The following is a 72,089-nucleotide window of genomic DNA, read 5'->3' on the forward strand; positions in this document are numbered from 1 at the left end:
CAGTCTACAAATTAATACATTGAACTTTGAAAAAGCTGAATGAAGCAGCAGAAACTGTAGATAACAGTAAACGACCATAATCATCGAAAGTTTGATGATAAATAATAGTATGTTGGAAAAGCTCAGAAAAGTTGGAACTGGAAAACGGATTGAGCTAACCACGAAGGAGACCAAGGACAAATACAAGGACCATACCATATATTCAAAGAATCCAGGTAATTCTGGATCCGATGAAACCTTCAACGAATATCTTGCTCTTTACTCATGTTAAAATCTTGCAGAAAATCTTCCTCATCAACCATCGAACTTAGAAATTCCAAAATATCATCATCAATATCTTCGATATTTCTGAGGATATTTTCATAAATATTCTCGTCCGAAATTATATACCTCTTCGTGCTTCCTGTGTATCATTATGTTGGAAACATTTAATGGAAAATTTAGTACCGAAAAGCGGATTATGCGAAACTATGAAGAAAGCCGTGGACAAATCACAAAGAATAAGTTTGACTTCAAAGAATCCAAATGATTCAATGTCTGCTAAAGTCTTTAGTAAATATCTTGCTCCTTACTCTAAACCCTTGCAGACAATAGTCTCTATCATCCTTCGATATTAGAAATTCCAAGATATCATCGTATCTTTCATTATAAATATCCTCCATATTTCTGAAGATATTTTTATAAATATTCTTATCTGAAATCATTAATCTATTCTGTAAACTTTCGAGATTAAAATATGAATGTTATTGAAGTAATGTTGGGGAACTGATGCATGAATTAGTATAATATAATGACACTTGATCAACGTGATTATATTACAGTAAGTCATGCTGAGTTTCTAATGAAACCTGATGATGGTTCACAGTAGATTATACCATCATCATGTGTCGTGTTACATAACTCTTTCATTCTACATAACCTCCGAACATATCAAGAAGAATATATTCTTGATAGTTCTATCGTCTGTATTTTTGATAAATTTGAAAATCAAATCGTGTTATCACATTCCACCCTACTTAGAACATTATAATCATTTAGAACTCTATATCTACAAATTCTGGACCATTATTCGCTTGACTTGGAGTCGGGAAGAGAAAACAAGAGCATGGAGCTCTGAAAAATAAAGGAAAAATATAAATCCGATCACAAACATAGGAATTACAAACCGTGTATATCAATGTTTATCGCCACATAAAGACATGGGAGAATCAAAAACACTATAACCCCAAGGGCGAAGTAGAAGAAAACAGATTCCTCCGGTGAAAGTTGGAAAAGGAGAATGATTGTGGCAATAGTCATGATAAGGACAAGGATCAGAACTAAATTAAGCATTTTCACAATCTTTTGGATGTATGAACTAAGAAAGAAAGTATTCGAATGGTGAGAATAATGGAACGGAATAGCCTAATTTATAATGTAAATATCAGACAGAGTAATCAAGGCAGATCACTGTATTTAATTATAGAGATCTTAATTTCCTTATTCGCCGAAGAATCAAATCTTTTAGATTTCGAAGATTTTCTTTAAATCCCTTGAATTCCGAAATTCAACCAAGGCAACGTCAAAAGTTAAAACGAAATTTTATTTATTCATTTCACTCTTTTGTGATAGCTTCATTCGTGCTCTTCGAATAGTCGAATTATTTTATCAGTATTATTCAATATTGATAAAACTCTATTTATCAGCTCATATTCGTCAGGAAAACATATTTATTGTTAGCCATGACGACCTCACTCAAATTTCGGGACGAAATTTCTTTAACGGGTAGGTACTGTGATGACCCGGGAATTTCCGACCAAATTTAAACTTAATCTTTATATGAAATTTGACACGATAAACAAAATATGTAATATTGAGTCTCGAAAGTTTTGAAATTTATATTCATTTAATCAATTACCCTTTGACTATGCTCGTCGATTCACGAACAATTATGTGTATACTGATATGTATATATAATATATCCTTATTAATCGAAAACGTTAACAAAGTATTAGATATATAATACTTCACATAAAAGAATTTGTTTCAAAATATTTATCAGTGGAATTAGAAGATAATATCAAAAGATTGATTTATCAGGTACATTGAATTATGATTATGAGTCTCTGTTACGAGGCCCACTTTGATTTGAGGAATCGTTTCTTTTTTTACGGTATTTGGAATAAATGATAAAGTGACTTACAAGTGAGAACAATGTATCAATTATTGAAAGTTAGTCAAAAGTTAGTGGAGATTCCTGCTTAACTTCCAATGTTTGTTGTACAATAATTCCTCGTTTATGTTGATAAGTTAATCATTAGAATTAAATACATAAAATAGGATATAAAATAATTAAGTTGTAATTAGAAATAAATGTATATATGAATATATGACTTTTATATTATTATAATATGTGTACACTGTAAAATATGTTAAAATGTGTAAAATTTAATATTCAATATAAATCATTATGTCGTGTATATTATATAGTTATATTACATAAACAATAATATGTAAGATAAATATATTCAATTTAATTATAAATTTAGTTGTTATAACAATATTGTTATTACTTTCAATATTAATATAAATACTAGTGTTATTAATATTATTTTAAATATATAACCTATAGATACGAATTTAAATATATAACCTATAGATATGAAGTTGATATATATAAATTGTCATAGTAGTATTATCACTAATATTATTATTATCATTAATAATATTAGTATTATTATTATAATTAGTATTATATTTATTACTATAAATTTTATAGTTATTTTTATCATTATGGTTAATAATAATATTATTATTATTACTTACAATATTAAGAAGATTATTATTATCGTTATATGTAGTAGTTAATAATATTAATTATAATGTTTAAATATAAATACAGATATATATATAATATATAAATAAAAATAATTCAGTTAACAGCAAATATATAAACGAGTAATAAATTATTATCTATCTTTATCAGATATATTTTTCTTCTCTTCTGTTTCTGTTTACTCGTGGAACTCTGTCGAAATAATTCCAGATGCAAACAAGATCAATCAATTTATGATATAGCATCAATCAACCGTTTATACTATAAAATATATCTAGTATTATTCGCGGATTAGAAAGAAAAGAAAAAAAAAGAATAAGGAAACAGAAAAAGGAAGCCGCTGTTCCTGTTCTTGAACCCAAATCACAAAAGCTTCGATTCGAATTCAATCTCAAAAAGTAATAATACAGTTTTGGTAGGATTCATTTATGTAAACTTTCTCCAAAATATCAAATTCCAATTCCTCAAAACGAATTCAAATTTCTGAGTCAAAGTTTAGGATTTTAAAAGTCAACAATTGTTCTTCAGGTAAATTCGCATGTTCTGATTCAAATTGAGTTAAATTGAAAATCTTTATAGTTTATGGAGATGATTTGAAACATAGTTGCTTTTATAACTTTTGGCTAAAACTTTTTCAAACTCTAAATCATAATTTTTTTTTAACCATAAGACTGCACAGCAGCGAGGCTGTTTTTTATATATATATATATTTTTTACAATTAATATAAACATTTGATTTTATAAAATTAGTAATATCTTAAAGTATCAAAATCCGTTGTGTATGAGTTGGGTATATTGATTTTGTTACCTCTGATCGAACTATAATGGGAAGAAGAAGAAGAACATGGAAACGAAATATATACGGGATATAATTAAATCATATGGGTATAAATTAGGAAATACAAAAATGGAGAAACGGTTTAGGGTGTTTGCGGAGTGCGGGAGGTCACGAGTTCGAGTCTTGTCGGGAACATTTTCTTTTTATGCAAAGTTTTAATGGTATACACTCTTAACTTCTTTTTTCTTTATTATTATTGTTATTACTAGTAATCATTATGATTATGATTATTAATGTTATGATTATTATGATTATAAGTATTATTGTTATTATTATTATTATCATTATTATTATTATTATTATTAACAATTATTATTAAATGTAATTATTATCATTATTCTAATTATTTTCATTAACTTAGTTATTACTAAATAGAATGAGTATTACTACTATTATTATTATATTTATGATTAAAATTATTATTATTATATATTCATCGATATTGTTATTATTATTATTGTTATCTATATCAATATCAATAAAGGTATCATTGTTAGAATTTTAGAATTTATCAGTGTTATTAATATAGGTATTATTATTACTAAGAAAAAGATATAAAAATATTATCACTTCACTAATACTAGTATTTGTACCATTTTTATATTTATTAGTATAATTATCATATTCAAAATTATTGATATCATTATTATTATTAATAACATTTTTGTATCACTATTATTATTAAAATTTATCATTTTCATTTTGTTATTAGTATTACCATTATTAATAAGGTTACTATTATTATTAGCAAATCATTATTTCTCCAAACTGGTATTTTAAACAGATAAATATTTTGTACATAAAATATACTTATTACGCATACTATAATTATATTAAAATTTCACATAACTATATATATATATATCAAACTTACTAATATTATTTATATAAATACATACAAATAACAAACTATCGATTTCTAAATATAACATTTAAACAAGTATGGATATAATAATATAACTATATAAATAACAACTATTTTGAATATAAATACAAATTAAAGATATAATATATACATTAAGATATTATATTTTTGTTCAATTACAATTATATGTATTAATATATATACTTAATATAGGTTCGTGAATCCGAGGCCAACCTTACACTTGTTCAATGTCGTCATATGTATTTTTACCTCAAAATACATTAGGTGAGTTCATTTGATCCCTCTTTACTCATTACATTTTTGGGCTGAGAATACATGCGCTACTTTTATAAATGATTTACAAAATAGACACAAGTACGTGAAACTACATTCTATGGTTGAATTATCGAAATCGAATATGCCCCTTTTATTTAGTCTGGTAATCTAAGAATTAGGGAATAGACACCCTAATTGACGTGAACTCTAAAGATAGATCTATTGGGCCCAACAAGCCCCATCCAAAGTACCGGATGCTTTAGTACTTCGAAATTTATATCATGTCCGAAGGAGGATCCCGGAATGATGGGGATATTCTTATATACAAATTGTGAATGTCGGTTACCAGGTGTTCAATCCATATGAATGATATTTTTGTCTCCATGCATGGGACGTACGTTTATGAGAAATGGAAATATGAAATCTTGTGGTCTATTAAAATTATGAAATGATTATTTATGCTAAACTAATGAACTCACCAACCTTTTGGTTGACACTTGAAAGCATGTTTATTCTCAGGTACGAAAGAAATCTTCCGCTGTGCATTTGATCATTTTAAAGATATTACTTGGAGTCATTCATGACATATTTCAAAAGACGTTGCATTCGAGTCGTTGAGTTTATCAAGATCATTATTAAGTCAATTATAGTTGGATATATTATGAAATGGTATGCATGTCTGTCAACTTCAGATGTAATGAATGTAGTGACCCGAACTTTTCCATGTTTATATATATATTAAATGAAATTGTTATTTACATGATTAAGTGTTTCCAACATGTTAAGCAATCAAACTTGTTAAGACTTGATTAATTGAAATAGGTTTCATATAGACAATTGACCACCCAAGTTGACCGGTGATTCACGAACGTTAAAACTTATAAAAACTATACGATGACATATATATGGTTATATATATATAGTTAACATGATTTTATTATAAGTATGTATCTCATTAGGTATTTTAACAATCAGTTATATACATAAAAATGAGACTATTAATTTAAGAAACTCGAAAACGATATATATAACGATTATCATTATAACAACGTCTTACTAGGTACATATGAATCATATTAAGATATTGATACACTTGGTTAATTATGTTAAATGATAAGTAAATATATTATTAAGTGTATTAACAATGAAATACATATGTAAAAATAAGACTACTAACTTAATGATTTCGAAACGAGACATATATGTAACGATTATCGTTGTAACGACATTTAACTGTATATATATATATCATACTAAGATATATTATATATCATAATATCATGATAATATAACAATTTAACATCTCATTTGTTATAATAAACAATGGGTTAACAACATTCAACAAGATCGTTAACCTAAAGGTTTCAAAACAACATTTACATGTAACGACTAACGATGACTTAACGACTCAGTTAAAATGTATATACATGTAGTGTTTTAATATGTATTCATACACTTTTGAAAGACTTCAAGACACTTATCAAAATACTTCTACTTAACAAAAATGCTTACAGTTACATCCTCGTTCAGTTTCATCAACAATTCTACTCGTATGCACCCGTATTCGTACTCGTACAATACACAGCTTTTAGATGTATGTACTATTGGTATATACACTCCAATGATCAGCTCTTAGCAGCCCATGTGAGTCACCTAACACATGTGGGAACCATCATTTGGCAACTAGCATGAAATATCTCATAAAATTACAAAAATATGAGTAATCATTCATGACTTATTTACATGAAAACAAAATTACATATCCTTTATATCTAATCCATACACCAACGACCAAAAACACCTACAAATACTTTCATTCTTCAATTTTCTTCATCTAATTGATCTCTCTCAAGTTCTATCTTCAAGTTCTAAGTGTTCTTCATAAATTCCAAAAGTTCTAGTTTCATAAAATCAAGAATACTTCCAAGATTGCAAGTTTACTTTCAAGTTTTCTAAATCCATTCCAAGTAATCATCCAAGATCAAGAAAGCTTTATTACTTACAGTAGGTTATCTTTCTAATACAAGGTAATAATCATATTCAAACTTTAATTCAATTTCTATAACTATAACAATCTTATTTCGAGTAGAAATCTTACTTGAAATTGTTTTCGTGTCATGATTCTGCTTCAAGAACTTTCAAGCCATCCAAGGATCCTTTGAAGCTAGATCTATTTTTCTCATTTCCAGTAGTTTTATCCAAGAAACTTGAGGTAGTAATGATGTTCATAACATCATTCGATTCATACATATAAAGCTATCTTATTCGAAGGTTTAAACTTGTAATCACTAGAACATAGTTTAGTTAATTCTAAACTTGTTCGCAAATTGATGTTGGAGCAGAGTAGTATATAAAATAGTTATATATTTACTACGAAATACTATTACATACGATACAATTTTACACAAGTTTTAATTATTTATTTACAAATGGGATATACCTAAACCTTGCTACAACACTATAGGCAGTGTACCTAATCGTAGAGTAGTATAGTTTTTAGGAAGTCCGGTTCGTTCCACAGGGAGCGGGCTTATTGCACACTATATTTTTAAACAGCTATATTTGTACAAAATATATATAATTATATATAATAATATATAAAAGGGGTTTACCGTTTAATGACCGGTTTGTCGATTTATATTTTAAGCGAAGCGTATAGTAAATGATGATATTTAAATAACAATATAAAATAAATAACAATGATTAAAATGACAATAAATAAAAGTACGAGAAAATATGAAATAAAATATATTATGCTTATTTAAACTTTTATAACCATGATGTTTGACGTTTTGATTTTAATTTATTGTCCTGGGTTAATTGTCCTTTGTCCTGGATGTATTTGAAACCTATCTGGTTTTTGTCCATAATAGTTCATCGGTCATAATTATAAACTGCTCGGCAAATTTAACCTTATACCCGAAGTCAAATATTCCAACTAACTGGGGATTCGAACTGTAACAAGGTCTTAATACTTTGCTTAATGAATACACCAGGTTATCGACTGTGTGTAAACCAAGGTTTAAATACTTTGTTAACAATTACTCCAATTACCCTTGAATGTAATCCACCCCTGTTTTAATGAGTCCATTGACTATTAATCCATCCCCGTGTCCGGTCAAATGAACAATAATTCGTACTTATAAATATCCCGCCCATCGTGTCCGATTAAGCGTATGTGGTTATATATAGATACGTCAAATCATAACCTTTATATTAAATTAACGAGGTATCGTTAATTTAATATAAAGCCCATTAATAGCCCATAGTCTAATTTCCACAAGTGTCGTTCTTTTGTCCAAACCCCAATTATGGTACAAAGCCTAATTACCCCGTCTTTAATATTTAGTCCAACATCATGATTACTTCGTCTTTAATAAGCATAATAATAACTTAGTTACGAGACATTAATTTTAAAAAGGAGAACATAACTTACATTGAGTATTTATCGCGTAGTGTTACACGGACAGAATTTCGACTTCAAAAACCCGTAAAATAACCTTTACATAACCCAAACTAATCTAATATAACACTAATCTATATATTATATATATATATATATATATATATATATATATATATATATATATATATATATATATATATATATATATATATATATATATATATATATATATATATATATATTATACTAGGGAGTATTATTATTATTATGTTATTAAACTCGGCAGAATTCGCGACCTTTTATAGGGATTCTGAAATTTTTGTGCTCCGCGAGTCGCGGCACTTTGTGCCTGAGAACTCCGCGAGTCGCGGGGATATGGAATACAGCTCACACCCCTTTGGATCTTCTTTGCCGACGTTTTATATATATAAATATAAAATATAAATAATTAATATAATTATTTATATATTATATTATATTCTTGTGCATAGTAGACTTGTAATTTTTAGTCCGTTGCGTCGGGCGTTGATAGTTGACTCATGTCCTGGTTCCGGATTTTCGAACGTCCTTGCGTACAATTTAATATCTTGTACTTTGCGTTTTGTAACTTGTACTCTTATCTTTTTTTAGACGTTCTTCATCAATAATTTGAACCACTTGGATTGTATCTTGTACATTTGAGCTTTTTGGTCATTTGCGTCTTCAAATCGTCGTTTTCGCCTTTTGTGAAATGTCCCGTTCTTATTGATTAAAAACGTTCCATATTAATTGATTTCGTTGCGAGGTTTTGACCTCTATATGAGACGTTTTTCAAAGACTGCATTCATTTTTAAACAAACCATAACCTTTATTTCATCAATAAAGGTTTAAAAAGCTTTACGTAGATTATCAAATAATGATAATCTAATATATCCTGTTTACACACGACCATTACATAATGGTTTACAATACAAATATGTTACAACAAAATAAGTTTCTTGAATGCAGTTTTTACACAATATCATATAAACATGGACTCCAAATCTTGTCCTTATTTTAGTATGCAACAGCGGAAGCTCTTAATATTCACCTGAGAATAAACATGCTTTAAACGTCAACAAAAATGTTGGTGAGTTATAGGTTTAACCTATATAACAAATCGTAACAATAGACCACAAGATTTCATATTTCAATACACATCCCATACATAGAGATAAAAATCATTCATATGGTGAACACCTTGTAACCGACAATAACAAGATGCATATATAAGAATATCCCCATCATTCCGGGACACCCTTCGGATATGATATAAATTTCGAAGTACTAAAGCATCCGGTACTTTGGATGGGGTTTGTTAGGCCCAATAGATCTATCTTTAGGATTCGCGTCAATTAGGGTGTCTGTTCCCTAATTCTTAGATTACCAGACTTAATAAAAAGGGGCATATTCGATTTCGATAATTCAACCATAGAATGTAGTTTCACGTACTTGTGTCTATTTTGTAAATCATTTATAAAACCTGCATGTATTCTCATCCCAAAAATATTAGATTTTAAAAGTGGGACTATAACTCACTTTCACAGATTTTTACTTCGTCGGGAAGTAAGACTTGGCCACTGGTTGATTCACGAACCTATAACAATATATACATATATATCAAAGTATGTTCAAAATATATTTACAACACTTTTAATATATTTTGATGTTTTAAGTTTATTAAGTCAGCTGTCCTCGTTAGTAACCTACAACTAGTTGTCCACAGTTAGATGTACAGAAATAAATCGATAAATATTATCTTGAATCAATCCACGACCCAGTGTATACGTATCTCAGTATTGATCACAACTCAAACTATATATATTTTGGAATCAACCTCAACCCTGTATAGCTAACTCCAACATTCACATATAGAGTGTCTATGGTTGTTCCGAAATATATATAGATGTGTCGACATGATAGGTCGAAACATTGTATACGTGTCTATGGTATCTCAAGATTACATAATATATAATACAAGTTGATTAAGTTATGGTTGGAATAGATTTGTTACCAATTTTCACGTAGCTAAAATGAGAAAAATTATCCAATCTTGTTTTACCCATAACTTCTTCATTTTAAATCCGTTTTGAGTGAATCAAATTGCTATGGTTTCATATTGAACTCTATTTTATGAATCTAAACAAAAAAAGTATAGGTTTCTAGTCGGAAAAATAAGTTACAAGTCGTTTTTGTAAAGGTAGTCATTTCAGTCGAAAGAACGACGTCTAGATGACCATTTTAGAAAACATACTTCCACTTTGAGTTTAACCATAATTTTTGGATATAGTTTCATGTTCATAATAAAAATCATTTTCTCAGAATAACAACTTTTAAATCAAAGTTTATCATAGTTTTTAATTAACTAACCCAAAACAGCCCGCGGTGTTACTACGACGGCGTAAATCCGGTTTTACGGTGTTTTTCGTGTTTCCAGGTTTTAAATCATTAAGTTAGCATATCATATAGATATAGAACATGTGTTTAGTTGATTTTAAAAGTCAAGTTAGAAGGATTAACTTTTGTTTGCGAACAAGTTTAGAATTAACTAAACTATGTTCTAGTGATTACAAGTTTAAACCTTCGAATAAGATAGCTTTATATGTATGAATCGAATGATGTTATGAACATCATTACTACCTTAAGTTCCTTGGATGAACCTACTGGAAAAGAGAAAAATGGATCTAGCTTCAATGGATCCTTGGATGGCTCAAAGTTCTTGAAGCAAAATCATGACACGAAAACAAGTTCAAGTAAGATCATCACTTGAAATAAGATTGTTATAGTTATAGAAATTGAACCAAAGTTTGAATATGATTATTACCTTGTATTAGAATGATAACCTACTGTAAGAAACAAAGATTTCTTGAGGTTGGATGATCACCTTACAAGATTGGAAGTGAGCTAGCAAACTTGAAAGTATTCTTGATTTTATGAAACTAGAACTTTTGAAATTTATGAAGAACACTTAGAACTTGAAGATAGAACTTGAGAGAGTTCAATTAGATGAAGAAAATTGAAGAATGAAAGTGTTTGTAGGTGTTTTTGGTCGTTGGTGTATGGATTAGATATAAAGGATATGTAATTTTGTTTTCATGTAAATAAGTCATGAATGATTACTCATATTTTTGTAATCTTATGAGATATTTCATGCTAGTTGCCAAATGATGGTTCCCACATGTGTTAGGTGACTCACATGGGCTGCTAAGAGCTGATCATTGGAGTGTATATACCAATAGTACATACATCTAAAAGCTGTGTATTGTACGAGTACGAATACGGGTGCATACGAGTAGAATTGTTGATGAAACTGAACGAGAATGTAATTGTAAGCATTTTTGTTAAGTAGAAGTATTTTGATAAGTGTATTGAAGTCTTTCAAAAGTGTATAAATACATATTAAAACACTACATGTATATACATTTTAACTGAGTCGTTAAGTCATCGTTAGTCGTTACATGTAAGTGTTGTTTTGAAACCTTTAGGTTAACGATCTTGTTAAATGTTGTTAACCCAATGTTTATAATATCAAATTAGATTTTAAATTATTATATTATCATGATATTATCATGTATGAATATCTCTTAATATGATATATATACATTAAATGTCTTTACAACGATAATCGTTACATATATGTCTCGTTTAAAAATCATTAAGTTAGTAGTCTTGTTTTTACATATGTAGTTCATTGTTAATATACTTTATGATATGTTTTCTTATCATAGTATCATGTTAACTATATATATATATATATCCATATATATGTCATCATATAGTTTTTACAAGTTTTAACGTTCGTGAATCACCGATCAACTTGGGTGGTCAATTGTCTATATGAAACATATTTCAATTAATCAAGTCTTAACAAGTTTGATTGCTTAACATGTTGGAAACATTTAATCATGTAAATATCAATCTCAATTAATATATATAAACATGGAAAAGTTCGGGTCACTACAGTACCTACCCGTTAAATAAATTTCGTCCCGAAATTTTAAGCTGTTGAAGGTGTTGACGAATCTTCTGGAAATAGATGCGGGTATTTCTTCTTCATCTGATCTTCACGCTCCCAGGTGAACTCGGGTCCTCTACGAGCATTCCATCGAACCTTAACAATTGGTATCTTGTTTTGCTTAAGTCTTTTAACCTCACGATCCATTATTTCGACGGGTTCTTCGATGAATTGAAGTTTTTCGTTGATTTGGATTTCATCTAACGGAATAGTGAGATCTTCTTTAGCAAAACATTTCTTTAAATTCGAGACGTGGAAAGTGTTATGTACAGCCGCGAGTTGTTGAGGTAACTCTAGTCGGTAAGCTACTGGTCCGATACGATCAATAATCTTGAATGGTCCAATATACCTTGGATTTAATTTCCCTCGTTTACCAAATCGAACAACGCCTTTCCAAGGTGCAACTTTAAGCATGACCATCTCTCCAATTTCAAATTCTATATCTTTTCTTTTAATGTCAGCGTAGCTCTTTTGTCGACTTTGGGCGGTTTTCAACCGTTGTTGAATTTGGATGATCTTCTCGGTAGTTTCTTGTATAATCTCCGGACCCGTAATCTGTCTATCCCCCACTTCACTCCAACAAATCAGAGACCTGCACTTTCTACCATAAAGTGCTTCAAACGGCGCCATCTCAATGCTTGAATGGTAGCTGTTGTTGTAGGAAAATTCTGCTAACGGTAGATGTCGATCCCAACTGTTTCCGAAATCAATAACACATGCTCGTAGCATGTCTTCAAGTGTTTGTATCGTCCTTTCGCTCTGCCCATCAGTTTGTGGATGATAGGCAGTACTCATGTCTAGACGAGTTCCTAATGCTTGCTGTAATGTCTGCCAGAATCTTGAAATAAATCTGCCATCCCTATCAGAGATAATAGAGATTGGTATTCCATGTCTGGAGATGACTTCCTTCAAATACAGTCGTGCTAACTTCTCCATCTTGTCATCTTCTCTTATTGGCAAGAAGTGTGCTGATTTGGTGAGACGGTCAACTATTACCCAAATAGTATCAAAACCACTTGCAGTCCTTGGCAATTTAGTGATGAAATCCATGGTAATGTTTTCCCATTTCCATTCCGGGATTTCGGGTTGTTGAAGTAGACCTGATGGTTTCTGATGCTCAGCTTTGACCTTAGAACACGTCAAACATTCTCCTACGTATTTAGCAACATCGGCTTTCATACCCGGCCACCAAAAATGTTTCTTGAGATCCTTGTACATCTTCCCCATTCCAGGATGTATTGAGTATCTGGTTTTATGAGCTTCTCTAAGTACCATTTCTCTCATATCTCCAAATTTTGGTACCCAAATCCTTTCAGCCCTATACCGGGTTTCGTCTTCCCGAATATTAAGATGCTTCTCCGATCCTTTGGGTATTTCATCCTTTAAATTTCCCTCTTTTAAAACTCCTTGTTGCGCCTCCTTTATTTGAGTAGTAATGTTATTATGAATCATTATATTCATAGATTTTACTCGAATGGGTTCTCTGTCCTTCCTGCTCAAGGCATCGGCTACCACATTTGCCTTCCCCGGGTGGTAACGAATCTCAAAGTCGTAATCATTCAATAATTCAATCCACCTACGCTGCCTCATATTCAGTTGTTTCTGATTAAATATGTGTTGAAGACTTTTGTGGTCGGTATATATAATACTTTTGACCCCATATAAGTAGTGCCTCCAAGTCTTTAATGCAAAAACAACCGCGCCTAATTCCAAATCATGCGTCGTATAATTTTGTTCGTGAATCTTCAATTGTCTAGACGCATAAGCAATCACCTTCGTTCGTTGCATTAATACACAACCGAGACCTTGCTTTGATGCATCACAATAAATCACAAAATCATCATTCCCTTCAGGCAATGACAATATAGGTGCCGTAGTTAGCTTTTTCTTCAATAACTGAAACGCTTTCTCTTGTTCATCATTCCATTCAAATTTCTTCCCTTTATGCGTTAATGCAGTCAAGGGTTTTGCTATTCTGGAAAAGTCTTGGATGAACCTTCTGTAGTAACCAGCTAGTCCTAAAAACTGGCGTATGTGTTTCAGAGTTTTCTGGGTTTCCCACTTTTCAACAGTTTCTATCTTTGCTGGATCCACCTTAATACCTTCTTTGTTCACTATGTGACCGAGGAATTGAACTTCTTCCAACCAAAATGCACACTTTGAAAACTTAGCGTACAATTCTTCCTTCCTCAATACTTCTAACACCTTTCTCAAATGTTCACCGTGTTCTTGGTCATTCTTTGAGTAAATAAGTATGTCATCAATGAAAACAATGACAAACTTGTCAAGGTATGGTCCACACACTCGGTTCATAAGGTCCATGAACACAGCTGGTGCATTAGTTAAACCAAACGGCATGACCATAAACTCGTAATGACCGTAACGTGTTCTGAAAGCAGTCTTTGGAATATCATCTTCTTTCACCCGCATTTGATGATACCCGGAACGTAAGTCAATCTTTGAATAAACAGACGAGCCTTGTAGTTGATCAAATAAGTCGTCGATTCTCGGTAGTGGGTAGCGGTTCTTGATGGTAAGTTTGTTCAATTCTCGGTAGTCGAAACACAACCTGAATGTACCATCTTTCTTCTTGACAAACAAAACAGGAGCTCCCCACGGTGATGTGCTTGGTCGAATGAAACCACGCTCTAAAAGTTCTTGTAATTGGCTTTGCAGTTCTTTCATCTCGCTGGGTGCGAGTCTGTAAGGAGCACGAGCTATTGGTGCAGCTCCTGGTACAAGATCTATTTGAAATTCAACGGATCGCTGTGGGGGTAATCCCGGTAATTCTTTCGGAAATACATCGGGAAATTCTTTTGCAATGGGAACATCATTGATGCCCTTTTCTTCAGTTTGTACTTTCTCGACGTGTGCTAGAACAGCATAGCAACCTTTTCTTATTAGTTTTTGTGCCTTCAAATTACTAATAAGATGTAGCTTCGTGTTGCCCTTTTCTCCGTACACCATTAAGGGTTTTCCTTTTTCTCGTATAATGCGAATTGCATTTTTGTAACAAACGATCTCCGCTTTCACTTCTTTCAACCAGTCCATACCGATTATCACATCAAAACTCCCTAACTCTACTGGTATCAAATCAATCTTAAATTTTTCGCTAACCAGTTTAATTTCTCGATTCCGACATATATTATCTGCTGAAATTAATTTACCATTTGCTAATTCGAGTAAAAATTTACTATCCAAAGACGTCAATGGACAACTTAATTTAGCACAAAAATCTCTACTCATATAGCTTCTATCCGCACCCGAATCAAATAAAACGTAAGTAGATTTATTGTCAATAAGAAACGTACCCGTAACAAGCTCCGGGTCTTCCTGTGCCTCTACCGCATTAATATTGAAAACTCTTCCACGGCCTTGTCCATTCGTGTTCTCCTGGTTCGGGCAATTTCTAATAATGTGGCCTGGTTTTCCACATTTATAACAAACTACATTGGCATAACTTGCTCCGACACTACTTGCTCCGCCATTACTCGTTCCGACACCATTTGTTCCTTTCGTTCTATTAACCCCTGGTCCGTAGACCTCACACTTCGCCGCGCTATGACCATTTCTTTTACACTTGTTGCAAAATTTGGTGCAGAACCCCGAGTGATTCTTTTCACACCTTTGGCATAGTTGCTTCTGATTGTTGTTGTTGTTGCGGTTATTATTGTTGTTGGGATGATTGTTGTAGTTGCTGTTGTTGTTGTTGTTGTTGTTGTTGTTGGGCCGTTTGTTGTAGTTGCGATTGATGTTGCGATTGTTGGGATAATTGTTGCGATTATTGTTGTAATTGCTGTTGTTGTTGTATTGGTGATTCTTATCACCGTTTTCCTCCCACTTTCTTTTGACTTGCTTCACATTGGCCTCTTCAGCAGTCTGTTCTTTAATTCTTTCTTCAATCTGGTTCACTAGTTTGTGAGCCATTCTACATGCCTGTTGTATGGAGGCGGGCTCGTGTGAACTTATATCTTCTTGGATTCTTTCCGGTAATCCTTTCACAAACGCGTCGATCTTCTCTTCCTCATCTTCGAATGCTCCCGGACACAATAGGCACAATTCTGTGAATCGTCTTTCGTACGTGGTAATATCAAATCCTTGGGTTCGTAACCCTCTAAGTTCTGTCTTGAGCTTATTGACCTCGGTTCTGGGACGGTACTTCTCGTTCATCAAGTGCTTGAATGCTGACTACGGTAGTGCGTACGTATCGTCTTGTCCCACTTGCTCTAGATAGGTATTCCACCATGTTAACGCAGAACCTGTGAAGGTATGCGTAGCGTACTTTACTTTGTCCTCTTCAGTACACTTACTTATGGCAAACACCGATTCGACCTTCTCGGTCCACCGTTTCAATCCGATCGGTCCTTCGGTTCCATCAAATTCCAAAGGTTTGCAGGCAGTGAATTCTTTGTAGGTGCATCCTACACGATTTCCTGTACTGCTAGATCCAAGGTTATTGTTGGTATGTAGCGCAGCCTGTACTGCGGCTATGTTTGAAGCTAGAAAAGTACGGAATTCCTCTTCATTCATATTCACGGTGTGTCGAGTAGTCGGTGCCATTTCCTTCAAAATATTTAAATGGAACAAGTTAATCATACAGAATATTAAGAGTAGTTAATAGTATTTCGTAGCATAATATGAACTCATTTATAAAAGCTTTTTCTTCATATTAGCATTTTATAAGTTTAAATTCGGGTAGTACCTACCCGTTAAGTTCATACTTAGTAGCTAATATACAATTCAACTACTACAATTCTATATGAAAAACTGATTATAATAATATTTCGCGTTCAAACTTTTATACAATATTTTACAAACTTACAATACCGCTTATTTTACATAAAGCATGAAATATAGCACACAATAACTTTTATACAAGATAGTTGTGAAGATAATTCTAGCTAGTACACAAGTCGTTCAGCAAAGGCAATAAAGACACGTAATTCATACGTCCATAAACAAGTCATGCATTCTGGTTTTACTAGGACTACTTCCCATCCTTGGTCTTGTGCAACATAACCGTTATGGCCGTTGATAAGACAGCGTGTTGTAACGTCGTCAAAGGGACGAGGGTTACGTAATGTCCAACAGTCCCGTAATAATCTAAAAACCTCATTTCTTACCCCAATTACCGACTCCGTCACTTGTGGAAACGTTTTGTTTAATAGTTGTAGCCCGATATTCTTGTTCTCACTTTGGTGAGAAGCGAACATTACTAATCCGTAAGCATAACATGCTTCTTTATGTTGCATGTTAGCCGCTTTTTCTAAATCACGAAGTCCAATATTCGGATATATTGAGTCAAAATAATTTCTTAACCCGTTGCGTAAAATAGCATTTGGGTTCCCCGCAATATATGCGTCAAAGTAAACACATCGTAACTTATGGGTTTCCCAATGTGATATCCCCCATCTTTCAAACGAAAGTCTCTTATAAACCAAGACATTCTTGGAACGTTCTTCGAATGTCTTACAAACTGATCTCGCCTTAAATAGTTGTGCCGAGGAATTCTGGCCGACTCTAGACAAGATTTCATCAATCATGTCTCCGGGTAGGTCTCTTAAAATATTGGGTTGTCTATCCATTTTGTGTTTTTAAACTGTAAAATAGATAAGAGTTAGATTCATAAAAAAATACTTATTAATACAAGCAATTTTTTTTTTTACATATATCATAAAGCATACGAACACTATATTACATATATTACACCACACGAATACAACTATCTTATTCCGACTCGCTCGTTTCTTCTTCTTCGGTTTTGGTTCGTTTTGCCAAGTTTCTAGGGATATATGATGTTCCCCTAATACGAGCCGTCGTTGTCCACATTGGTTTAGAAAAACCTGGTGGTTTAGAGGTTCCCGGGTCATTGTTACAACTTAAGGACTTCGGGCGTTGACGATACATATAAAGTTCATCGGGGTTGGAATTAGATTTCTCTATTTTTATGCCCTTTCCCTTATTATTTTCTTTTGCCTTTTTAAATTCAGTTGGGGTAATTTCTATAACATCATCGGAATTCTCGTCGGAATCCGATTCATCGGAGAATTGGTAATCCTCCCAATATTTTGCTTCCTTGGCGGAAACACCATTGACCATAATTAACCTTGGTCGGTTGGTTGAGGATTTTCTTTTACTTAACCGTTTTATTATTTCCCCCACCGGTTCTATTTCTTCATCCGGTTCCGATTCTTCTTCCGGTTCCGATTCTTCTTCCGGTTCCGACTCTTCTTCCGGTTCCTCCTCGGGAACTTGTGAATCAGTCCACGAATCATTCCAATTTACATTTGACTCTTCATTATTATTAGGTGAGTCAATGGGACTTGTTCTAGAGGTAGACATCTATCACATAATATCAAACGCGTTAAGAGATTAATATATCACATAATATTCACATGTTAAAAATATATAGTTTCCAACAAAATTTGTTAAGCAATCATTTTTCAAGTAAACACGGTCGAAGTCCAGACTAACTAATGCATCCTAACAAACTCGATAAGACACACTAATGAAAAATTCTGGTTCTCTAAGACCAACGCTCGGATACCAACTGAAATGTCCCGTTCTTATTGATTAAAAACGTTCCATATTAATTGATTTCGTTGCGAGGTTTTGACCTCTATATGAGACGTTTTTCAAAGACTGCATTCATTTTTAAACAAACCATAACCTTTATTTCATCAATAAAGGTTTAAAAAGCTTTACGTAGATTATCAAATAATGATAATCTAATATATCCTGTTTACACACGACCATTACATAATGGTTTACAATACAAATATGTTACAACAAAATAAGTTTCTTGAATGCAGTTTTTACACAATATCATATAAACATGGACTCCAAATCTTGTCCTTATTTTAGTATGCAACAGCGGAAGCTCTTAATATTCACCTGAGAATAAACATGCTTTAAACGTCAACAAAAATGTTGGTGAGTTATAGGTTTAACCTATATAACAAATCGTAACAATAGACCACAAGATTTCATATTTCAATACACATCCCATACATAGAGATAAAAATCATTCATATGGTGAACACCTTGTAACCGACAATAACAAGATGCATATATAAGAATATCCCCATCATTCCGGGACACCCTTCGGATATGATATAAATTTCGAAGTACTAAAGCATCCGGTACTTTGGATGGGGTTTGTTAGGCCCAATAGATCTATCTTTAGGATTCGCGTCAATTAGGGTGTCTGTTCCCTAATTCTTAGATTACCAGACTTAATAAAAAGGGGCATATTCGATTTCGATAATTCAACCATAGAATGTAGTTTCACGTACTTGTGTCTATTTTGTAAATCATTTATAAAACCTGCATGTATTCTCATCCCAAAAATATTAGATTTTAAAAGTGGGACTATAACTCACTTTCACAGATTTTTACTTCGTCGGGAAGTAAGACTTGGCCACTGGTTGATTCACGAACCTATAACAATATATACATATATATCAAAGTATGTTCAAAATATATTTACAACACTTTTAATATATTTTGATGTTTTAAGTTTATTAAGTCAGCTGTCCTCGTTAGTAACCTACAACTAGTTGTCCACAGTTAGATGTACAGAAATAAATCGATAAATATTATCTTGAATCAATCCACGACCCAGTGTATACGTATCTCAGTATTGATCACAACTCAAACTATATATATTTTGGAATCAACCTCAACCCTGTATAGCTAACTCCAACATTCACATATAGAGTGTCTATGGTTGTTCCGAAATATATATAGATGTGTCGACATGATAGGTCGAAACATTGTATACGTGTCTATGGTATCTCAAGATTACATAATATATAATACAAGTTGATTAAGTTATGGTTGGAATAGATTTGTTACCAATTTTCACGTAGCTAAAATGAGAAAAATTATCCAATCTTGTTTTACCCATAACTTCTTCATTTTAAATCCGTTTTGAGTGAATCAAATTGCTATGGTTTCATATTGAACTCTATTTTATGAATCTAAACAAAAAAAGTATAGGTTTCTAGTCGGAAAAATAAGTTACAAGTCGTTTTTGTAAAGGTAGTCATTTCAGTCGAAAGAACGACGTCTAGATGACCATTTTAGAAAACATACTTCCACTTTGAGTTTAACCATAATTTTTGGATATAGTTTCATGTTCATAATAAAAATCATTTTCTCAGAATAACAACTTTTAAATCAAAGTTTATCATAGTTTTTAATTAACTAACCCAAAACAGCCCGCGGTGTTACTACGACGGCGTAAATCCGGTTTTACGGTGTTTTTCGTGTTTCCAGGTTTTAAATCATTAAGTTAGCATATCATATAGATATAGAACATGTGTTTAGTTGATTTTAAAAGTCAAGTTAGAAGGATTAACTTTTGTTTGCGAACAAGTTTAGAATTAACTAAACTATGTTCTAGTGATTACAAGTTTAAACCTTCGAATAAGATAGCTTTATATGTATGAATCGAATGATGTTATGAACATCATTACTACCTTAAGTTCCTTGGATGAACCTACTGGAAAAGAGAAAAATGGATCTAGCTTCAATGGATCCTTGGATGGCTCAAAGTTCTTGAAGCAAAATCATGACACGAAAACAAGTTCAAGTAAGATCATCACTTGAAATAAGATTGTTATAGTTATAGAAATTGAACCAAAGTTTGAATATGATTATTACCTTGTATTAGAATGATAACCTACTGTAAGAAACAAAGATTTCTTGAGGTTGGATGATCACCTTACAAGATTGGAAGTGAGCTAGCAAACTTGAAAGTATTCTTGATTTTATGAAACTAGAACTTTTGGAATTTATGAAGAACACTTAGAACTTGAAGATAGAACTTGAGAGAGTTCAATTAGATGAAGAAAATTGAAGAATGAAAGTGTTTGTAGGTGTTTTTGGTCGTTGGTGTATGGATTAGATATAAAGGATATGTAATTTTGTTTTCATGTAAATAAGTCATGAATGATTACTCATATTTTTGTAATCTTATGAGATATTTCATGCTAGTTGCCAAATGATGGTTCCCACATGTGTTAGGTGACTCACATGGGCTGCTAAGAGCTGATCTTTGGAGTGTATATACCAATAGTACATACATCTAAAAGCTGTGTATTGTACGAGTACGAATACGGGTGCATACGAGTAGAATTGTTGATGAAACTGAACGAGAATGTAATTGTAAGCATTTTTGTTAAGTAGAAGTATTTTGATAAGTGTATTGAAGTCTTTCAAAAGTGTATAAATACATATTAAAACACTACATGTATATACATTTTAACTGAGTCGTTAAGTCATCGTTAGTCGTTACATGTAAGTGTTGTTTTGAAACCTTTAGGTTAACGATCTTGTTAAATGTTGTTAACCCAATGTTTATAATATCAAATTAGATTTTAAATTATTATATTATCATGATATTATCATGTATGAATATCTCTTAATATGATATATATACATTAAATGTCTTTACAACGATAATCGTTACATATATGTCTCGTTTAAAAATCATTAAGTTAGTAGTCTTGTTTTTACATATGTAGTTCATTGTTAATATACTTTATGATATGTTTTCTTATCATAGTATCATGTTAACTATATATATATATATATATATCCATATATATGTCATCATATAGTTTTTACAAGTTTTAACGTTCGTGAATCACCGATCAACTTGGGTGGTCAATTGTCTATATGAAACATATTTCAATTAATCAAGTCTTAACAAGTTTGATTGCTTAACATGTTGGAAACATTTAATCATGTAAATATCAATCTCAATTAATATATATAAACATGGAAAAGTTCGGGTCACTACATTTTGTCTTCGCACTTATTTAATATAAACGATTACAACTTAAAATAGGACAATTACAACTAAATAATTTACATATTGGGAGGATATTGCTACTAAATATATGTTCATTTGGAGCACTATCAAATATCCCCACACTTGAACGTTGCTTATCCTCAAGCAATACAGAACTTGAAATAAAAACATACATGAATTACTTTTTTATTCATCACACTTTGTACATTAGTGATTTTGATATGGTGGTATAAACAATGATAGTAACGATAGAACCATGGTTAAAGGTGGGTGTGTCATCCACAGTTGCCTCGGGTTTAGGTCAACGACACTTGCAATCAAATAGCCGATTTACTTTCGGTTTCCAAAGCAAAGTGCACATTTGAAAGGCGGTTTACAGTCCCACATGACTATGAAAATGTAGATCCTTAAGGAAATTGGATCTTTATGAAAACATTTGATCTTTTGAAAATTCAATCTAGCTTTTACCCTAGATAAGTTTTCCGGAATAACCCTTCACCGGTGTTTGCAAAATATTTTTGTGGGTTTTGTGGGTTTCAGATTTGAAAATTTTAGCTCAAAACTTATGGTTTTGTGTCACCCACTTGCTAACCTTGTATTAGGAAAGCAACACGTCCAGTTTGCTTGCTCCGTATATTACCTTTCGGTAAACTACCGTCCGGTTGTAAAGGAAAGCGTTGAACAAGCAACTGTTAAGGCAATGTCCCCTGACATGCTTTTAATTATGGTCTATAACGTGTTGGACGCAATTACTATCCTTTGTAGGAGCAATAGTAAAGCTCACCCTTATAATTTTTCGGTCTGGCACAAGGTCCTGTCTTCGACCATGCTATGCAACCACCGTTCTTACGGTTGACACCCGATTTGGTTCAGGTGACCTAATGAATTCCAGGTGAATTCCTAGGATTTTACGTTCAATGGTAATGAACGCATTGAAAATGGGTTTTCAGAAAACAAATCGGTTTATAATTTGATCAAAATATTTTTCGTTCAAGCTCGAGTTTAGATATCATTGAATTCCATGAGTTTGTAATTCTCAATCTTTAAGGTCAATCTCAAGGATTGAGTAATATCAGGCTTAAAAGCTGATTTTTGATCTTTAAGGAGATTATCCTTTCTGGGAGTCTGATTCATTAGTCTTATCAAGCTAATTTGCACGGCGCCCTCCCCATTTTACGAGACAGATCCTCTCATGGTTAGGATAAGTCTGACCACTTGGCGACCCTGTTTGATGCTGAGGTCCGTGGATTTCCTGCTGATTTTAGAGATGACTTTTCTAGATTTTTCGTCAACCTACAGCTGGTCTGGACGACAACTTCTTGACCTAAATCAAGAAGCGCGTGTCTTTTTCGGAAGACTTTACTTCCTTTTAATGATAGAATTGATTCATCGTGTAGATCCATCTTTCTTTCAAGTATGTTACAGTAAATAGGGTAAAACAGTTAATTTAGTCCAAACAAAAGCACCTGCAATAAACTTTACAGAAACATGTGATAGATAGTTTTTAATTGAATAACTTGGTACATTCTCCCCACACTTAGTTTCTTTCTTTGCCTTTTTATTCTCCTTTATTCCATTTTAAATGAATTCAAGCATTTTGGGTTGTTTCTCAATTTATGTCCTTTTCGAGGTATCGATAATTTCGGTATTAACACCTAGTTTTCATCGTTCATAAATATGTATAAACATGATTTTGACTTCATTTAGTTGAAAATTTTTCAAATTTTCACAAAATTTGGCAAATAAACCAAGTGTAAATCCGAGAGAATTTATAACCCTTCCTCACACTTGAGATCATGCAATGCCCTCATTAGCATGAAATCAGACTATAATTATAAATTCATGAGGGTGATTAGTGTAGAAAAGTGATTGAAAATACCCAGTTTGTAATTACAAAGCTCGTCGAATGATAGATGGCGCGCCTCATCGTTCATTCCTTCTTTTGTTATTTCACACATGTTTTTCTTCAAAAACGGTTGCTTTTCTGAACTGTTTGCTAATATTTGAAAATGTGTCTTTTACCCTAATTGTGCATTTTTATTAACGAGTTATGCACTAACCCGAACCCCGAATTTAACGTTAAGTGGGGTTAGACTTCCCCACACTTAGCTGACGACATGTGAAGTCGGTAGAATGAGTTTCACGAATTAGAGTAGTGAGCCAGTTATTTACATTTCGGGTGGTGTATAATATATCAATGGGTTTAAAGTTTAGACTCACCAGATCGTCACTACTTAATTCTTTTTTAAGTGTAGCTTTTAGTAAATGGATATGTCTCTTTTCTAGTTCTTGGTCAAATGGATCGATATACACCGACATACTTATTTCTATAGGGTGGAAAATTCCTAATATTTCCTTCCTTTTATTCTCAGGATCAAAGTTTTCACCTCTATTACCCAATTGGGTGAAATTCGAGGTGTCATTATCTATTACAGCTCGTAGTTCATTTCCGGTGGATGACTCGTCTATTGAGAATATTGGGTTGGAAGGTTGTGGAATGGTGAAGTTCGGTTTGGCCTCGGGGGTAAAATTTTCAACGTTATCGTATTCCCATGAGTACCAATTTGTCACCCTTACTTCTTCTTTATCCATTGATGGATCGATGATTTCGTCGGTAGAGGCTAATGTGTCGATATGTTGTGAAATGGGTAAGACTGAATAAAAAGTATCATCGGGATAATTGGTGATTTCGAAGCTCTCGAATTCATCAAAATTCGATGATATGAGATTTTCTTGCACAATACTCCTCAGATCAACAGGTGTGTAGTCTGATAGAGTTTCAGCTTGCCGGTTTACAAACTCTCTCATTTGTTCATTTTGAGCATTGAGTTGTTCGAGTTTGATTTTCATATTGTCTAATAAATTTTCAGACACGTAATTTTCCTCGTCTACTGGTTGTTGAGTTTGGAAATATTCTTGGGAATAATCCCAATTTGAATTGTATTCTTCATAATCATTCCATTCAGGTTCAGTGGGTGAGTAATTTTCCATAGGAACGTAATAATAACATTCCCATGTTGAGTGATAATCTCCACAGATTTCGCAACCAGTTATTGTTTCGTCATTCGTGATCCAAGATTGACCGAACGAATTGTCATCAACACCCGTTTGAAAGTATTGATTTAATTGATTTTGGATATCAAAAAGAGTTTCCATAGCCTTGTTTTCAAAATTTTCCATTTTATTGCGATGGCCAAATTTTAGCTACAATGTGGTGCATTTACTAATTATCCTATTAGTTATAAAAATAGAAAAACTTATATAAGTTGTCCAATTAATAGACTTTTCTGCTTTTGCCCACGTTTCGAATAGCCAAAAGATGCAGCAGGGAGCCAGAACCCTTTAAATCGGAAGCTCACAACTCAGCCACTAACAAATCCAACTATTACTACGAAGCAGAAAATTGTCAACGTCCATTAATTTAACCACTTAAATAATTTTTCTTTCCGTTTGAGATATTAGATAAGAAATAAAGAAAATTTCTAAGTCCTAAAAACTAAAGCGTCGAGAAATAATAAAGAAAAAGAATGCGCGTCGAAAAATAAAAATAAGAAAATAGCGCGTCGTAACTTAAAAAGGAATTAAAAACTAAGAATTAAAAGTTGCGTCTAAAAATATTAAAGCTTAAAAGAAAAACTATATCCCAAATGGTAATAACTTAAAAAGATACTAAAATATAAAAACGGTGTCGCAAAATTCTAAAGCACCTAAATCTTAGTCTAAAGAAAAAGCACTTAAGGGATTTTACGGCAAAGCCTAAAAATCTAGAAGTAAAAATAACTATGGCAAAAACTAAGTTTAAAACTAAATATGAGCTAAAAATACAAATATTACGCTAAAACGATTAAAAAGGGACAAAATATAAAAATATACAAAAAGTTGTAAAAAGTACAATTTTTATAAAAATATTATTTTTTATTATTTATTTATTGAAACTATTAATTTTACATATAATAAAACTAATTAAAATTTAAAATACAATTTAATTAAAAAAAAACTTAAACTAATTATAATAATTAAACTAATTAGGGTTTATTAATAATAATAATAATAAAATCCGTAATTAATGTGAAATTAGGGTTCTGTCACGTGTGTCAGAGTGTCTCCGCGAGTTGCGGCATTTTAAACCTACAAACTCCGCGAGTCGCGGGGTTCCAAAATTCAACTCTGGTACAGTTTTTAATTCGACGTGTTTTTTTTTTTTTTATGTTTTATATTTTTCTGTTTTAAAATCTAAATATTTATATAATAAAAACTTATATTTAAAAACTAAAATAAAAATAGAACTACTTTATAATTTTATAAATAAAAATCGTAAAACTAGATTTATATATATATTTTATTTTTTTATTTTTTTTTTGGTTTTTTATTTTTTTTTAAATTTGATATTGTTTTTCTAAAAATATATTTATACAAAAATGAATTAAAAATATAGAGTTTTGCCGATTCCCAGGCAGCGGCGCCAAAAACTTGATGTTGGAGCAGAGTAGTATATAAAATAGTTATATATTTACTACGAAATACTATTACATACGATACAATTTTACACAAGTTTTAATTATTTATTTACAAATGGGATATACCTAAACCTTGCTACAACACTATAGGCAGTGTACCTAATCGTAGAGTAGTATAGTTTTTAGGAAGTCCGGTTCGTTCCACATGGAGCGGGCTTATTGCACACTATATTTTTAAACAGCTATATTTGTACAAAATATATATAATTATATATAATAATATATAAAAGGGGTTTACCGTTTAATGACCGGTTTGTCGATTTATATTTTAAGCGAAGCGTATAGTAAATGACGATATTTAAATAACAATATAAAATAAATAACAATAATTAAAATGACAATAAATAAAAGTACGAGGAAATATGAAATAAAATATATTATGCTTATTTAAACTTTTGTAACCATGATGTTTGACGTTTTGATTTTAATTTATTGTCCTGGGTTAATTGTCCTTTGTCCTGGATGTATTTGAAACCTATCTGGTTTTTGTCCATAATAGTTCATCGGTCATAATTATAAACTGCTCGGCAAATTTAACCTTATACCCGAAGTCAAATATTCCAACTAACTGGGGATTCGAACTGTAACAAGGTCTTAATACTTTGCTTAATGAATACACCAGGTTATCGACTGTGTGTAAACCAAGGTTTAAATACTTTGTTAACAATTACACCAATTACCCTTGAATGTAATCCACCCCTGTTTTAATGAGTCCATTGACTATTAATCCATCCCCGTGTCCGGTCAAATGAACAATAATTCGTACTTATAAATATCCCGCCCATCGTGTCCGATTAAGCGTATGTGGTTATATATAAATACGTCAAATCATAACCTTTATATTAAATTAACGAGGTATCGTTAATTTAATATAAAGCCCATTAATAGCCCATAGTCTAATTTCCACAAGTGTCGTTCTTTTGTCCAAACCCCAATTATGGTACAAAGCCTAATTACCCCGTCTTTAATATTTAGTCCAACATCATGATTACTTCGTCTTTAATAAGCATAATAATAACTTAGTTACGAGACATTAATTTTAAAAAGGAGAACATAACTTACATTGAGTATTTATCGCGTAGTGTTACACGGACAGAATTTCGACTTCAAAAACCCGTAAAATAACCTTTACATAACCCAAACTAATCTAATATAACACTAATCTATATATATATATATATATTATACTAGGGAGTATTATTATTATTATGTTATTAAACTCGGCAGATTTCGCGACCTTTTATAGGGATTCTGAAATTTCTGTGCTCCGCGAGTCGCGGCGGGGATATGGAATACAGCTCACACCCCTTTGGATCTTCTTTGCCGACGTTTTATATATATAAATATAAAATATAAATAATTAATATAATTATTTATATATTATATTATATTCTTGTGCATAGTAGACTTGTAATTTTTAGTCCGTTGCGTCGGGCGTTGATAGTTGACTCATGTCCTGGTTCCGGATTTTCGAACGTCCTTGCGTACAATTTAATATCTTGTACTTTGCGTTTTGTAACTTGTACTCTTATCTTTTTTTAGACGTTCTTCATCAATAATTTGAACCACTTGGATTGTATCTTGTACATTTGAGCTTTTTGGTCATTTGCGTCTTCAAATCGTCGTTTTCACCTTTTGTCTTCGCACTTATTTAATATAAATGATTACAACTTAAAATAGGACAATTACAACTAAATAATTTACATATTGGGAGGATATTGCTACTAAATATATGTTCATTTGGAGCACTATCACAAATAAAAGTTAATCCTTCTAACTTGACTTTTAAAATCAACTAAACACATGTTCTATATCTATATGATATGCTAACTTAATGATTTAAAACCTGGAAACACGAAAAACACCGTAAAATCGGATTTACGCCGTCGTAGTAACACCGCGGGCTGTTTTGGGTTAGTTAATTAAAAACTGTGATAAACTTTGATTTAAAAGTTGTTATTCTGGGAAAATAATTTTTATTATGAACATGAAACTATATCCAAAAATTATGGTTAAACTCAAAGTGGAAGTATGTTTTCTAAAATGGTCATCTAGACGTCGTTCTTTCGACTGAAATGACTACCTTTACAAAAACGACTTGTAACTTATTTTTCCGACTATAAACCTATACTTTTTCTGTTTATATTCATAAAATAGAGTTCAATATGAAACCATAGCAATTTGATTCACTCAAAACGGATTTAAAATGAAGAAGTTATGGGTAAAACAAGATTGGATAATTTTTCTCATTTTAGCTACGTGAAAATTGGTAACAAATCTATTCCAACCATAACTTAATCAACTTGTATTGTATATTATGTAATCTTGAGATACCATAGACACGTATACAATGTTTCGACCTATCATGTCGACACATCTATATATATTTCGGAACAACCATAGACACTCTATATGTGAATGTTGGAGTTAGCTATACAGGGTTGAGGTTGATTCCAAAATATATATAGTTTGAGTTGTGATCAATACTGAGATACGTATACACTGGGTCGTGGATTGATTCAAGATAATATTTATCGATTTATTTCTGTACATCTAACTGTGGACAACTAGTTGTAGGTTACTAACGAGGACAGCTGACTTAATAAACTTAAAACATCAAAATATATTAAAAGTGTTGTAAATATATTTTGAACATACTTTGATATATATGTATATATTGTTATAGGTTCGTGAATCAACCAGTGGCCAAGTCTTACTTCCCGACGAAGTAAAAATCTGTGAAAGTGAGTTATAGTCCCACTTTTAAAATCTAATATTTTTGGGATGAGAATACATGCAGGTTTTATAAATGATTTGCAAAATAGACACAAGTACGTGAAACTACATTCTATGGTTGAATTATCGAAATCGAATATGCCTCTTTTTATTAAGTCTGGTAATCTAAGAATTAGGGAACAGACACCCTAATTGACGCGAATCCTAAAGATAGATCTATTGGGCCTAACAAACCCCATCCAAAGTACCGGATGCTTTAGTACTTCGAAATTTATATCATATCCGAAGGGTGTCCCGGAATGATGGGGATATTCTTATATATGCATCTTGTTAATGTCGGTTACCAGGTGTTCACCATATGAATGATTTTTATCTCTATGAATGGGACATGTATTGAAATATGAAATCTTGTGGTCTATTGTTACGATTTGATATATATAGTTTAAACCTATAACTCACCAACATTTTTGTTGACGTTTAAAGCATGTTTATTCTCAGGTGAATACTAAGAGCTTCCGCTGTTGCATACTAAAATAAGGACAAGATTTGGAGTCCATGTTTGTATGATATTGTGTAAAAACTGTATTCAAGAAACTGATTTCGATGTAACATATTTGTATTGTAAACCATTATGTAATGGTCGTGTGTAAACAGGATATTTTAGATTATCATTATTTGATAATCTACGTAAAGCTTTTTAAACCTTTATTTATGAAATAAAGGTTATGGTTTGTTTTAAAAATGAATGCAGTCTTTGAAAAACGTCTCATATAGAGGTCAAAACCTCGCAACGAAATCAATTAATATGGAACGTTTTTAATCAATAAGAACGGGACATTTCAATGAAAGATTGTCTTTTCAAAACGAATGCAATGTTTGTAAAATGTATCATATAGGGGTCAAGTACCTCGCGATGTAATCAACTGTTGGGAATCGTTTATAATCGATATGGACTTCGTCCGGATGGATTTGGACGGGTCCTTTCACACTTCACTCTTCATTTTACTTGAGGTGGCATCTTAACACGTCGATACTTCACCTCGAGTGGCACCTTAACACGTCGGCACTTCACCCTTTAACTTACTTGGAGTGGCATCTTAGCACATCGATACTTCACTCCGGGTGGTGTCTTAACATGAAAGGACCCGTTCATATACATTATAAACGATTCACAATAGTTGATTACATCGCGAGGTATTTGACCTCTATATGATACATTTTACAAACATTGCATTCATTTTTAAAAGACAAACTTTCTTTACAACGAAAATTGAAGGTATGCACACCATTTCATAATATATCCAACTATAATTGACTTAATAATAATCTTGATGAACTCAATGACTCGAATGCAACGTCTTTCAAAATATGCCATGAATGACTCCAAGTAATATCCTTAAAGTGAGCTAATGCACAGCGGAAGATTTCTTTAATACCTGAGAATAAACATGCTTTAAAGTGTCAACCAAAAGGTTGGTGAGTTCATAGGTTTATCATAACAATCATTTCAATATATTAATAGACCACAAGATTTCCGTTTATAAATATATGTACACTCGCAAGTGTATAAAAGTATTCTATAAGTTGTAGGCACCCGGTAACAAGCCTTAACGTTCATGTTTTACCCTCTGAAGTACACCAGATCAGGTGTGTTTAAAATAACCTCGAAGTACTAAAGCATCCCATAGTCAGGATGGGGTTTGTCAGGCTCAATAGATCTATCTTTAGGATTCGCGCCTACCGTACATAGACAAGTAGTTTAATGTTACCAAGCTAAGGGTATATTTCTGGTTTAAACCCACGTAGAATTAGTTTTAGTACTTGTGCCTATTTCGTAAAACATTTATAAAAACAGCGCATGTATTCTCAGTCCCAAAAATATATATAAAAGGGAGCAAATGAAACTCACCTTTTCCTTGAAGGTATTTAATTCAACTTGGTCTCCGATAGATATCACGAACCTAACCATATATATAATATATCAACATATTTTCTTTTTTAAGTAATCGTTACATATATATATACTATTAATACTTTTAATATTTTCTTAGTCCGTAGTTAGCAGTCCGATGTTAGTGGTCCACAATTAGTTGCTTAAATAAAATAAATAAAGACCCCATCGTATTCGTATTGATCAGAATTAATCTCGACCCATGGTACCATGTTGTCAAATGACGTGTTGCGTACATAAAGTACCGTGTTGTCAAATGACGTGTTGCGTACAATCATGAGGTCTTATGATTAATCTTCTCGTGTTGTTTACGGGTGGTCCTGAAATATATAAAATCAAATCATAAGTAATTATATATAAAATATCATATTAATTAGAAAAGATATGATTAATTTACTTTTTCTCCAAATATTTCCGTAGCTAAACTAGCTTCGGATACTCAATCTTGTTTTAGTCGTAGTTTCTTCATTACAACTCTGTTTTTGTTGGTTCAACTTGCTACTTCCTTGGATCGAGTCAAATTTTAAGAATATGAACTGAAAATACCTTAGTTTGTATTCAAAATCATAGGTTATAGGTCAAACTTTGGTGAAACTTATGAAAGTGATCATTTTCCATCATAAAAACAACATTTAATGATTATTTTTCTAAAAATACTTACACTTTGAGTTAAACCATGAAATTTTTATGTGTTAACATATTCATAAGAAATATCATTTTTCCAGAACATAAACTTCCAATTCAAAGTTCAAGATAGTTTTTAATTATCCAACCCAAAACAGCCCCCGGTTGCACTCCGACGACGTAGATTCAGTTTTTAAGGTGTTCTTTGTAAAACCAAGTTATATCTTGTTAGGTTAGCATATCATTATGATATATTACAGGTATTGAAGTGTTTTAAAAGTCAAGTTAGAAGGATCTATTTAGTTTGCGAACAAGTTTGAAATCATTCAAACTATGTTCTTGTTGTTAAAATTTTATACCACAAAATAAGATAGCTATATGAATATGAATTGAATAAGATTATGAACAAGGTTACTACCTCAAGTTACTTGGACAAAGTTACTGCAAAAGATAAGAAATAATCTTGGAATCAAAGAGTGGTGGAGTTAGATCAAAAGGTTGGAAGTAAACTTCTTCAAATGGGAGGTTATTTTGATATGTTCTTGAAAGAGTTTTCTTATGGTGTTTAAGGCTTGTAATTGAAGCTAAATGATGGGGAAAATGCTTGGAGATGATCAAGTATGAAGTTAGGAGTATTTTGAGAGAGAAATGAGGGTGTAGGTATGAGAAAATGGAGTGAAGAAATGGTGTTCATTTATAAAAACGTTTTTAGTTTATAAAGAAAGAAAAGGATACCTAATTTTGTTTTCTTACTAATAATTCATACTACTTGACAAATCCTAGTTACCTCATATCTAGGGCAGTAATAATGTTGATTAGGATGTTGATTTGATGTGTATATACCAATAGTAAATACGTATAGAAGCTGGGTATGACATGGGTACATATACCCTTGATATACGTATAGAAATCTTGAGGAAATGGAACGAGAATTCAAATATAGCTATCTTTTGTGAATATACTTATATTGTTTTATGTTTTTAAGTCCTTAAAAAGTGATTAAATACTTTATATATACGATACGTGTATAAGCATTATATATTATAAGTATATATATCAAAGAATGTTACGTATAGTTATCGTTTTGAAAACTTAAGTTAGTAGTTTCAAAATATACTTATAACTCATTGTCATTAGTACACAATGAGATGTTAAACCATCCTTAGATCATGTTAAATATATATAAATACATATATATACACAAACGTATAATTATCGTATGTTATATAGTTCGTGATATCATTGGTCATATTGGACGGTCAAACGTTGTGTAAAGCTCTTTTCAAAAACACAAGTCTCAACAATTTGGATTGCTTATCATGTTGGTATGGTTTAATTTATGTAAATATTAATCTCATAAGTATAATTTGGTCGGAAAATTCCGGGTCATTACAGTACCTACCCGTTAAAGAAATTTCGTCCCCGAAATTTGATAGAGGTTGTTATGGATAACAATAAGAAGGTTTTCATGACAAATATAACGTGATAATGGAGTTTTATCATCATTGAGTAATGTAGATAAAACGATTCGATTATGCGAAGAATATAAATGAGACTATCGTAAAAAAGTGAGATGAGTAAAATATATTCGTCTTAACCGATGACGTAGTTATGATTGATTTCCGGGATTTAAGGGATTTAAAGAGAATCTTACGTAACAAGATTTGGTTCTTTGGTGATTAAGGAAATCAGGATCTTCTTTGATTATATGCAATAATCTGTTTCGATTGCTCTGTCAGATATTTCACTATAAATTCACCCCTTCGTTTCCTTATTTTCCACGACTCACACCTTCTATTCTTTCTCCCTTGATTCTTACTTTAAAGCATTCATCAATATGCTCCATCCAGTCCTGATTTTTGATATACTCCTAACTTTTATATCTGTCATTCTTCTTTTTCATCTACCACCAGAAGAATCTATTTACTTCTACTATACTATTGTGTTTATAGTGTTTCTAATTCTCCCGTGTCTCTATATTGCTATCTGCATCGATATACAAGGTTTGTAATTTCGAGGTTATTATCGGAGTTTATATTCTTCATTATTTTTCAGAGCTTCATGCTTTCGTTTTCTCTTCCCGACTTCGAGTCAAGCGAGTAATGGTCCGGAATTCGTAGATATGAAATTCAGAATGAACATAGCTAATGCTCTAAGAAGAAAATGGTAATAGAACGATTTTGATTTGTTAAATTACCAGAATACCCTGGAGAAGACCGAGTCATCCAGAAAAATATTCTCTTGATATGTTTAGAGATTAGATAGAATGTAAGAATCGTGTAAATGGCACATGATGACGGTACTGTGAATCATCATGCTTCATTAGAAACTCAGCATGACTTACTGTAATATAATGACATTGATCAAGTGTCATTATATTATACTAATCCATGCTTCAGTTCCCAACACTACTTCAAAACATTCATATTTTAAACTCGAAGGTTTCAGAATTTAGAAACTAACACAGTTTCTTTTATGTTGCAGATATTACGGAGAGATAAATGATCTCAGATAAGAATAGTTGTGAAAATATCGCCAGAAATATGGAGGATATTTATAATAGAACATACGAGAATATCTTAGAATTTCTAATATCAATGGATGATGATGAAGATTTGTCTGTGAAGGTTTAGAATGAGAAATAAGATGTTTGCTAACGATTTCAGCAGGCACAGAATCATTTGGATTCTTTGAAGGCAAACTTATTCTTTGTGATTTGTCCACGGCTTTCTTCATAGTTTCGCATAATCCGCTTTTCGGTACTAAATTTTCTATCGAGCGTTCCTAACACTCCTTTCTTTATTATCAAACTTTTGGCCATTAAGATCATCTACAACATGCTGCTTCGTCAGGATTTTCAAAGTTAACTGATCTGGGTCATCGGTTATCAAACCGAGGTAGTTTCAGGAGAATTGTGTTTTTAGAATGATTAATCGCTGATGGTAATATTGTGGAATATAAAAGGTTCCCCAGTAACAATAAAGAGTACGCATATATATCGCGGTTATAATAAAGTTGTTTCGGATGAAAAGTCGGAGTTGACTTGCTGGAGCTGTGACAAAATTAGCTACTTTGGAAAGGGATTGCAAAACGATCTTCGGTAATAACAATGTCAAAGGAACTAGAACAGATACGTGTCAAACGTTTACTCAGTTTCCGAGGATTTTTCAGGTGCATAACTATATGCATCAATCTTTTCTTCCGTAGATGAAGTGCGGTTGGTTTATCCTCTCGATTGAGGTGTTTTTAAGAATCATGATAGATTTGAACGCTGATTGTAATCGTCGAGATACAATGAGGTTTAAGATGAAATCAAGTGGCAATCTTGAAGAAATGTTTAGTTTCATATGTTATAATCAATATTTTAATTCATTTTAATTGTCCAATGTCATTAGTCCACAGTCGATAGTCCACAGTAACAGTCCAATAATTCATATATAGTTTAATATATAATATACGAATTAATTAATACGTGTCGTGACCCGTATACGTCTCAGACTCGATCACAACTCAAACTATATATATTATTGTAGAATCAACCTCAACCCTGTATAGAGAACTCGATCATTACTGCATATAGAGTGTCTATGGTGATTCCAAATAATATATATAGATGCGTCGATATGATATGTCAAAACATTGTATACGTGTCCCGATATTTAAAGTGCGTAAAATAATTACAGAAATTAAATGACGATAAATAAAAGTACGATAATTATATTGCGATAAATAAACTGCGATAAATAAAATGTAATCAGTTAGCTAGGAACAGTTAGCTGGAACAGTTAGCGTGGATTCTTAACAAAATTTTTCATAGTTAATTTGTTTGTTTCTAACAGATTTTATTTTGTCATATGTTTTCTTCATATGCCACTTGTTGGATTCTGAGAAGTCAAAATCCAAATATGAAATTGAATGAAAATGGTTATTCTAAGGTGAACGGATACGTATATCGGTGATTGTAAGTAGGATAGTAAATGACTGTTGAATCAGCTTCGACGAATGTACAATGTAACTTATTAAGATGAAATCTAATTATTCCTCGGGTATTACCTACCCGTTAAAAAAAAATTCACCATTAATATTTTGTACAAAAGAACTTTTAATTACAATCTTTATGAAAACATATATACATATATATTTTCTTCAGATGAAATCATGAATTTAATGAGTTAATATGATATTAATCTCATTTGCTTTTCGGTTTGAGCTAAAATAAGAAATCTCTAAAACTTTTTGAAACCACATATTCTTCGCAGAACATCAATGAAGTTATGGATCAATACTTCATCGTTCATCATTGTTGGTACTCCTTGGTATCTATGGTGCGTATGATGTTGATGTTTGTGCGACAGATTATGATGTCGAGACGTGTGATGCGGATGTTGTTTGTTAGTGGTGATGATGGTATTGTTGATGTTATTGATGGTGGTGCTGATTATGCTCTTGGTGCTGCTGCTGGTGTTTGCAACCTTCGCACCATGTTCTCCAAAGCCGTCACGCGAGCGCGAAGTTCGTTAACTTCTGCTAGTACACCAGGATGATTGGCGGTTGGAGCGAGCGAATGAACAAGATTTGTAATATGGGATAGTATATAATCGTGACGAGATACTCTAGAAATGAGAGAGAAAATGGTGTTTCGAATAGGTTCGCCGGTAAGTGCTTCAGGTTCATCGCCAAGAGGGCAATTTGGTGGATGGAATGGATCACCTTCTTCTTGTCTCCAGTGATTTAGTATATTACGAACCCATCCCCAATTCATCCAGAATAGATGATGGGAAATTGGTTGATCCATTCTGGTGACGCTGCTTTCGGAGCCCGAATGGAAATCCATATCGGCATAACTGTTGGAATCTGAAGAATTCGAACTAGATGCGGAATCCATCTTGTATAATGGGGAAAATGAATTTTTGGTATGGAATAGATTATAGGAGTTAGATTTGGTACTCTTCAATACATAATTTACATATGTATATATAATACCAAAATCCCGTAAATTACGGAGAATCTTTGAAAAGATATCAGTCAAAGTTCGCAATAACATATATGCTAAGATAAGAATTCGTCTATACAATATCAATGCAGTAAATGCAGTAAAACGTGTCTAGACTTATGAATGATAAGCAAGTAATTTCCTAAGTATGATAAGCAGATGATTTCCGACTAGAAATGATAAGCAAAACTTTTGACATGTAGACACGGTCGAAGTCCAGACTCATTAATGCATCCTAACAACTACTAGTTAGACACACTAATGCAAGACCTGGTTCGCTACGACCACCGCTCTGATGCCAACTGAAAGGACCCGTTCATATACATTATAAACAATTCACAATAGTTGATTACATCGCGAGGTATTTGACCTCTATATGATACATTTTACAAACATTGCATTCATTTTTAAAAGACAAACTTTCTTTACAACGAAAATTGAAGGTATGCACACCATTTCATAATATATCCAACTATAATTGACTTAATAATAATCTTGATGAACTCAATGACTCGAATGCAACGTCTTTCAAAATATGCCATGAATGACTCCAAGTAATATCCTTAAAGTGAGCTAATGCACAGCGGAAGATTTCTTTAATACCTGAGAATAAACATGCTTTAAAGTGTCAACCAAAAGGTTGGTGAGTTCATAGGTTTATCATAACAATCATTTCAATATATTAATAGACCACAAGATTTCCGTTTATAAATATATGTACACTCGCAAGTGTATAAAAGTATTCTATAAGTTGTAGGCACCCGGTAACAAGCCTTAACGTTCATGTTTTACCCTCTGAAGTACACCAGATCAGGTGTGTTTAAAATAACCTCGAAGTACTAAAGCATCCCATAGTCAGGATGGGGTTTGTCAGGCCCAATAGATCTATCTTTAGGATTCGCGCCTACCGTACATAGACAAGTAGTTTAATGTTACCAAGCTAAGGGTATATTTCTGGTTTAAACCCACGTAGAATTAGTTTTAGTACTTGTGCCTATTTCGTAAAACATTTATAAAAACAGCGCATGTATTCTCAGTCCCAAAAATATATATAAAAGGGAGCAAATGAAACTCACCTTTTCCTTGAAGGTATTTAATTCAACTTGGTCTCTGATAGATATCACGAACCTAACCATATATATAATATATCAACATATTTTCTTTTTTAAGTAATCGTTACATATATATATACTATTAATACTTTTAATATTTTCTTAGTCCGTAGTTAGCAGTCCGATGTTAGTGGTCCACAATTAGTTGCTTAAATAAAATAAATAAAGACCCCATCGTATTCGTATTGATCAGAATTAATCTCGACCCATGGTACCATGTTGTCAAATGACGTGTTGCGTACATAAAGTACCGTGTTGTCAAATGACGTGTTGCGTACAATCATGAGGTCTTATGATTAATCTTCTCGTGTTGTTTACGGGTGGTCCTGAAATATATAAAATCAAATCATAAGTAATTATATATAAAATATCATATTAATTAGAAAAGATATGATTAATTTACTTTTTCTCCAAATATTTCCGTAGCTAAACTAGCTTCGGATACTCAATCTTGTTTTAGTCGTAGTTTCTTCATTACAACTCCGTTTTTGTTGGTTCAACTTGCTACTTCCTTGGATCGAGTCAAATTTTAAGAATATGAACTTAAAATACCTTAGTTTGTATTCAAAATCATAGGTTATAGGTCAAACTTTGGTGAAACTTATGAAAGTGATCATTTTCCATCATAAAAACAACATTTAATGATTATTTTTCTAAAAATACTTACACTTTGAGTTAAACCATGAAATTTTTATGTGTTAACATATTCATAAGAAATATCATTTTTCCAGAACATAAACTTCCAATTCAAAGTTCAAGATGGTTTTTAATTATCCAACCCAAAACAGCCCCCGGTTGCACTCCGACGACGTAGATTCAGTTTTTAAGGTGTTCTTTGTAAAACCAAGTTATATCTTGTTAGGTTAGCATATCATTATGATATATTACAGGTATTGAAGTGTTTTAAAAGTCAAGTTAGAAGGATCTATTTAGTTTGCGAACAAGTTTGAAATCATTCAAACTATGTTCTTGTTGTTAAAATTTTATACCACAAAATAAGATAGCTATATGAATATGAATTGAATAAGATTATGAACAAGGTTACTACCTCAAGTTACTTGGACAAAGTTACTGCAAAAGATAAGAAATAATCTTGGAATCAAAGAGTGGTGGAGTTAGATCAAAAGGTTGGAAGTAAACTTCTTCAAATGGGTGGTTATTTTGATATGTTCTTGAAAGAGTTTTCTTATGGTGTTTAAGGCTTGTAATTGAAGCTAAATGATGGGGAAAATGCTTGGAGATGATCAAGTATGAAGTTAGGAGTATTTTGAGAGGGAAATGAGGGTGTAGGTATGAGAAAATGGAGTGAAGAAATGGTGTTCATTTATAAAAACGTTTTTAGTTTATAAAGAAAGAAAAGGATACCTAATTTTGTTTTCTTACTAATAATTCATACTACTTGACAAATCCTAGTTACCTCATATCTAGGGCAGTAATAATGTTGATTAGGATGTTGATTTGATGTGTATATACCAATAGTAAATACGTATAGAAGCTGGGTATGACATGGGTACATATACCCTTGATATACGTATAGAAATCTTGAGGAAATGGAACGAGAATTCAAATATAGCTATCTTTTGTGAATATACTTATATTTTTTTATGTATTTAAGTCCTTAAAAAGTGATTAAATACTTTATATATACGATACGTGTATAAGCATTATATATTATAAGTATATATATCAAAGAATGTTACGTATAGTTATCGTTTTGAAAACTTAAGTTAGTAGTTTCAAAATATACTTATAACTCATTGTCATTAGTACACAATGAGATGTTAAACCATCCTTAGATCATGTTAAATATATATAAATACATATATATACACAAACGTATAATTATCGTATGTTATATAGTTCGTGATATCATTGGTCATATTGGACGGTCAAACGTTGTGTAAAGCTCTTTTCAAAAACACAAGTCTCAACAATTTGGATTGCTTATCATGTTGGTATGGTTTAATTTATGTAAATATTAATCTCATAAGTATAATTTGGTCGGAAAATTCCGGGTCATTACATAACACATCGACACTTCACCCCGGGTGGTGTCTTAGCACATCGACACTTCACCCGTCACATTACTTTGAGTGGTGTCTTAGCACATCGACACTTCACTCATCACGTGAAATGTGGTGTCTTAGCACATCGACACTTCACATCTCACGCTACAACAAATAAATACATTATATATCTACGCATATAATTATTCCACTCACCTTACGCCTTTGGTGAATCAATAAACCAAGCTTGAAACTTCAAGGTATCGCACCTATTACGAAGTACATAATAATTAATCAACCATCCAAGTTGGTCAAACCCACAACACTCACCACTATTAGGTCATTTTGACCCATTTGGACACTTAACCCTAAAATTGGGTCATCTTTCACCAAAACCCTAACATTAGCCAAGTTAGGTCCTAAAACACCTTTTAACACTAAGTTCATGCATTAATCACAAACATTAACCAACCTAGGTCCATCTTGACCCGTTTGACCAATTTAAGGTCAACACACCCATTTCGGGTCACCCATTAACCCACACAACGCCCACTTACATATATATAGGTGTGCTAGCAATTTACTAACTACTTAAGGTTCATTTACAACAATTAATACTTGAAAAACCCTAGTTAGTCCTCGTTGAGTCAACATAACCCAAATTCACCCAAAACACCCAATTTACTAACAAAGTGGGTTTTAAGTTCACCATAAACCCTAATTCTAACCCTTACACAAAATTGAATCAAGAAATCAAGATTAGAGCATACCACTACCACCAAAACGTAGCTAGGAAGTAGATGAACAACTTTAGAACTTGAGCTTAAGCAAGAATCCTCCTTCTTCTTCTCCAAAATGAGTTTTCTCACACTAGGTTATCACTCTCTCTCTAGAATTGAATGGATGAGGTTGAAGTAGATGGAAATGGAGTTAATGAGGCTCCATAAACTGATCTAAGGCCTTAAAGTCGGCCCTTTTGTGAATTTACCAAATTGTCCTCAAAATATCTAATTTAAAAGAAAGAAGAAATCTGTCACAGACAAACGGCGTAGCGCGCCAAACGCCCAGACCAGATTCTGCCTTCTTTTTAAATTATGAAACGAAAACCCACACTTCAAAGATCATATTTACGCATATGTACGGTGAAATATTTGGGTCTTACAATGATCAAATTTAAGAAATATTTCATTATTTAAATCAAATGAAGGAATTATAAATAGTATATCAGGTCTTGCAAACTTGATATAAGGAACGGAAAAAGCAAAAATTCATATTACCAAATGATACGAATTTTCTGATAAACAATGTTTTGTTTTCTCCCAAATCAAAGAGAAATTTGTTAAGTTTCTCTGATATATATCATAATGGATATGATTATCAGTCAATGATAACCAGAAATGAGAAATACCTATGTAGCACCGAAAAGCGCATATGATGAAAAGCGCAGCGCATATGATGAAAAGCGCATCGCATATGATTAAAAGCGCATATGATAAAAAGTGCAGCGCATATGATTAAAAGCGCATATGATTAAAAGCGCGTATGATGAAAAGCGCAGCGCATATGATTAAAAGCGCATATGATAAAAAGCGCAGAGCATATGATGAAAAGCGCATATGATGAAAAGCGCAACGCATATGATTAAAAGCGCAACGCATATGATTAAAAGCGCAGCGCGTATGATTAAAAGCGCAGCGCGTATGATTAAAAGCACATATGATGAAAAGCGCAGCGTATATGATTAAAAGCGCATATGGTGAAAAGGATATATGATGAAAAGCGCATATGGTGATTAATGAAAAAGCACATATGGTGATTAATGAAAAGCACATATGGTGATTAATGAAAAGAATATTGATAAAGAATCACCAATGTTTCTTGAAAGAATTCAAGGTTATATATATGGACCAATTCATCCATCATGTGGACCATTTTGATATTTCATGGTTCTAATAGACGCATCTAGCGGATGGTCTCATGTTTATGTGTTATCAAGCCGTAATATGGCATTTGCAAAGTTTCTTGCACAAAATTATTAAATAGAGAACACATTATTCTGATTACACCATTAAAAGGATGAGACTTGATAATGCTGGTGAGTTAACATCTCAAGCATTTAATGATTATTATATGTCTACAAGGATTGTTGTTGAACATCCAGTTGCTCATGTGCATACACAAAATTGGTTTAACTGAATCAATAGATAAACGCTTGCAGCTAATAACTAGACAATTGGTAATGAGTACAAAACTCTCAATATTTATATGGAGACATGTAAATTTACATGATGCGATATAAATTCGCATTAAACCAAGTGCAAGTCATAAATATTCTCCATTACCAACTTAATTTTGGTCGAGAGCAAAATATTTTCCATCTTAGAACATTTGGTTGTGCAGTGTATTTTTAATTGCACCACCACAACAAATGGTTCCTCAAAGAAGGATTGAAATATATGTTGGATATGAAACATCTTCAATCATAAGATATACTGAATCCATGACGGGTGATGTTTTTACAGCACGGTTTTTTTTGCTGATTGTCATTTTAATGAAAAATTGTTCCCTAGATTAGGGGGAGAAATGAAAAAATAAATAAAATGATGTTTCATGATGTGAACATCAATTAAGGTATCTTGATATTCTCTTGATACTCGCACAAAAGAATGCAAAACAAAAATCTAAAAAAATAATAATGTATATGCAAGAACTTGAGAATAAATTGCCCGATGCAATTACAGATGCAAAAAGAGTAACTAAATCATATATATCAGCAGTAAATGCTCTAGCAAGAATTGAAATTCCAAAAGCTGGCAATAATGTCACTCATGAGTCTTTTGTCACGTCTGAAACGTGGAACACAAATTAGTTTCAAAGATAAAAATCCTCGAAAAGGAAAATCAGCTGATAATGAGGTAAAAAAAAAGTGTTCAAGAAGAACCACAAATCAATATTCCTTCTGCAGAGGATATTGACGATGTAAATACATAAATTGCAATAAATTATGCAATAATATGGAACCGAAACAAAATGACAAATAATGATTTTTCATATAATCTTACAATGACATCATGAATAAAGATGATGATCTGGAACCAAAATCTGTCATTGCATGTCAAAATAGACATGATTAGACTCAATGGATAGGAGCAATACGAGCTGAATTAGAATCGCTCAATAAAAGAAAAGTTTTAGATCAATCGTTATCACTTTTAAAGATGTAAAACGTATAGGATACAAATAAATTTTTATCCGAAAAATAAATGTGCAAATGAAGTTACAAGACAAAACTAGACTTGTAACTCAAGATTTTCCACAAAGACCAGAAATGAATTATGAGAAAAACTTATCCTCCTGTAATGGATACAATTACTTATCAGATACTTAATCAACCAGGTAGTTACTTAAATGCATCTCATGGATGTTGTTACTACTTATCTGTATGGATCACTTGAGAGTGATATATATAAATATACCTGAAGGGTTTAAGGTATCATAAGCATCTAATGCAAAACCTAAGGGAATGTATTCCATTAAATCACAAAGATTTTTAAATGGGTTTATACAATCGGGACGTATGTGGTATAACCGATTAAATGACTACTTGATAAGAAAATGGTATACATATAAACTTATTTGCACGTGTGTTTTATAAAAACAATGTTCGAATATGTGATCGTAGTTGTTTATGTCAATTATCTTAAATAAAGAAATCTATGAAGCCATTCAACTTCTAAAGAAAGATTTTGAAATGAAAAAAATCAAGTATTTTGTTGATTTACATATTGAGCATATGACTAATGACTTACTTAATACATCAAACAACTTATACCGAAAATATTTTAAAATATTTTTAAAGACAAAATCATTGGTTGTTAGATCACTCAATATTGAAACTGATCCATTTCATCCCCATGAAGACCATGAAGATTTTAACGGATCAGAAATTCCATATCTTAGTGAAATTGGGGCTATTATGTATTTTACAAATTATACAAGACCTGACATTTCTTTTGCAGTTAATTTATTGACAAGGTTCAGCTCAACCCCTACCAAAAGACACTGAAATGGGATCAAACACATATTTCGATACCTTCGAGGAACTAGTGATTTAGGATTATTTTATTCTAACGAATCAAAATAAGATTTGATTGGTTATGCAGATGCAGGTTATTTATCTGATCCACATAAAGCTTAAACTGGATATGTATTCCTAAATGGAGGTACTGCAATATCATGGTGTTCTCAAAAACAAACACTTGTTGCAACATCATCAAATCATACTGAAGTGATTGCATTACATAAAGCCACTCGGGAATGTTTTTGATTGAGATCAATGACACAACTCATTACTAATTCTTGTGGACTAGAACGCGATAAAAGTCCAACAACTCTATATGAAGATAATGCAGCTTGCATAATACAAATGAAAGAAGAGTATCAAAAGTGACAGAACAAAAGATAAATGCGGACGAGGCGCCAAAGCCATAGACGGTCTTAACGGTCATAAGTTTGATGGAAAAGAATGGTATGTTGGTAAGGCTCAGAAAAGACTAAAAGGGAATAGGAATTGAAACAAGGGTTTGAGCAAATCATGAAGGAGACTGTAGACAAATCACAGGGGGTAAACTTGTACATAAAAGATTTAGATGATACAGTTTCAGATGAAAACCTCAGATTCTTCTCATATACTCAAGATCTCGTAAAAGACAACCAGATTAAAATGAGATACATTCAATCAACAACTCTGCTGATCTTTATACCAAAGCATTGTCAATCGATGTTTTCAGAACACACATTCACAATATTGGCATGAGTCAAGTTCAAAAGATGTGATGACTCAGCGATGTCTACTTGAGGGGGAGTTAACTCTATACTGCACTCTTTTTCCCTTGACTAAAGTTTTTATCCCACTGGGTTTTTCTTTATCAAGGTTTTTAACGAGGCAGTACTAGTTGCTCTATAATAAAATTGTCATCCAAGGGGGAGTGTTATGATATTAAAATGTCAAAAGTGGTGGATGAAAACTTCCACAATAATCCAATATTTAGGAGACAAAATTGAATGAAGATCTCGTGCTAGATTTTATATAGTAAATCTTAAGTATTATAAATATGCAACTAATGAATGTAATTGAGGTGTGAGTACCAAAAATATAATATACTCCATTACTCCTTATTCTATCTCTTTCTCTCATTCTTATTATTACAATAGAAGTATCCAAATAATAGGTTACTAAAGGTAATTATAAATTAATTATAACACCTTCCAAAATTTTTGGATATTAATCATATCCTTTCTATATTAAATTTTTACTCTTAAATTTGGTTTTAATTTTTTTTCGAAAACTGTCCAACATTTTGTACTTGACCTCTAGTTGCACCTCCAAAACTTTAGTGAAGTATATTGTATTATCTTAAAATAAGCTAATGGTACAAAATCATGGCATGCAGGTCATGTTGGGTAATCTTGAGCCCAAAGTTACAGCCCTTTGTCAATATTGTTGGGCCTCAACAGCCTACAGTTGTCCAAGTCGAAGTCCACGTATTTATGGAGTATGTAGTTAAGTTATTTATTAGTTTTTAAATTAAAAGATAGAATAGATCTTGGTAGTCAATGTGTGACCGAGTCATTTGGAAGGTATGGGTGAGACATGGAGTACGTGGATAACATGTGTAGGGCACTACCAATTTAATAGGAGTATTTTGTTAGTGGTTAGTTATTACTTCATAGTATTTAAAGGTTTGTACGATGGTTTTTTTAATAGTGCAGAGAGATTAAACATGTAGTCATATGTGTATTTTTCATTGTATTTATATATTCAATAATATATAATTGAGTATATTGTGTGTAATGAAGCATGGAAGGAACTTTATGTTCCAACAATTGGTATCTAGAGCAGAGAGTAAATCCTGGTTCCTAGAAAGAAAGCTGTAGTAGCAGGGATGATCACCAATGATCATCAAAAAATGCAGACAACGATCTGGTCATTGCAGGAAGATCAGAAAAGCATAGATGCAGCAGGATTGATCATATTTTTGATCAAGAAAATAAAAGTAGTAGCATGGTTGAATTTATGAACAGAAAATTCCACAAATTAGCAAGAGCAGGTAATCACCAGTGATTAGAAGCAACAAGCAGAGAGTTGCAGCAGGAAGCAGCAAAGTGCAGCAAGCAGAAAACGCAGCACGAGAAAAATGCAGCAGCAGAAACCGCGATAGCAGAAAACACAAAAGAACATCAGGCAGTAGCAGGACTGATTTTACCTCTGGCCAGTAAAATTAGCAAGAAAAGATCGGTTAGTAGAAAGATCGATAGCAGGAAAATGCAGTAGCAGGACAAAGCAGTTTACATTAGCAGAAATAGTAAATTTGCAGAAGTGAGAAGTAGGTGTTTAGTGCAGAAAATAACTGAACTTTACAGCAGAAAACAGGAGAAAGAAGCTGTGTTAACAGAAGCAGGAAGAAGTTGCAAATAACAGCAAATCGCAACAGTTGATGCCAGGAAAATTGCAGCAGTTTAGCAGTAGAAAATGAAGCAAAGAAGGTAGCGAGATAGGTTTTTTTTTTTTCAAGATTACGGGGGTGAATGTTGCGTAATCTTGAGCTCAAAATTACAGCCCGTTGTCAATATTGTTGGGCCTCAACAGCCTACGGTTGTCCAAGTCGAAGTCCACTTATTTATGGAGTATGCAGTTATGTTATTTGTTAGTTTTTAAATTAAAAGATAGAATAGATCTTGGTAGTCAATGTTTGACGAGTCATTTGGAAGGTATGGGTGAGACATGGAGTATGTGGATAACATGTGTAGGGCACTACCAATTTAATAGGAGTATTTTGTTAGTGGTTAGTTATTACTTCATAGTATTTAAAGGTTTGTATGATGGTTTTTTTAATAGTTAGAGATATTCACAATGTAGTCATATGTGTATTTTTCATTGTATTTATATATTCAATAATATATAATTGAGTATATTGTGAGTAGTGAAGCATGAAAGGAACTATATGTTCCAACAATTGGTCTCTAGAGCAGGGAGTAAATCCTGGTTCCTAGAAAGAAAGCTGTAGTAGCAGGGATGATCACCAATGATCATCAAAAAATGCAGACAACGATTTGGTCATTGCAGGAAGATTAGAAAAGCATAGATGCAGCAGGATTGATCATATTTTTGATCAAGAAAATAAAAGTAGTAGCATGGTTGAATTTATGAGCAGAAAATTCAATAAATTAGCAGGAGCAGGTAATCACCGGTGATTAGAAGCAACAAGCAGAGAGTTGCAGCAGGAAGCAGTAAAGTACATCAAGCAGAAAACGCAGCACGAGAAAAATGCAGTAGCAGAAACCGCGGTAGCAGAAAACACAAAAGAACAGCAGGCAGTAGCAGGACTGATTTTACCTCTGGCCAGTATAATCAACAAGAAAAGATCGATTAGCAGAAAGATCGATAGCAGGAAAATGCAGTAGCAGGACAAAGCAGTTTACATTAACAGAAATAGTAAATTTGCAGAAGTGAGAAGTAGGTGTTTAGTACAGAAAATAACTGTACTTTATAGCAGAAAACACGAGAAAGAAGCTGTTAACAGAAGCAGGAAGAAGTTGCAAATAACAGTAAATCGCAACAGTTGATGGAAGGAAAATTGCAGCAGTTTAGCAACAGAAAACAAAGCAAAGAAGGCAGCGAGTTAGGTTTTTTTTTCAAGATTACGAGGGTGAATGTTGGGTAATCTTGAGCCCAAAGTTACAGCCCGTTGTCAATATTGTTGGGCCTCAACAGCCTACGGTTGTCCAAGTCAAAGTCCACATATTTATGGAGTATGCAGTTATGTTATTTGTTAGTTTATAAATTAAAAGATAGAATAGATCTTGGTAGTCAATGTTTGACCAAGTCATTTGGAAGGTATGGGTGAGACATGGAGTATGTGGATAACATGTGTAGGGTACTACTAATTTAATAGGAGTATTTTGTTAGTGGTTAGTTATTACTTCATAGTATTTAAAGGTTTGTACGATGGTTTTTTTAATAGTGCAGAGATATTAACAATGTAGTCATATGTGTATTTTTCATTGTATTTATATATTCAATAATATATAATTGAGTATATTGTGAGTAGTGAAGCATGAAAGGAACTATATGTTCCAACAATTGTATCTAGAGCAGGGAGTAAATCCTGGTTCCTAGAAAGAAAGCTGTAGTAGCAGGGATGATCACCAATGATCATCAAAAAAAGCAGACAACGATCTGATCATTGCAGGAAGATCAGAAAAGCATAGATGCAGCAGGATTGATCAAGAAAATAAAAGTAGTAGCATGGTTGAATTTATGATCAGAAAATTCAACAAATTAGCAAGAGCAGGTAATCACCGGTGATTAGAAGCAACAAGCAGAGAGTTGAAGCAGGAAGCAGTAAAGTGCAGCAAGCAGAAAACGCAGCACGAGAAAAATGCAGTAGTAGAAACCGCGGAACCAGAAAACACAAAAGAACAGCAGGCAGTAGCAGGACTGATTTTACCTCTGGCCAGTAAAATCAGCAAGAAACGATCGATTAGCAGAAAGATTGATAGCAGGAAAATGCAGTAGCAGGATAAAGCAGTTTACATTAGCAGAAATAGTAAATTTGTAGAAGTGAGAAGTAGGTGTTTAGTGCAAAAAATAACTGAACTTTACAGCAGAAAATAGGAGAAAGAAGCTGTGTTAACAGAAGCAGGAAGAAGTTGCAAATAACAGCAAATCGCAACAATTGATGGCAGGAAAATTGCAGCAGTTTAGCAGCAGAAAACGAAGCAAAGAAGGCAGCGAGATAGGTTTTTTTTTTCAAGATTACGGGGTTGAATGTTGGGTAATCTTGAGCCCAAAGTTACAGCCCGTTGTCAATATTGTTGGGCCTCAATAGCCTACGGTTGTCCAAGTTGAAGTCCACATATTTATGGAGTAAGCAGTTATGTTATTTGTTAGTTTTTAAATTAAAAGATAGAATAGATCTTGGTAGTCAATGTTTGACGAGTCATTTGGAAGGTATGGGTGAGACATGGAGTATGTGGATAACATGTGTAGGGCACTGCCAATTTAATAGGAGTATTTTGTTAGTGGTTAGTTATTACTTCATAGTATTTAAAGGTTTGTACGATGGTTTTTTTAATAGTGCAGAGAGATTAACAATGTAGTCATATGTGTATTTTTCATTGTATTTATATATTCAATAATATATAATTGAGTATATTGTGAGTAATGAAGCATGAAAGGAACTATATGTTCCAACAATTGGTATCTAGAGCAGGGAGTAAATCCTGGTTCCTAGAAAGAAAGCTATAGTAGCAGGGATGATCATCAAAAAATGCAGATAACGATCTGGTCATTGCAGAAAGATCAAAAAAGCATAGATGCTGCAGGATTGATCATATTTTTTATCAAGAAAATAAAAGTAGTAGCATGGTTGAATTTATGAGCAAAAAATTCAACAAATTAGCAGGAGCAGGTAATCACTGGTGATTAGAAGCAACAAGCAGAGAGTTACAGCAGGAAGCATTAAAGTGCAGCAAGCAGAAAACGCAGCACGAGAAAAATGCAGTAGCATAAACCGCAGTAGCAGAAAACACAAAAGAACAGCAGGCAGTAGCAGGACTGATTTTACCTCTGGCCAGTAAAATCAGCAAGAAAAGATCGATTAGCAGAAAGATCGATAGCAGGAAAATGCAGTAGCAGGACAAAGCAGTTTACATTAGCAGAAATAGTAAATTTTCAAAAGTGAGAAGTAGGTGTTTAGTGCAGAAAATAATTGCACTTTATAGCAGAAAACAGGAGAAAGAAGCTGTGTTAAGAGAAGCAGGAAGAAGTTACAAATAACAGCAAATCGCAACAGTTGATGGCAGGAAAATTGCAACAGTTTAGCAGTAGAAAACGAAGCAAAGAAGGCCGCGAGATAGGTTTTTTTTTTCAAGATTACGGGGGTGAATGTTGGGTAATCTTGAGCCCAAAGTTACAGCCCGTTGTCAATATTGTTGGGCCTCAACAGCCTACGGTTGTCCAAGTCGAAGTCCACATATTTATTGTAACGACCCGACTTTTTCGACTTGCTTTTGTGCTTTGTGCTTTATGCGAAACTGCGTATTTGTACGTACTGAGCTATATTATACTCTAGGGACTTCCTACATGTTGATTACTTTCGTTTATATATTAAAACGTGCCTCTAAGTACGTAGGGTACTTAACTTGAACCCCGGAAGCCTTTATGACCGTTGGTGTCACTTGACGTTTAGAACGAACTGCGTACTGTGTACACGTTTAACTTTTTTCGTAACCGGAATATTACGACTACGAATTACTAATTGTTATTTTATAATAACAATTACTTGGGTTTTTGGATGCTTAATTACGCTTAGTAATTTACTAGAGCACACTAGTTAGTCTTGTTGGACTTTCTACCTTGTTGGACTTTAGCCCACCCTACACTAGCTAGTGGAGTATTTAATTAGCCCAATTATTATAAGTTAGTGACCCATTATAATGAAAGACAAATGCCCATTTATTAGAGGGAACGTACTAGCATTTTTGTTGAGCATTATCCTTAATGTTGCATGGGATCCTAACATAAGCACCAACTTTAGACATCCATTAACCAAAAAGCAAAAGTTTGTCCCCCTTGTCCCCCCTCCAAAATCACGGCCACCACCACCCTACCCTCACCTCACCACCTATAAATACAAGCCTTATTTCACCCATTCTACACTTGATCTCATTTGTAATTTACACACACTTACTCTCTAATTCTCTCTCTAGTCTTTCTCACTCTAAAAAGTGTAAGTTTTAAATTTTCTTCTTCTTCTTTTCTTCTTCAAGAAGTCGACATCATCATCATCATTTTATGTATCTAGCTTTTAGCTTTTGATCTTGTTATACCATGTAGATTCAAACTTGGGTTTGAATCCTTCAAGAACATGAAAGATTCAAGCTTTCTAGCTTGAAATCTTCATTTACTTGTTAGATCTAGCATGTAATTTCTTTGTTTTGTTATAAAGATCAAAACTTGTGTTTATGATCTTCATGTATCTTAAAGATCCAAGCTTTATGCTTCAAGATCTTTAAGAACACTAAAGATCCAAGCTTTCTAGCTTAGGGTTTCATTATTATATTAAAGATCTTAGCTTTTTAGCTTATGGTTTCATTACTTTCATTATTTTGTTAAAGATCTTAGCTTTCTAGCTTATGGTCTCATTAATCTTGTAAAGATCCAAGCTTTCTAGCCTCGGGTTTTCTTAATACTTGAGATCTAAGTTATTATTGTAGATCTCACTTACTTGGAACCTTTCTGTGTTTGTTGTGATGATAAAGATCAAGTCTTTATCATCCCATATGATGGAGATGCATAAACTTGTGTAAAAAGGACAAATGTTGAAGCTTTATTAGATTTATGCAATAAAGAGGCAATCTTGATGTTCAAAACTTGTAGAATGATAGATTTTACTCTTAGTTGTGTGTTGATGGTTGAACCTTGGTCAAAGTGATGCTAAAACATCAAAGAGTTGTAGACTTGAAGCTTACAAGCATCAAGGATGAGAACCCTGATGAGCATCAAGCACCAAGAACCTCACCGGAGCACTTGTTTGCTGTTTTTCGGGGTCTGATCAGAATCCTGGGCTTCTGGAAAAATGATTTTCAGATAGTTCGTTTCGAGTATATGACTTTTCATTTAGGCCTCGACTTAATCCGATATACGGTTTAAGATTTATAGCCTTCCGAAAGTCACTACGCCTTTGTAACGTTGTGCTGAAATTTCTGACCTACTTGCACTTAAACCGTCGCCACGGTCAAACGAAGATGAGTTAGGTTCTGAAAATTGGTCAGTGGTTAGAGGACTCACATACGGAGCCATGGCTACTGACTACGCATCTTTTCGATTTGTATAGAGGTCGTAACAGCTGTCTGAAGTCAGCCTTTTGTTTCGATCTCTATTCTTGTTAAACTTACCTTAGTGTTGATGAATGATGATGATAATGATGATGTTGATGATGAAACTTAAACTTAATTTATGCACTTTTAACCCTTTTGGGACAACTTACTGACCTAGTGACCTTTGACTTAGGTTGACGACCTTTCGGACCGACTTACTACTTGTATACCTTGCATATCGACTTTACCGCAATTATTACTGTGAGTTATAGCTTCCCTTTTTTACTTATACTATTTTTGGGACTGAGAATACATGCGCTTTTTATGTTTTACATACTAGACATGAGTACTTAAACTTTACATATGTGTGGGTTATATAACGGCATAAACTTTCCCCTTAGCACGGTAACGTTTAATCATTGGTTATTGAACCGGTGAACGCGAATACTAGATATGGATCCATAGGGTTTGACATCCCAACTCGGGCTTGTCGCGCTAGCATTTAACAGGTGTTTGATACTTCGAGGACATACGCACTCGCTAAGTGTACTTTTAGGGGGTATTATTATTACGTTAAGTTAGTTACCGGGTGCCCACGGATAAGCATATACTTTTCATACTGTTTTGAATACGAAATCTCGTGGTCTACATTACATTACTGGAACAAACAAACTATAGCTCACCAACATTTGTGTTGACTTTTAAGCGTGTATTTCTCAGGTTCTTAGACGATGTTGCTTCCGCTGTTAGACTTGCTGTCTTGGTGTTATAGACTTCCTGTTATGGACCTGATGTGTTAGATTTCTGCTGCATTACTTAGAGATGTCTCAATCATGAAACTTTTATCTTGCATTCACAACTTATGTTATTTGAATAATGGCTTTGTAATGACCTCCGTGTCACGTTATCTTTTGTAAACGCTATCTTTTTATGAATACAAAACTGGTTTTCAAACAGCATATAGTGTTTGACTGTGTAAAGATCCTGTAGTTGACGAATCGTACACGATGGTTTTGTACGGGGACGTCACATTTGGTATCAGAGCATTGGTTGTAGGGAATTAAGTTGCATTAGTGAGTCTAGACCAGACCGAGTAGGATTCACTAATAGGACTAATCTACAACTTGCTTGTTTACCTGTTTCTGCGAAACTGCTGCATGCTACTGCTTACTCTTAATGCTATGAGAACTTACTGCATGCTGCTACTTATTCTTGTTACTGCATGTTACTTCTGTTTAGAACTGTTTTCATTACCATGTCATGTACTGCTAGGATGCTGTAGTGCCTGATTACGTGCTTGCTATATATCTTACTGACATGAAAAAAGTTATTTTTCCTTGTTCAGATGTCAGACATGCTGCCCATGACCTTTGACTTCGAGAGTGACTCAGAGACGACTGTTGCCTCGCCTACGATTGTTGCTGATTCACCGCTACCCTTCGACGACTCTGGCGATACACCTTCTAGTGGACTCGTGCTTGACCTGATGGACGTCTCAGATAGAGACGAGGATCCAGAGGATATTCCAGTACCACCCAGCCCTAGACTCCTGGGGCCACAACACAATTCCGGTGATGCTGTGATTCTTGGGGGAAACGGAGACGATCCTTTCCGTAACGAGCATGGACATTGGGCTAGATGCACCGCTGATTGACGTGTTGTACCGATTCCACCTTTCAGATATCGACTTATGACCACCGGTCAGACGCTTTCTCCCGCCTACGATGATCCTGCATTTCCTTCCGATGATTCAGACGATTTATCATCCGATGACACAAGCGAGGAGATGTAGTGACCTGAACTTTTCCATATTTATATATATTAAATGAAATTCATATTTACATGATTATGTGTTTCCAACATGTTAAACAATCAAACTTGTTAAGACTTGATTAATTGAAATAGGTTTTATATAGACAATTGACCACCCAAGTTGACCGTCGATTCACGAACGTTAAAACTTGTAAAAACTATATGATGACATATATATATGGATATATATATATATATATATATATATATATATATATATATATATATATATATATATATATATATATATATATATATATATATATATATATATAGTTAACATGATATTATGATAAGTATGTATCTCATTAAGTATATTAACAATGAACTACATATGTAAAAACAAGACTACTAACTTAAGGATCTCGAAACGAGACATACATGTAACGATTATCGTTGTAACAACATTTAAATGTATATATATATCATATTAAGATATATTAATACATCATAATATCATGATAATGTAATAATTTAACATCTCATTAGATATAATAAACAATGGGTTAACAACATTTAACAAGATCGTTAACTTAAAGATTTCAAAACAACATTTACATCTAACGACTAACGATGACTTAACGACTCAGTTAAAATGTATATACATGTTGTATATTTAAATGTATTTAAACACTTTTGAAAGACTTCAAGACACTTATCAAAGTACTTCTACTTAACAAAAATGCTTACAATTACATCCTCGTTCATTTTCATCAACAATTCTACTCGTATGCACCCGTATTCGTACTCGTACAATACCTAGCTTCTAAATGTATTTACTATTGGTATATACAGTTCAATGATCAGCTCTTAGCAGCCCTTGTGAGTCACCTAACAATGTGGGAACCATCATTTAACTTCTAGCATGAAATATCTCACAAAATTACAAACTAATGGAGCCTATATGGGAACACCAATTTCACGTGAAGTAGTACACTTACAAACACATTCACTTTGCAATTTTCTTGAATCAAATTACTCTCTCTCAAGTGTTCTTCCTTTGTTCTAAGTGTTCTTCATCATATTCAATAAAATCTAGCTCAATCTAGTTCATAAATCCATACATAAACCAAGTTATAAAACAACTACTCAAGAACACACCAACAACACTTCCAAGTTTGCTAGCTTACTTTCAATCTTGCAAATTCACTTTGAGTGATCATCCAACCTCAAGAAATCTTTCTTATTTACAGTAAGATATCTTTATAATACAAGGTAATACTCATATTCAAACTTTGATTCAATTTCTATAACTTTAACAATCTTATTTCGAGTGGAAATCTTACTTGAACTTGTTTTCGTGTCATGATTCTACTTCAAGAACTTTCAAGCCATCCAAGGATCCTTTGAAGCTAGATCTATTTTTCTCATTTCCAGTAGGTTTATCCACAAAACCTGAGGTAGTAATGATGTTCTTAACATCATTCGATTCATATATATAAAACTACCTTATTCGAAGGTATAAACTTGTAATCACTATAACATAGTTTAGTTAATTCTAAACTTGTTCGCAAACAAAAGTTAATCCTTCTAACTTGACTTTTAAAATCAACTAAACACATGTTCTATATCTATATGATATGTGATAACGCCATTTTCATACTTATATTTTGGGCGTTATCTTGTTCCATTTGCTGGTATTTTGAAGACTTTGATTAAGATATCGAGTTATTTGAGTTCAAAATGAAGAAAGTGTCAAGATATGGTTCGTTGGCTCATTATTGTTGATTTTATTGAAGACATAGCCAAAACGAAGTTAGAGTTGAAGATAAACGTGCCTCGGGTGAAAAAATCAGTTTCCATCGCTTTAGGATGAAGTTTATCGTGTTTTGGCCATCATGATATGTGATGAAGTGCATCAGAACACGACATGGAAAAAGGGCATTCTGACCATTTTGTCGCGTTTCAAGTGACTTTGTCACGTCCTGGTCATCGCGGATCGCGATGAGGTTGTCGCGGATCGCGACTTGGGTCGGTTCCAGCTGTTTTTCCAGCTCCTATAAATAGACGAATTTTACCCCAATTTAGGGTATGCTGTTTTTATTCCGAACTTTAGCCTACATCAACTTTAGTTACGAATTTCTTTGTCTTTCTTCATTATTTTACAAGGGTTTAAGCTACAATATCATTCTTTGTTAGTTTAATCTTTATATTAACTTTTATTACTTTTATTAATTTGTTCTTCATTCAATTCAATGATTCTGTTTAATTGTTCTTCTTATTCATTTGTTCTTTGCTTTACCATAAGTAGCTAATTATTTAGTATTCACTTAGATGCATGAACCTAGGTGATGGATTGCGATCTTTTGGTTAACAACAATTAATTAAAATTACATAATTGTATGTCTAGCTAAGATCCACCGTTATTAAAGCTTATTGATTGTTAGATCACGGAAGTTATTGATTAACTAACGATAGTTAAATTGATTAATAGCTTTTACTAGATTATTGAACGTGAATAATTTAGGAATACGTGAGATTTTATGAGGGACACCGATAATAAAATTAATCGTATAGTGGTTGAGCTTGAAATTAGTTGCAATAATTGTGAGGTTGTAAGGGACACCAAACCAACCTATGTTAGATTATAATCTTGAGTAATATCATTGTGAATTGGTTAGTAACTCTAGGTTAACGACAATTATACTTAGGTTGCTAGTCTTAAACTGTAGGAATCGATAGATAAATACAGTGTCACATCATTGTAATTGTTTAATTAACGGGTTTAAACGAGCAATCCTAGCCTAGGGAATTGAATCTAAGTGGATACGTTTGCTTCTTATTGAGTTAAGTTTAATTTACTTTCGCATTTAATCAGTTTTACAACAAAACTCCTCTTTTTAAATCTTAGAATAATTAATAGTTCAAGTTTTCAATTACCTGCTCTCTGTGGAACGAATTGGTCAAATACTTGTTTAATTACTACACGAACTGGTTATAGTTGCCTGTATTGTATGATAATCAATAGGTATTTAGCTAATAATTTAGAGTACGAAATTACACATCAACTTTTTGCCGCCGCTGCCGGGGAGCGGTGTAATTATTGAAATTTGGTTAAGCTTTTGAGTATTCGATCCTTTTGTGAGAAGCAATTCTTGCAAAAGTTCCTTTTCTGTTATTTTTGTTTGATTTTACACGCGGTTTTATTGTGGTGTGATCGCAGGTTAGGTACCAATAACTCTGGAACCGTCTAGAGTTTACTACACACGCAGCAAAGATAAAGAAGAACAGGAAATCGCCGAGGATTTCGCTGAGTTACCTTTTTATATTCCGGATTTTGAGTATATTAAGGAAGAAGTTAACATGGCTGAAGGAGCAGCAGGACAGACTATGGAAGCATTGATGAAAGCCACAAGGGCTGGTAACGGACACACCATCAGGCAACCACCAGTCACTACAGATTTTGAAGTCAAGGGACAGATTCTTAATATGATAACTCACCAATGTCAATTCAGAGGTACACCGAAGGAGGATGCATTCGAGCATCTTCGTTCCTTTAAAAGCATTTGCAACTTATTCAAGATTGCAAATATCGCAGAGACAGTTATCTATTTGAGGGTTTTTCCTTGGTCTTTGAAAGATGACGCCAAGGATTGTTTAGACTCATTGCCTGAAGGTGAAATTGATAGTTGGGCTACAATGGAAGATAAATTTTTGCAACGTTTCTTTCCAGCTGCAAAGGCTGTTCAACTAAAGAGCGAAATTAATCACTTTGTTCAGAAGCCACATGAGACACTTTATGATGCTTGGACACGGTTCAGAAAAATGCTACGAAATTTTCCTCAACACGGGTTGAACAACTTCAATAAGGTCCAAATTTTCTACAAAGGTGTTAATGTGCCGACAAGGAAAGAATTTGATATTGCTGCAGGTGGTTCTTTGATGAAAAAGACTCCGGATGACGCTTATGAAATCATCTCAGATACTTCCACGCATTCGTATTATTGGCATCAAGAATTAGATCTTTCTCGCTCTTCTTATGTTGCTAGTACCGAAACTAGTGACGAGCTTGCTGCAGTTAAGGCTCAACTTGCGACTTTTAAGAGACAGATGGAGTCAATGACTAAAGAGATGCACGCTATGAAGGTGGGTTGTGAATTTTGTCAAGGACCGCATCTTACCAAAGATTGTGATCAAGCGTCAATCGTCAATGGAGGAACAGGCTAATTATCTGGGTTACGTTAAGAAGGGTGATTTTGCCCTTAGTGAATTTCCGGGTGGGAGACAGTTTTTCAATCAGGCGAATAACATGGGCGGTAACAATTATCAGAGTGGTAATCCGGTTTATCAGGGCAATCAGAAGGTATATCCGTACAGGCCGCCTGGGTTTAATAGCAGAAATCAGCAAGCACCACCTAGGAATTTCCAGCAGCCTATGCCACCAGTTCAGCAGCCGGAGAATAAGATGCCTCCTTTGGAGGAGTTGCTACGGGGCTTTATTATGAAAACAGACGAAAGTATCACTGCTTTGAGGCAAGATGGGGAATCTACAAAACAGCAAGTTAGAAATCAGCAGGCTTCGATTCAGAACTTGGAACGGGATGTGGGGCGTATTGCTCAATCTTTATCGGAGAGACCACCGGGTGCTCTCCCAGCTAATACGCAATCTAATCCCAATAACAAGATGCCGGCTAGGAATGAGCACGTGAATGCTATAACCACTCGAAGTGGTTTGGTTATTAACAAGGAGACTCCGAAGTCTTCTCCTATTGTTTCTTCTAATGTTTTGCAGGTACCTATTAATGAGGAGCAAAAGGAGGAAGAGCCTGAGTTAGAAAAGTCGCTTGACGAAGAGAAAAAGGAAGATGATCCGTCGGAGATCATAACTAAATCACCGCCGTTGAAGGAATACAAAGCACCAATTCCTTACCCGAAAGCGTTGAAAAAGGATAAGCTCACTAGTCAATATCAGAAATTTGCAAACATGATTAAACAGATTAGCGTGAACATGCCACTCGCGGAAGTACTCCAGGGGGTGCCTAACTATGGGAAGTTTCTCAAAGATCTTATCTCCAAGAAAGGTAAGTACCATGAGGTATCCGCCGCATTCCTCCATAAGGGATGTTCGGCCATCTTGAAAAAGAGCAAGATGCCTCCAAAATTGGGAGACCCGGGTAGTTTTCTTATCCCTTGCGCTATGGGTAATTCGGAAGTGTACGATGCACTTGCTGACTTAGGTGCTAGTGTTAACCTTATGCCATATTCGTTATATCTTAAACTTTGCTTAGGAGACTTGAAACCTACAAGAATGGGGATTCGCTTAGCGAAACACTCTTTTGATACCCCCATTGGAATAGCCTAGGACATATTGGTAAAGGTTGAGTCACTTGTATTCCCAGTTGATTTCGTGATCTTAGAGATGAGAGAGGACACTAAGGTACCCATTATTTTAGGTCGACCATTCCTTAACACCGCGGATGCTATCATCCACGTTCAAAAAGAACAACTTAGCTTAGGAGTTGGGAATGAGAGGGTGATTTGTCACATTAATAAAGCCATGAGACACCCTATTTCAACCGATGATGAATGTTTTGCTATTGATGTTATTGACGATTGTGTTGAGCATGATTTGCAGGAATTGTTAAGTGTAGACACGTTGGATGTAATCATGATGGGTGAAGTCAACGGTGACTTCGACCCGGAAGTTGAGTTGGAGGAATTACTTAAAGAGGATGAGCTTAAAGAATCGGAATCATTTGAAACTATCCGGTTGAAAAATGAATTTCGTATCAAAACATCTCTCGAAGAACCGCCCACCTTGGAGCTTAAGGAGCTTCCACCTCACATGGAATATGCTTATCTTCAAGGTACGTCCCAATTGCTGGTTATTATTTCTTCGACACTTACCGGCGACCAAAAGGGTCGGTTGGTTTCCGTTCTTAAATCCCACAAAAGGGCAATAGCTTGGAAAATCTCGGACATACCGGGCATCAATCCGGCCTTTTGTTCTCATCGGATCCTAATGGAAGATGATTTTAAACCCGTGGTACAAAGGCAACGTCGTCTAAACCCGAATATGAAAGAGGTCGTTAAAAAAGAGGTGGTTAAATTACTCGATGTCAGGTTAATTTATCCCATCTCGGACAGCCCGTAGGTAAGCCCTGTTCAAGTTGTGCCCAAAAAGGAAGGCACGACTGTTGTTCTCAACGAGAAGGACGAACTTGTCCCTACTTGTACCGTCACGGGATGGAGAGTTTGTATAGATTATCGTCGTTTGAACGACGCCACTAGGAAGGACCACTTCCCGCTTCCATTTATTGATCAAATGCTTGAGCGTTTAGCGGGAAGGGAATTCTATTGTTTCCTAGATGGATTTTCAGGCTACTTCCAAATCCCCATTGATCCGAAGGACCAAGATAAAACCACATTTACTTGTCCTTTCGGTACCTTTGCTTATTGCCGAATGCCATTCAAGCTATGCAATGCCCTGAGCACCTTTCAAAGGTGTATGGTCGCCATCTTTCATGACATGATCGAGGACTTCATGGAAGTTTTCATGGACGATTTTTCTGTCTTTGGAGACTCTTTCGATTCGTGTCTTGCTAATCTTGAAAAAGTGCTCAAAAGGTGTGAGGAATCAAACCTTGTTCTTAACTGGGAAAAATGCCACTTCATGATAAAGGAAGGCATTGTCTTAGGGCACAAAATCTCTCGTGCAGGTATTGAGGTTGATAAGGCCAAAATTAATGTTATTTCGGGCCTTCCCAAACCTACAAACGTTAAAGCCATTCGTAGTTTTCTTGGTCATGCGGGATTCTATAGACGGTTCATCAAGGACTTTTCTAAGATTGCCCGACCATTGACTAAACTCCTTGAGAAGGACGTTCCCTTCGACTTTAATATCGAATGCGAGAACGCTTTCAACTTTTTAAAAGAGAAGCTCACACACACTCCTATCATGGTATCCCCCGATTGGTCTCAACCTTTCGAGCTTATGTGTGATGCTAGTGATTTCGCGCTAGGCGCAGTTTTAGGTCAACGCCACGTTAATCACTTTAAACCTATTTATTACGTGAGTTGGACACTTACGGGGGCTCAATTAAATTATACCACCACAAAAAAGGAGCTCCTTGTGGTCGACTTTGCGTTTGATAAATTTAGGTCATATTTGGTGTTGTCTAAAACGGTTGTTTACACCGATCATTCGGCCCTTAAGTACTTGTTCTCTAAATAAGATGCTAAGCCTAGACTCATTCGTTGGATTCTTCTTCTCCAAGAATTTGACATTGAGATCAAGGATAAAAAGGGTGCCGAAAATTTAGCCGCGGATCATTTATCTCGTCTTGAAATCCAAACCTAGAGGAACTCAATGAATCGGAAATTCATGATACATTCCCCGATGAGTCCCTTATGAGCATCGAAATTGATTCCGAAACTCCTTGGTTCGCCGATATTGCTAATTATCTAGCCGCGGGCATTCTTTCCAAAGGTTTAACTTACCAACAAAAGAAGAAATTCTTTGCGGATATTAAGTTTTACTTTTGGGATGCCCCGCATCTTTTTCGAATTGGGGTGGATCAAGTGATTCGTCATTGTGTTTATGGGAAGGAAGCTCAACAAATTCTAGAGCATTGTCACCAAGGACCCACGGGTGGGCATCTTGGAGCTAATTATACGGCTAAGAAAATCTTCGATTCGGGATTCTATTAGCCTACCATTTTCAAAGATGCTAGTGCCTTTATCAAAACTTGTGACACTTGCCAAAGGGCGGGAAACATCTCCAAAAGATATGAGATGCCCCAAACGAGTATTCAAGTTTGTGAGATATTTGACATTTGGTGGATTGATTTCATGGGACCCTTTCCCGCATCCAACAAATGCAAATACATCCTTGTGGCGGTTGACTATGTGTCAAAGTGGGCCGAGGCCAAAGCTTTGCCTACTAATGACGCAAGAGTCGTCGTTGACTTCCTTAAAAATCTCTTTTCGCGTTTCGGGCTTCCAAAGGCCTTGATTAGTGATCGCGGTACGCACTTTGCAAATCAACTACTCGAGAAGGTGCTTAAGAAGTATGGAGTAACCCACCGTTTCTCCACGGCTTACCACCCTCAAACGAGTGGCCAAGTTGAGAATACTAACCGCGCACTAAAACACATTCTTGAAAGAACGGTGAAAAACAATCCTAAGATTTGGAACCGGAAGTTGAATGACGTGCTATGGGCATTTCGAACTGCGTATAAAACGCCCATTGGTACTACACCATTCCGTCTCATTTATGGAAAAGCGTGTCATTTGCCGGTTGAAGTAGAGCATAAGGCGTATTGGGCACTTAAACAGTGTAATACCGACCTTAAGGAAGCGGGGGAACATCGATTTTTGCAAATTCATGAACTTGAGGAATTGCGAAACCATGCTTATGAGAATTCGCGCATTTATAAGGAGAAGACGAAGTTATGGCATGATGCGCGTTTGAAGATGAGAAAAGAATTTGAACCGGGCGATAAAGTTTTGTTATTTCAATCTAAGTTCAAATTCTCCGCCGGAAATCTTAGGTCTCGATGGTCCGGTCCATTCGTGGTAAAGAAAGCTTTTCCGGCCGGGCACGTGGAATTGTTAGATAACGAGGGTAGAAGCTTTAAGGTGAATGGTCATCGGTTAAAATTGTATCACGAGGCATTTGATAACACCGAGAGGGAGGACCTCACCCTCTACCCGAAAGACACATGAACGTGGCCATGAGTCGAGAAAACGACTCGTTAAAAAATCAATTCGTGTAGAGTTTTGTATTTTTGTTTTTCTTTGTTAGGTAATTTGTGTGTATTTTTGCTTTAATTGGTAAACCATGAAAAATCCAAAAACAATATAAAATCTGGGAAAAAATTTTTTTTTTTTGTCACGAAACGCGACATACCTCATCAAAACGCAACTGATTGATCAGTCCAGACCCCCATATGTTGTCGCGTTTGAACCTATTTTATCGCGTTAGAAAAACACTTGTCGCGGAACGCGACAACCTGTCGCGAAACGTGACACGTTCCAGCAGTTGGGTTAAATACGCTGTTTCCAGTTTTTCATCACCACCACTCTTATTTTTTCATATCTATCTCGATTTTTCTGCTCTCAATACACCATAACCCATCAATTAAACCTTCAATTTACTTACAAATCTTCATCTAATCCACAATAACAACATGGCTAGGGTATGATTTAACCTCTTCTTGCTTGTTTTTCTTTTTTCTCATGCTTAATTTGAATCTTAACTAGGGTTTTTGTGAAAAACAAGTGTGGGGGTGTGTTTATGTGTTATTGTTCGATTTTTATTGGAGATTATGTATGCTTAACATGTTATTGCTTCGATTTTCATGCCTGTTGTTCTATAATTTCATTCTTTGATTTTTAGGGTTCTTAGGTATGATTAATTGTGGGTTTTGGATTTGTGAGTTAAATTGATATGTTTTGAATGTTGTATGATGGTTAGTTGAGTATAAATACCATGAATTCATGCTTGAATTGTCTAGATATTGATTTTAAATTCTAGGGTTCATGTGTAATTGGGGATTTTGACTTGGTTGACTGGGTTTGATTCAGTTTGACTTTTGGGATTGTGTTTATCATGTGTTGATGATATGTATGCTATGACTATATGTTTTGATTGTTGATTTATTTGGTTATAGCTACATATCTTGTTGAGAGGATGAAGTTATTGCATTGATGTATGTTGACTTGATTTGACGTCCAAGTTTTGAAATTGCTTACATGGTTTTGTACTTATGAAAGTTGAGATATTTGTTCTAAATGCATGATAGTTGTTTGAATTTTATATGATCTATGCTTTTGGCATGTTTTTAAGTGACCATTGGCATTGTGTGCCTTAGGTATATTTTTGAAAGAATGCAGGTTATCGCTAACGCTAACATGTCCTTTGGGATATCTCTATTTGTTGTCATTGTGTTTGTTTTTCAGACAGGAGGACGTGGTAATGCTAGGGATGCTTCAAGTTCCGGTACTACAACCGGTGCAGCTCAGGAGGTTCAACCGCAACCTCCAATTCCTCAAACAGAATTACATGTGAATTTACTGTTTAATGGTCGATCGGAGGTTATTAAGCAAAGAAAGGCGGATGTTCAAGAATTGATTCGGAAAGAATTTGAACCGCATCGGGTGGTTGATTGGAATGTTTTGCACCGAGGTGGTTTACATGCTACGGTTATGGAGTATTTGCAGTTGAAATGGCGTAGTTCTGTGTATAATGATTGGGTTGCTTTCTTTGGTATTCATGAAGTAGTTTACCAGGAGTTGGTTATTGAATTTTACGCTATATATGTGATGAACCTTCACCCTGAAAACGTTGATGATCCAACTTTTATGACTTTTCGATTGGGTGGGGTTAACCGCTCTATGTCATTATTTCAGTTAGCTACTTGTTTGGGAATTTATACCGATGAAGAACGCACACGAGTTAGTTTTCGAGATTATCTTTGGGGTGCTGAAAGGGTAATTGATATGATTGATCCTCGTGAATTTGATGCAGCTAGAGTTTGGGGGGAGATTGCTTCTGATTCTGAATGGAGCCCGAGTAACTGTCCTTGTGTTAACATCATGGATCTCGCTCTTCGTGCAATTCAACGAATAGTTTCGCATACTATTACACATCGAAGAAGTGGGAACGAGAAGGTCTCTTTACCGGACCTTTGGTATGTGAACCAATTCCGAACCAAAACACCTACTTCGGTTGCTTATGGAGTGGCTTATTTTCTAAAACAACAGGGTAGTGGACTTCGTTCTGCGGGAAGCCCGATTCGAGGTGGTCATTTTATCACGAGGATTGCGTCGGTTTTTGAGATTGATAGATCGGATATGGAGCGAATTGTTACTGAGGCGGTTGTGTTAGGAGAAAATGTTTTTCGAGGGGCAAGAGTAATATCTATTGAGCACGGTCAGGTTATTCCGTATAGGGTTCGTCGTCGTCATCCCCGAGATGCACAGGGGGCACAGGAGGAGGATGAAGAGATGGCCGAGGGTGGTCAGGATGCGGGTCAAGATGTCGGGGGTCAACGTTTTACAAACCGGGATTTAATGGAACAGATGCGTAATATGCAGCTTTATAATGAGGAAACCTGAGCACGCTCGGAAAGTCAGATTGCATATGGCATTAGTGAGGTTACGTATCATCACGATTGGCATTGACACAACATGGAGCTTGTTTCTCCTAATACCATCTTTACTCCTTATGGCACTCGTATTCCATGGACTCTGGAGTCGACAGGTCCTTATCGGGTGTATGATCGCACAGCAGCTCAGGAAGTTTGGGAGGATATGGTCCGACGAAGAGGAGCAGGTTCTAGTTCTCAGCATGATGAAGGTAACCAGGGAGGTTAGTCAGGTGGTGGAGGTCCTTATGGTGGGCAGTATGATGGATCTTATGGAGGGTATAATCCTTGGTGATTGGATGAGGTGGTGATCGTGTGGTGACAAGAAAAACAAAACTTTTTAATTTCGTTTATTAGTTTTTATTTTGGATGACTGTAATCTTAATTAGGATGATGGTAATTGTTAGTCTTAAACTTAATACGTGGATTTAAAATGGGGCGTTTTGGTACCGTGGTGGTACCACCCCATTAGTTATGGTTGTGGTATGTATATTTTCGTTTCAGGTTCCACGGTGGTTGTGCTTTATTGTTTTTCAAAGTCTGGCATTAAGTTCAGCACCTTACTTGATTATGATGTTTTGGTGATCGAGTGGATGCCGATGTTCTTATGCTGGCAGTAAGTTCAGCGCCATCGTGCACCGTGTTTTCGCGATCTACGGATCTAAAAATCCGGGTTTTTCTTTTCTTTTCTTTTCCCTTTTTCACTATTTTGTCCTCTAGAATTTATTTTTGTTTATCTGATTTCATGTAAATGAGGGCATTACATGATCTTAAGTGTGGGGGGAGAGATAAATTCTAGCGGATTTTGAAATTTTTGCATGTTTTAATTGCCTAGTGGTCAAAATTTTTGGAATTTTTAAACTTTTTAAGGTTATGATTGAGATGTTTACCCATGAGAGCACCCATAGTGATTAGGGATTAACTTGGAATTTTTGATTTTGGCCGGTGAGGTTTATTAGTTTTAATCAAATTGTTAGTGGTTTGTTAATTATGAATGAACTTTTTGACCATTACTTAGGAATTTTGAGTGTATAAGTGCTTGAGGAAAGATAATTGATGAAAGGTGAAAGTTGAAAAGGGATAGATGTTGGATAAATTTGGTTAAAAATGTTAAAAATTTAATCTTATTTTATCTAGTTTAGTATTTGTTTCGAAAATGACAATGCAACTTATTTGTGTCAAGAGATGAAGAATAACGGTATTTAGGGCTTTAGGGTAAAATGCGAGAAAAATGGTTAAATTAGAGATTAGAATATAAATGGCTTTATATTTTGTGTTTATGGCTTTTTGACTCTCTTAAAGAAGTGTTATACTCATAAGTGCTAGGTATGTAAGCTTGAAGAGGAAAAATCGCAAATCTCTGACTCCAATGGACCCTTTAAGGGGTGGCTGTTGCTGACTATGGTGAGAATGGTATTGCTTTATGTCATGAGTTAAAGACTTCCTACAACAAATCATTCATCATCGATCACATCATTATCCATCCGCTACATCATACATTGCGGGTTCTACAAAGTCACAAATTGAAGACGAGGAAGACATTCAAAGAGAGTATTATGCTTGAAAAAAAAAAAAAGCAGAAAAAAGAAAAAAAAGAATGCTTATGAGATCCGAGCTTAAGTAGTAGTTTCTAAGACTCGAACCGATAGATCCTTTGGGGTGCTAGATCACCTAACCACCTAAGACCTTTTTCCGTTTTGGGATCGGTTGGTTGAAGGTTCGCTACACGGGTCAAGGACGCTACTATCTCAAGGCAAGGTGATCATCTTTAGGTAGTTTTGGTTGTAAGTACTCGTCTCATACCTATGCAGCAGTGATCATCTTTGGCTCATGATGTAGGAAATACCTAGTAAGACTAGACCTTGGGGAGAGTTACCTTTGCGGGGTACTTTGGATAAGAGAGATGTGACCAGTATGTGGATAGCTTGCATATTTAGAAATTATAAGCATGAAATGGAATCAAGAGAGTTAAAAAGTTAAACGGGTTTCTTTACATAAACACAGGTATGAATCTGTTTATAAGTGGATCTTTGATTAAATTCTGAAGTATTGGTATTTGCAATAGCGCCTTAAATATTGTTAGTAGGCTATCTTGATGCGAATAAGAGTCATGTTACAAATACTAAACCTTATAACGTAAGATTGTTTTTATCATTTGTAATCATTTTACACCAATTGTATTTGAATGTTTATTGGTGATTAGTTATTGAGGTTGAAAAGTTAAGTCTTAAGGGTTGATTGATGCAAAAAAAAGAAGGATATTGAAAGCCTAGTAATGTGATTTTTAGGGGAAGCTAAGTGGAAAGAGTTTAGGTTTTGAGATGAAAGGTTTGTGTTAAGAAGTAAAGTTGTGGAAACTTTTGGAGTTTGAGTTCTCAATCCAAATTGTCTTTACATCTCAATTCATGACCTAGAAAAAAATATTTTATGAAAATTTGTTTGCGATAATGGCCACTTAGGATATTGTTTTTGAAATGTGTTTGAATGAAAATGGGGGGAAGAAGGGGGTGCGTTTGATGGTTTGTATGTTGTTTTATAAGTGACAGGAATGTGAGGAATTGTTTTGTGAAGAAATAAGCTTATTCGTGAAAAGATGAAGAGTACGAGAGCTTGTGGAGGATTGACTTGAAGGCTTGAATCTTGCGGAAATTTTTTGAAGATTATACGTACAGTTATTGTTTCGAGATTGACTTGCTTGAGGACAAGCAAGGTTCAAGTGTGGGGGATTTTGATAACGCCATTTTCATACATATATTTTGGGCGTTATCTTGTTCCATTTGCCGGTATTTTGAAGACTTTGATTAAGATATCGAGTTATTTGAGTTCAAAATGAAGAAAGTGTCAAGATTGTAGTGACCCGAACTTTTCCATGTTTATATATAAATTGAGATTGATATTTACATGATTAAATGTTTCCAACATGTTAAGCAATCAAACTTGTTAAGACTTGATTAATTGAAATATGTTTCATATAGACAATTGACCACCCAAGTTGATCGGTGATTCACGAACGTTAAAACTTGTAAAAACTATATGATGACATATATATGGATATATATATATATATATATATAGTTAACATGATACTATGATAAGAAAACATATCATAAAGTATATTAACAATGAACTACATATGTAAAAACAAGACTACTAACTTAATGATTTTTAAACGAGACATATATGTAACGATTATCGTTGTAAAGACATTTAATGTATATATATCATATTAAGAGATATTCATACATGATAATATCATGATAATATAATAATTTAAAATCTCATTTGATATTATAAACATTGGGTTAACAACATTTAACAAGATCGTTAACCTAAAGGTTTCAAAACAACACTTACATGTAACGACTAACGATGACTTAACGACTCAGCTAAAATGTATATACATGTAGTGTTTTAATATGTATTTATACACTTTTGAAAGACTTCAATACACTTATCAAAATACTTCTACTTAACAAAAATGCTTACAATTACATCCTCGTTCAGTTTCATCAACAATTCTACTCGTATGCACCCGTATTCGTACTCGTACAATACACAGCTTTTAGATGTATGTACTATTGGTACATACACTCCAATGATCAGCTCTTAGCAGCCCATGTGAGTCACCTAACACATGTGGGAACCATCATTTGGCAACTAGCATGAAATATCTCATAAAATTACAAAAATATGAGTAATCATTCATGACTTATTTACATGAAAACAAAATTACATATCCTTTATATCTAATCCATACACCAACGACCAAAAACACCTACAAACACTTTCATTCTTCAATTTTCTTCATCTAATTGATCTCTCTCAAGTTCTATCTTCAAGTTCTAAGTGTTCTTCATAAATTCCAAAAGTTCTAGTTTCATAAAATCAAGAATACTTTCAAGTTTGCTAGCTCACTTCCAATCTTGTAAGGTGATCATCCAACCTCAAGAAATCTTTGTTTCTTACAGTAGGTTATCATTCTAATACAAGGTAATAATCATATTCAAACTTTGGTTCAATTTCTATAACTATAACAATCTTATTTCAAGTGATGATCTTACTTGAACTTGTTTTCGTGTCATGATTCTGCTTCAAGAACTTCGAGCCATCCAAGGATACATTGAAGCTAGATCCATTTTTCTCTTTTCCAGTAGGTTTATCCAAGGAAATTAAGGTAGTAATGATGTTCATAACATCATTCGATTCATACATATAAAGCTATCTTATTCGAAGGTTTAAACTTGTAATCACTAGAACATAGTTTAGTTAATTCTAAACTTGTTCGCAAACAAAAGTTAATCCTTCTAACTTGACTTTTAAAATCAACTAAACACATGTTCTATATCTATATGATATGCTAACTTAATGATTTAAAACCTGGAAACACGAAAAACACCGTAAAACCGGATTTACGCCGTCGTAGTAACACCGCGGGCTGTTTTGGGTTAGTTAATTAAAAACTATGATAAACTTTGATTTAAAAGTTGTTATTCTGAGAAAATAATTTTTATTATGAACATGAAACTATATCCAAAAATTATGGTTAAACTCAAAGTGGAAGTATGTTTTCTAAAATGGTCATCTAGACGTCGTTCTTTCGACTGAAATGACTACCTTTACAAAAACGACTTGTAACTTATTTTTCCGACTATAAACATATACTCTTTCTGTTTAGATTCATAAAATAGAGTTCAATATGAAACCATAGCAATTTGATTCACTCAAAACGGATTTAAAATGAAGAAGTTATGGGTAAAACAAGATTGGATAATTTTTCTCATTTTAGCTACGTGAAAATTGGTAACAAATCTATTCCAACCATAACTTAATCAACTTGTATGGTATATTATGTAATCTTGAGATACCATAGACACGTATACAACGTTTCGACCTATCATGTCGACACATCTATATATATTTCGGAACAACCATAGACACTCTATATGTGAATGTTGGAGTTAGCTATACAGGGTTGAGGTTGATTCCAAAATATATATAGTTTGAGTTGTGATCAATACTGAGATACGTATACACTGGGTCGTGGATTGATTCAAGATAATATTTATCGATTTATTTCTGTACATCTAACTGTGGACAACTAGTTGTAGGTTACTAACGAGGACAGCTGACTTAATAAACTTAAAACATCAAAATATATTAAAAGTGTTGTAAATATATTTTGAACATACTTTGATATATATGTATATATTGTTATAGGTTCGTGAATCAACCGGTGGCCAAGTCTTACTTCCCGACGAAGTAAAAAATCTGTGAAAGTGAGTTATAGTCCCACTTTTAAAATCTAATATTTTTGGGATGAGAATACATGCAGGTTTTATAAATGATTTACAAAATGGACACAAGTACGTGAAACTACATTCTATGGTTGAATTATCGAAATCGAATATGCCCCTTTTTATTAAGTCTGGTAATCTAAGAATTAGGGAACAGACACCCTAATTGACGCGAATCCTAAAGATAGATCTATTGGGCCTAACAAACCCCATCCAAAGTACCGGATGCTTTAGTACTTCGAAATTTATATCATATCCGAAGGGTGTCCCGGAATGATGGGGATATTCTTATATATGCATCTTGTTATTGTCGGTTACCAGGTGTTCACCATATGAATGATTTTTATCTCTATGTATGGGATGTGTATTGAAATATGAAATCTTGTGGTCTATTGTTACGATTTGATATATATAGGTTAAACCTATAACTCACCAACATTTTTGTTGACGTTTAAAGCATGTTTATTCTCAGGTGAATATTAAGAGCTTCCGCTGTTGCATACTAAAATAAGGAAAAGATTTGGAGTCCATGTTTGTATGATATTGTGTAAAAACTGCATTCAAGAAACTGATTTCGATGTAACATATTTGTATTGTAAACCATTATGTAATGGTCGTGTGTAAACAGGATATTTTAGATTATCATTATTTGATAATCTACGTAAAGCTTTTTAAACCTTTATTTATGAAATAAAGGTTATGGTTTGTTTTAAAAATGAATGCAGTCTTTGAAAAACGTCTCATATAGAGGTCAAAACCTCGCAACGAAATCAATTAATATGGAACGTTTTTAATCAATAAGAACGGGACATTTCAAAGATATGGTTCGTTGGCTCATTATTGTTGATTTTATTGAAGACATAGCCAAAACGAAGTTAGAGTTGAAGATAAACGTGCCTCGGGTGAAAAAATCAGTTTCCATCGCTTCGGGATGAAGTTTATCGCGTTTTGGTCATCATGATATGTGATGAAGTGCATCAGAACACGACATGGAAAAAAGGGCATTCTGACCATTTTGTCGCGTTTCAAGTGACTTTGTCGCGTCCTGGTCATCGCGGATCGCGATGAGGTTGTCGCGGATCGCGATGGGTTGTCGCGGATCGCGACTTGGGTCGGTTCCAGCTGTTTTTCCAGCTCCTATAAATAGACGAATTTTACCCCAATTTAGGGTATGCAGTTTTTATTCCAAACTTTAGCCTACAGCAACTTTAGTTACGAATTTCTTTGTCTTTCTTCATTATTTTACAAGGGTTTAAGCTACAATATCATTCTTGGTTAGTTTAATCTTTATATTAACTTTTATTACTTTTATTAATTTGTTCTTCATTCAATTCAATGATTATGTTTAATTGTTCTTCTTATTCATTTGTTCTTTGCTTTACCATGAGTAGCTAATTATTTAGTATTCGCTTAGATGCATGAACCTAGGTGATGGATTGCGATCTTTTGGTTAACAACAATTAATTAAAATTACATAATTTTATGTCTAGCTAAGATCCACCGTTATTAAAGCTTATTGATTGTTAGATCACGGAAGTTATTGATTAACTAACGACAGTTAAATTGATTAATAGCTTTTACTAGATTATTGAATGTGAATAATTTAGGAATACATGAGATTTTATGAGGGACACCGATAATAAAAGTAATCGTATAGTGGTTGAGCTTGAAATTAGTTGCAATAACTGTGAGGTTGTAAGGGACACCAAACCAACCTAAGTTAGATTATAATCTTGAGTAATATCATTGTGAATTGGTTAGTAACTCTAGGTTAATGACAGTTATACTTAGGTTGCTAGTCTTAAACTGTAGGAATCGACAGATAAATACAGTGTCACATCATTGTAATTGTTTAATTAACGGGTTTAAACGAGCAATCCTAGCCTAGGGAATTGAATCTAAGTGGATACGTTTGCTTCTTATTGAGTTAAGTTTAATTTACTTTCGCGTTTAATCAGTTTTACAACAAAACTCCCCTTTTTAAATCTTAGAATAATTAATAGTTCAAGTTTTCAATT

This window comes from Rutidosis leptorrhynchoides, chromosome 9, assembly GCF_046630445.1.
Source record: "Rutidosis leptorrhynchoides isolate AG116_Rl617_1_P2 chromosome 9, CSIRO_AGI_Rlap_v1, whole genome shotgun sequence".
Lineage (NCBI taxonomy): Eukaryota > Viridiplantae > Streptophyta > Magnoliopsida > Asterales > Asteraceae > Rutidosis > Rutidosis leptorrhynchoides.